The 72,089-nt window shown below is 44.7% G+C and overlaps 2 protein-coding genes across 2 annotated transcripts; both read left to right on the plus strand.

Annotated features, from left to right (window-relative positions):
* The first annotated feature begins 1,100 nt into the window (after window positions 1-1,100).
* LOC142563309 (sodium/iodide cotransporter-like) lies at window positions 1,101-19,399 on the plus strand. The gene is made up of 7 exons (XM_075673862.1): window positions 1,101-1,290; window positions 2,230-2,490; window positions 3,753-3,818; window positions 9,342-9,393; window positions 11,587-11,654; window positions 13,916-14,073; window positions 19,255-19,399. The coding sequence occupies exons 1-7, from the start codon at window positions 1,177-1,179 to the stop codon at window positions 19,397-19,399; spliced, it is 864 nt and encodes a 287-aa protein (XP_075529977.1). The 5' UTR covers window positions 1,101-1,176.
* Window positions 19,400-20,538: 1,139 nt separating this feature from the next.
* Window positions 20,539-47,680, plus strand: LOC142564293 (putative sodium-dependent multivitamin transporter). The gene is made up of 9 exons (XM_075675241.1): window positions 20,539-20,655; window positions 27,415-27,503; window positions 28,488-28,597; window positions 33,074-33,141; window positions 34,200-34,286; window positions 36,720-36,904; window positions 41,625-41,725; window positions 42,342-42,436; window positions 46,640-47,680. The coding sequence occupies exons 1-9, from the start codon at window positions 20,593-20,595 to the stop codon at window positions 46,820-46,822; spliced, it is 981 nt and encodes a 326-aa protein (XP_075531356.1). The 5' UTR covers window positions 20,539-20,592; the 3' UTR covers window positions 46,823-47,680.
* The last annotated feature ends 24,409 nt before the right edge of the window (window positions 47,681-72,089 follow it).

Genomic DNA, 72,089 nt, shown 5'->3' on the forward strand with positions numbered 1-72,089 from the left:
TTCAAAATTCAAGTAATTTTCTTAAAGTGGATAAAAGCTGCAGAAGAGGTGGCCAACCTGAATAAAAAACTGCCTTTTTCGCGGTTTGATTCCAGTCTGAATAAACTGGGACTTTTGATTCATTCTCGTGCAGTGCAGAAATGAACGTGATTTTTTCTTTTAGTTTCCGTACGATACCCATGTTGAAAACAAGATTATTGCATAGCTCTCCACAATGAGGGCCATGAAAACTTGTCATACAGTCAGAGAAATGACAGACGGGAAGATAGCCAGACAGAGATACAGACTCAATGTGCTTGAAGCAGGCAAAGAATGCGAATCGCAAACATTCTCCCTCGAAGCTCGTGCCCCATATTAACTTTGTCACTACAGCGTTGACATTACAGCTGCGCTCTATTCACTCATAGATTTTTTTGGCGGTTTTGTATATTGCTGTTTACGTTGGAAAATGGCGGTGGGCGTGCAGTCCAGCTGTGCATAAACATAGGGAGAAACAGTCTGAGTATGTTTCCTGTGGAAAGACCGACACTCGATGAAAAAACAGCTTAGCAACGGACGTCGTGAAAGCGTAGCCCCTCATTAGCTACACCTGCCACCTAATTTTTTGTCCTACAGATGAAACTACGAGCACAAAATGTCATACAGGGCGATGTATGAAGCAACGTCGGTGCACGCAGTGTTTTCCCGGCGCGTCAGTCCAAAGCACCATCGAATTGTAGCAGCTGCGATGTCGTTGTGTGGTAATTCATTGCAGTGAGATTCCTGGCAAGTTGCACTGTGGACGAAATCCTCTCCTTGCTTTGCCGGTGACCGAAATAGTCTTTACAAGTGGGATACTTCTCCAGGCATATTGTTTTGCACTTGTATGCGTCTAAATAGCGCGGAACTTTTGCACACGGACGCGGTAAAATATGCCACATGTTTAGAGAGGAGCAGACGATGATGGTTTGAAATGAACCCTGGTAATCTTTCTGGGTCTGATAAGTGAACTGGAAAACATACGAAGAGCGCCATTCCATCTAAGTTCACACATCCCTGAATGACTACTCTGCTCTAACTTCATTCCTATGGTCAGTTCGCACTAGAATAACGATCCACTTTGAGCTTTAGGAGGATTACGGCTGCTTTAAAAGCACAGACCATATAACTTAAATTGAACGACTGCCTCCTGTAGACATGACAGATTCAGCGGGGACCCTGGATGCTGTGGACATCGCGGTGTTCTGCATCCTCACAGCTGTCGGATACGTCGTCGGCCTCTACTTTTCCTTCAATGGTCGACGGAGTCAGGTATGTACAGTTCAGAGCAGTACATTAGCTATATGCTTGGTGGAAGCAGTTATAACCTAAAACACAAAGCTCAGGGCTAGTAAACAGGAGTAAAATTGTGTAAGTACAGTGGTTACATGAAGCGTCGTAATTATGTGTGGTATTTTCTCCACAAGAGCGTCAACTACTCACTGGTCACACCTCATGAAAACTGCATGGAACCCTAGGCAGGTATATCTTCGCTGTAAAAACGTCTTATCCTCGTCCGAGCGCACACACCAAGAACGGCTCCATGGGATGCACCATACTCACATAAAATCGTGTTCAAAATGCTTTAGCAACGGCTTCGAAGCTTTTACAACAATAAAGAACCAAATTAGTACAATGAAGTGGCATACTTCAATAAATATATTCTACGACTGTGTAGAGGCCGGTGTTGTTCGAAAAAGCCAGCAGAAGTGGTGCTATTTGCACTTTTGTTTATTCTATGGTTATAGCCACCGGCCTCTATCGATGGTACTCTGTTTTTAGAACAAACACAAAAGTATGTTGCTTACAGACTGATAAGCAGCTTGAGAAGGGTCGCCCAGAATAATCCTTAGTACTTCGTAATGAATGCGGCATAAGCGACCTTTGATTGAGCGCTCCGCCTCACGTGTATGTCCCCATTGCCAGCAGTCAAATTCGACGCCTCAACGAAATTTCATAACTGCCCTGGCTTGGACACATGCCTTTTTTTCTGCTGAGACTGTCGTTCTTCGCAAAGAGGGAGCACATACATTATGACACACTTTTGAATAAACAGAGCACCCAAGTATCGATCCCACATTGTTAACTCGAGCATGTCTTCGTGTGCGTCGGTAAATAGCAGCCTAACAAATAAGTGCCTGAACATTAGTTATATATTATGAACAGTAGTGAACTGCACTGTAAGTGAATCTTCATTCGTCTCGATCAAAGGTTGGAGCTGGCGACCGGAGCGGAACGTCGGCCGTTCTCGACGCATTTCTGGGTGGTCGCAGTTTGCCGGCTGCCGCACTAGCCGTGTCCGTGCTTGCATCAGTGGCCTCCTCGGCGAGCGTGGTGAGCTTCGTGGGCCACTACTACGCGTACGGATTCCACGTCGAGTGGGCGCTGACTGCGATTCCGCTTGCCGCAGCCACGTGCTCGTTCGTCCTCGTTCCCCTTCTCTACGATCTGCGAGTGGCGTCTGTTTTTCAGGTTAGTCCCAGCCAAGCAGTCTGTCTCCGGGTTTGTAAGTTCTGTGCGGATTTTTACGAGCACCATTCGCTGTATTTATCCCCGCTTGGTAATGCACAAATTTAAGTGCTATTGAGGGTTTCTGGTTTACAGAGCTAATTGATTAGTGTTATATAGATTATTGTCCCAAGTTCGTGAATGAGTTGCAAATGTGTGTCGTATAACCCAATATCTGTAGGGGAACGTGCGTAGTGCACTTGACACAAAATTATTCTTTCTTTTACAATTGAAAAACAGGTTTCAGCGAAGGAATTTCGAGGTTTCTGTACTTTCCAAAAACAAGCGCCTAATGCTTGTAAGCTGTCAAGTTATTTCAGCTGGTAACATATTCATCTGGCATAGACGGCGCCATTGGGCTTCGAAGAAAAAAATGTTCCTAACTAGTGAAACAATAATTTCATTTTTTCTTTGCTCTTATTCGTTTCATTATGTAACTGCAACTCGGTCTGAGCAATGTTAGACACCCTGCTGCCGCTTTATTACTCAATGGGTGCCGAGGGCTGGAGGGCTTTGAGTGCGCAGAAACTGATTTACGCCAACTAGTAATCTGGAATTAACACACAGTGAAAAAAAGGAATGTTAATCCTTCTCTTTAACATTGAATTTTTTGATCACGCGCAAGTGATACTAGTGGTCCCTCTTTGTCATTCTACTTAATATAATAAATTACTGCCTTACAGCAGAAACAACCAGCAAGTTCAGTTGCAGTAATGCATTTCTATAAGTACATCTGATGATGAGCCACTTTTATCACAGCAGGTCTACGCAACTGGGTTTGTGGATCCCTAAGGGTAGCTTCTTTTGGGTTCTTGGCAGGTCTTATGCTGGTGCCCTATTAGTACACCTAAATCAAAGAAGCATCCGGCGACATCGGAATGTATGACTTCTAAGTTCTCAGCATATCCCACGCATGCGTGCTGAAGGCAGAGAAAATTACTGTCGCACCACCGCCACATACGTATCTATAACGGGAACCAATAAAGCAATAAACTCCACCAGGCTTTGGATCGACGTAGCTTCTAGAAATCAAGCTTTGAATTTGTTGGCCTTCTCGCATGCTTGTCCCGCAGGTATACATTGGCTTGATGAGAGTATGTTACGCCAGGGCATGTGTCTGATACTTCTAATACGTGTGTCTCATATGTGTGTTTTACAGAGAGTAACGAAGTGGCGACATGCTGAGCTACAATTTCTGAATGGTCGATCGGGCTTTTTTTTTACAGTACTTTCGCATGCGCTTCGACAACAAGGTGGGTATCACGGCTTGCGTCGTCTACTTCGTCCTCAGTGTGAGTACAGAATTCCTGCTTTTCACGACGGCATTCTGCCTGTGCATCTGAACGAAATCGTGACTGAAGAGACCAGTATAATATCAATTTTGTCAAAAATACTCTGCCCTTTGTATGTAGCGTGCTGGTTTTCGTTTAGTCAATGCGTTTTAGACTAATCTGGCGCCTCAGAATCGCACGACATTGACGCTGCTCACGAAGGCAGGTTGAACCATTCTAAAATTGCGCTTGTATAACAAGCGCAACGCTTTCAGTGCTCTCAGTTAACGCTTTAGTGTCTGTCCGCTGTTTAAGTGTGATGTCGTGCAGCCTACTATACTTATTAAGGCGAGAAATGTGGTAGTTTCACCCCAAACTGAGACGCGTTGACGGCTATATTAAGGTGTTACAAAATTACACTATCCAAGACTCGTGTATTTGCGGGTGCATTTATTAAAGTGCAATAAACATTCGCTTACTAATGAAATACGCCCAAGGGGACATATAACCCGGGCCGGTATAACGTAAAACTATTTCCAGCAAAATCCCAATAAAGAAAGGCGTCAGGCAGGGAGATACGATATCTCCAATCCTATTCACAGCGTGTTTACAGGAGGTATTCAGAGACCTGGATTGGGAAGAATTGGGGATAAAAGTTAATGGAGAATACCTTGGTAACTTGCGATTCGCTGATGATATTGCCTTGCTTAGTAACTCAGGGGACCAATTGCAATGCATGCTCACTGAACTGGAGAGGCAAAGCAGAAGAGTGGGTCTAAAAATTAATCTGCAGAAAACTAAAGTAATGCTTAACAGTCTCGGAAGAGAACAGCAATTTACAATAGGCAGCGAGGCACTGCAAGTCGTAAGGGAATACATCTACTTAGGGCAGGTAGTGACGGCGGATCCGGATCATGAGACGGAAATAATCAGAAGAATAAGAATGGACTGGGGTGCGTTTGGCAGGCATTCTCAGATCATGAACAGCAGGTTGCCATTATCCCTCAAGAGAAAAGTATATAATAGCTGCGTCTTACCAGTACTCACCTAAGGGGCAGAAACCTGGAGGCTTACGAAAAGGTTCTACTCAAATTGAGGACGACGCAACGAGCTATGGAAAGAAGAATGATAGGTGTAACGTTAAGGGATAAGAAAAGAGCAGATTGGGTGAGGGAACAAACGCGAGTTAATGACATCTTAGTTGAAATCAAGAAAAAGAAATGGGCATGGGCAGGACATGTAATGAGGAGGGAAAGTAACCGATGGTCATTAAGGGTTACGGACTGGATCCCAAGGGAAGGGAAGCGTAGCAGGGGCGGCAGAAAGTTAGGTGGGCGGATGAGATTAAGAACTTTGCAGGCATGGCATGGCCACAATTAGTACATGACCGGGGTTGTTGGAGAAGTATGGGAGAGGCCTTTGCCCTGCAGTGGGCGTAACCAGGCTGATGATGATGATGATGATTTCCATGTGTTTTTGCGAATACGCCTTTAGCCCTCCATGGTACGTAAAAATAGCTTCGGCGCAGCCCATAAACACTGGTCTCGAGCCATTCTGACTTATCAGGGAGAGCTAATCGCGGATTTGGAATTAAAGTGGAATGAAACAGTTTTACCTTGTACCGGTACAAACCTCACATTATGACTGCGGGCGGTCGCGGTTACAACACTGGCAAGAGGAGCGCCGACACCAGCCAGAGTGTATCTCGACAAACTACCGTTGCCTCCTGCATCGCCCATGGCCATTTATTTTCCCGGCTCCTCCAAAACCCAGCATATTATGTGAGCTACACGAACCAGGACATCAGTACGTTGCTTGTGTTAAATTGTCGCTCTCGCTGGAGTGATGCAAAACTATCGCTTCTACAATCAATTACATGCATAGCTTATTCACTATGAAAATAGCGCTAGCACAAATACTGCTCATTTCAACGTTGATAGCGCACTATAAAGTATTATCAACAGCAAACAACTGACATCGATCATATTTTCATGTAGTAGTGACGGAGAATAAAACAGCAACAAAACTCTGTGTAACTTAACTTTAACTACCTTTTTAGGTAAATTCCAATTATGGAATACTTTGGAGCAATGGGAGGCAGAACTGGCCAGCTCTGACCCGGACGTGCAGCTCGCGCGTTTCGATCACGTCAGGCAGGCGGCAGCAGCCAGTGGAGCCCTGGACTTGGGGCCCCACCCATAGAGCTGATAACCTTTCATCCCAACCCCTTCCAATAAACTTATTCCGTCCTTCCTTTTTATTGGGCGAACTTGTGCCCACAAAAGCAAGTTACACTCAAGGTACAACAATACCGGCAAATACAGCCGGCGGTAGTCGAAAATCTGATACGTGGAGAAGCCCGTCGGCTTGGATACGCGAGTCACCGAAGGTTCCAGAAATATCGCTGGTGCCCGCGTGTCTTCCAGAAAGTACTACACATATGCGCATCGCGCATACGCTCAGATTATACAAGGTTCGGTGAAGCAGCCAAGGGATAGATCGATCGATAACATTCGAGAAACTTCCAATACATGCAGGTGCGCCCTGCGCTGAACGTTCACCCGAGAATGATAAACTAGTACACGTGTCAGTATTATCAAGTGCATTATACCGATAATAGTATAGATAGTGTTTGAAACCGCATAATGTACCGCACGTAAGCAATGCTACATGAATTTGGCGACATTTTGCTAGTTCTGAATTTGCTGAACTGAGTGTTACTGATGATGAGTTATCGAAAAAAAATAGTTGGTATTAAATGACAAGCCAGAATTGTGAAAAAAAAAACTGTCGGCCGCGCTATCAGTAGTGAACTATCCGAACATCGACGATAAGACTAGCGTATATTCTTTCGTTACATAAACTGATAGCTTTACAAAAATAGGTGAATTCTATCGATATTGGTATAGATAGCAATGCTACCAGTAGCTTTTTTTTACAGCATCAACAATTTCAGAAAACATTTGATAGAATTGATAGCCAATTTACCGATAAGTCTGCATTGCGTCGTTCTTTCACTCCATGCTCACCCTCGCAACCGCTGCCGATTACATGGTCTTCAGCGCTCGGCACGTCAACTGCACATGCGTCGACTCACCCACGACGGCACAACAGTAGGAACGCCGCGATCGTGCCTAGAGTACCCGTTGTCGCAATAAAACGCCCTAAGAAGTGATTGCGCGGCTTTTAGAAAATCTTAAGCTCGTAATGTTTGCGTTCATATGCCATTGAAAAGCGATATAAAGATTAACGTTCTGTAAGCTTTTCTCTCAAGTCTACCATCGTGACTGTGCTACCGCTTGACGGTTGTGCGTTCTGAATTAGTTTTTTTTTTAGTTTCGATAGTAATAAACGTCAAAATTGCAAGTCCTGATTTCCCTGGGTTTTCCAAGCTTTGGTAGTGAGCAACAAGCGTGACCTCAACTGAACTGTTTAGTGCCGCGTAAATTTCAATGCTTGAATGCCAGAATTCATTGTGAATGGCCCATTGCTATATTAAGTACCGTTCGTTTGATATTAATAAGGGCGGAAATTGTACATGGAAAAATACTACCGCAGTTAACCTTTCTAAAAAACAGTAATTTTGCGAACTTAGATCTCAACCTATCGAATTAGCTCTCGTAAATGACATCATCCTCACGACCGCCGAATGCGAAAACCACCCCGAGATGCGCGGGAAGAACATGCACAGAAAGACAAGACAGTTCCGACCGTGATTTCGACGGTAACATCTGTTGTTCAACCAACCATTCTCACATTGCGGTTGCTCAGAATATTATATGGCACTCAATGAACGGCAATCAAAGCACCAGCTTGTCTAACGGAAGCACTGTTGGATCGCATTGCTGATGGAACCAACACTGAAGCAAGGTGTGAGACCGGGCTAGTTGGTATTCCATGATGATGTAACCAGCGCAAGGGGAAACACAAAACACAAGAAAGGCTACAAGGACAAGCGCTAACTTCCAACTGGTGTTTATTGCAAAAGGGCACGAATATATAACTTCGCGTGGTGGATCACAAGATATAATTGTGTACGCGCACCACAAATCAACAAAAGCGCGCCAAGGCCTAAGGCGGGCCCCCGCGTACAGACCCCAAGTAAACATATTCTTTATCAGTTAACGCTATGAACAGTTTACTAACGCAATGGTCTGCTGCAATAGCCGCTGCCTCAATGATAAGTCTTGTGTTTTCATGCGCTTGCTAGTATTTCTGTTTCGTCAAAGAGTGGACGACACTTGCATTGAGAGCAATGTATTCCAAGAAAACCCTTTCTCTCTTTTTACACTTTCTTATTATACTCCTGCAGCGTCAGACTTAGTCACCTTCCCGTCTGTCCCCCGCAACGCTGCTGACCGGAAAGAGGTCGCGTAGGCAACGAAACCCTTTCTGTGCGTAATGTTACATGATTTTCATTGTCTGCTGAGAGGGCTGGTCCTAGCGCATAACAAACATAATTTCAATCTCTCGGATCTCTCGTATGAGTCGATTACGCAATCCTGCACCAATATGAATTATAGAGACCCTTCTGGATAACAGGAAACGAGGGCAGCACATAAGTAGCCGCACATTCTGCATTAATGTGTTTTCAATCAATCTTCAGCTTCGGAGAGCTTCAGCTTGCAGGTTGCTCAATTGAAGGGTACTGGCTATCCCCGCTGCTTTATTATGTCCGTTTCAGAGACGCTGCGTAAGAAGTCGCAATCTTGTGATACTTGCCCGATACACGAGCTACCGTTCGCAGAAATTTAGCTGTCATCCCGTACAAAGAAGACATCTCGCACAAACTCTAGAAGACGGGCAAGAGAGGGGGAGTTCCTGTCGTTTTTCCTGTGGCTCACAAATGATGTCAGTTATTCGCTAGAACCAGCCCTCTCAGCAGACAATCAAAATTATGTAACATTGCGCACCGAAAGGGTTTAGTTGACTGCGCAACCTCTTTCCGGCGGGCAGCCTTGTGTGGCACAGACGGGGAGGAGCCCAAGTGTGACGTTGCAGGAGCATAATGAGAAAGTGCAAAAAGGCAGAGAGGGTTTCCTCGGAATACATTGCCCTCAGTGCAAGTGTCGTCCACTCTTTGACGAAAGAGAAATGATAGCAAGAAAAGCGCATGAAAACGACGCAAGAGTTATCATTGAGGCTTACCGTCCATACCGTTTACTGGTGAAGAATTTGCGTACTTGGGTTCTGTACGCGGGGAGGGGGAGGGGGGTATGGCGCCTTAGGCCTTGGCACGCTCTTCTTGATTTGTGTTGCTCGTATTAACTTGCACTATTATATCTGGTTGTGATCAAGTGCGCCAGGTTGTATAGTCATAGCTTTTTGTAACAAAGGCCAGCTGGAAGTCAGCGCTTGTGCTTGTCGCCTTTCTTGTGTTGTGTGTCCGCCTTGCGCTGGTTACATCTTAATGAAGCCAATACCTCGGCCGACCATGTACAACATATTTTACCATTAAGGAATGAGAGCTTGCATATCATTTACTGCTTGCGAGTGCACGGTAAATATTTCATAATATATGGCCTGATATTTTGTTCATTACAGCAAAGCGTCGGTGCAATCGGAATGTTCAGCTCTGCCATTGCAGTGTCTACAAGTGCGTATATCTACTGACTACAAACTAGTGGCTAAGTACTCCATAAGCAATAGGCAGAAAGCTTGACTGATTCCTTTTGTTCGCTGAATGATATGGTACAGTGTTTTGTGTGTCCACTTAGCGACGCAACATAGTGTAGTTCTACATAAATGTAGCAGGAACGTCGTTGATAGCGTAGCCTGCTAAGCTTTACACATGAACTGTAATCTGTTTCGCTTTATCTCTGCACTATAAAAAATATTTGTGGTGCCGTAACGATGAATAACATGAAAAAAACATTCTGGCGTAAAAACGAGAAGAAAGGTAAAATGTGCTGAAGTTTGACCGTTGTTTTCAATACTTAAACAAGATTTGAGATACCTGCAGCAAGCCCCTCAGAAGACAGACTCTGACTTGGTGGCTGATATTTTAACAAGAAAGGCACTGGCAAATTTTATACATCCTTTCCTTCAAGCACCTTATGAAGGCACACGTTGTCGCCCAAGAAATATCGATGCAAATAAATGTCTTGCACGTCTCTAGTGGAGTAGTCTACTTAAAAAGACGTCGTGGTGCATGCACAGCGAATGAGAAACGATCGCGTTTTCATTTCCCCAGTTATTTCTGTGGGCTGTGGTAATAGATCTTATATTTCGTTTGTGAAAAGGCGGTATCGTAATTGGAAGGCCTCGTGTTATATTCAATGGCCTGCGACGAAAAATTTTGGGGATACGTCTTGGAGGTCGGAATGCGTGTTACGCGTATCTTAAGATTAGGTTGTCGTGTTTACGCCTAATGAGGTAACAACTTGAGATAAAGTGACCTCTTTAGAGGTGCATAAGTGCTTGATACCATGTGGAGTTGTCGGAAGAGATTATTACGTGGGTTATTGCCTTCCATGTTTTACAGTAGCACAGGCGAAAATTTGTGCTGACGTAAATTTTGTATTTTACGAGAAGAAGAAACTTCGTTACATTAAATTCGTCAGATAGATGTAGCACTGGCTTAATAATAATGGAAGCAATGCCGTTGTTGTACAGCACATTAATGCATAATGTGCGGCTACTTATGTGTTGTCCTCGCTTCCTGTTATTCAGAAGGGTCTGTATTATTTGTATTGGTGCAGCATTGTCTAGTCGACTCAATCAAACTATTCCCTACCTAGAAACAAATACACGGCTGTGAGTATCACGTGCCAAACTATGTAAGCATTGTTTCCACTTTCGAGCTCTACTCGCCAGTGAAATGTTTGAGTGAAACCTTAACATTCGCATTATATTCCAGACACTGCGCTGATTCGCGATTGTGCGCCACAGCTTTAATCAAGGAGAATAAAGTAAATGGCACTAGCAGGATCACTGGGAGGCTCCAATCAATTGTGAATAGTTTTCGAGTGACAAAGAAATGATAATTACTTCAATCAATCAATCAATCAATCAGTGAATCAAGTAATTAATCAATCAATCAAGTTTTCTTCCTTTGACTAGGGGCAACACCAGGACTAACAGCCGCAGTGGCTTGACAATAGGTCCCTAATTCCATAAGTTTCATTGCGCCTGGACGAAATTACTTCACTCGAAAATTCAATATCTTGAACGCTAGGAGTGATTTGTCATGTAACTTTTCTTGTTTGAAAGGCTTAGTGAAGAAATAAGATAACAGTCATAGATATAAAATTTAGATAGTTTTACATACGGTTTGTGAGCTGGTGAACTGCATTAGCATATTTTTTTAAGCTTAAAGAACAGCTCGCTTAGAGCACTGAGATACTCTTCTGTGATTGAACATAAAAAAGAACCTACGTTGGCTTCGAGAAACATGCATTATTTTTATAGTTTATGGTATTGCTAAAATACTAATTTGCAGTTGAATGCAAACAGTCCCACATAACGATGGAGAGGTAGTGGTAAACTATTGTTGAGTAAGAGCTTGGGCGGAGCCAATGTTTTGACAACACTTCGCATCATTGGGCCAGTGGGGCTTAAGCCTTTAGCTGGGAAATGCCTGTAGTGACTGCATCAAATGGCAAAAGTATTTGTGTTGTGAGCGCTGTACTTGTCACTCATTATTAATTTATAATTAGAGGATGATTACAACGTCCCAGATAAAAAATTTTGAAGGACTAAGTTTGAGATAGACCGTAATAAACTTTTTTTCAGAATTCAAGCACGATATTATTGGTTACGAATTATAAGTTCGTTCTGCACGTTTCAGTGTTTCCTGTGCCACTTATTTACTCGAACATGGCGATCGGTTTGGCAGGAACGATCTATACTGCTCTGGTAAGAACACAACTTATATAATACGCTGATGTATTCAAGTTACAAAAAAGGGTGGCCAGCTTTTTAGACATATAGAATACAAATTATCCATACAATTAAAAAATGCCATTTCGAAATTGCATTACAGTTTTTTAAAGCACTGCATAATATAGGAACTAACATAGATTGCAAATCTAAATACAATAAGAAAACGTACATGACAATGCTGTTTATGCACGTTAAACACTGAAATGCATACCTTCACAAGTGCCATTACTAGGCTCTCTCACCTCCAAACAATAAAAAATTGGAGCAACATGATAATACGACGCGCGGCACAATTCTGTTAGTGGGTCCTCTTTAAGCGTGCAATCAAGCTTCACCTTGCGCTTCATTATGATCACTAGTGAATAAGATATGTAAGAAACCTTCAATAAGTATGAAATATTTAGTAATGAATCAGTTAAATGAGAAATGTGTGGAGTACGATGAAGCGCTCGGCAGGGCCTCATATATTATCAAAATGTATTTGATTCAGTCGAGATACCAGTAGTCATGGAGCCACTGCGTAATCAAAGAACACAGGAAGCACACGTGTAGAGCTTAGCAGTTATTCACAGACTTCACTGGTATCTAAAGTGTACATAACTGGAACATTATTTACCAAGAAAGAATGACGGAACGAGGCACAATCTATATACTCCTTCACTGCACGCTTAGAAGTATTTAAGCTATCTGAAACTCACAAGTCTCAACAGCCTTCGCTTTGCAGATAGTGTGGTCCTGTTCAGAAATGATGGGGACAAATTGCAATAAAAGAATGGGGAGCCTAATCGTGAATGTGCAAAGTTAGAGTTGCAGCATGATATGTAGAATACTAAGGCAATGTTCTAAGCCTTCCAAAAGCACAAGAGTTCGTGATAGGCAGTCAGCCTCTAGAATTTATGCGCGGGTACATTTATTGAAGTCCTCAAGAGAGTCTCTCAAGGGAATCTGTATCACGGGAAAAACGTTTAGATCATGATAAAACTGTGTTGGAGCGCACACGGCAGCCATTGACGTATATTAACGCTAGAGCTTTAAGGGCCCGGTGTCGCAAAAAATCCGGCGTCGGTGTCCCGCTCCAGCGTCGGACGTCGTTCCAGTAAAAATAGTTTTGAACCACCGTTACTCAGGCACTCCATGTGGCGCAACCAAGTTACTGAACTAATGTATTTCTCAAGCTGAAATACGAACAAAAATCGTAAAGTACGACTTACACACAAGATAGCGTCGGAATGTAATTTGAGTATACGAGAAAACCTAATTCTGTTACGTGAATCTCAAACCTCTTTTCTGCATTTCTACCATTCATACATCAGCCATGGTGTTCGCGATTACCGCGTGCCGGCGTGTGACCATCTCGGAGTCCACGGAGTGGCGCGCCCGTTTCCTTGAAACACTTCCAGATGGCGCTCGCCTCTGCCGCATCGCGTCGCCTTCGTGCATAGCGTTCGCCGCGAGTGTACCCCGGTAAACATTACAGTTGGTTTTGGCACGTAAAACCCCATATATTATTATTATTATTAAACATTACACTTACATATGCTGCAGTTACCGGGAAGTGTGTGGAGTCACGGATCTTTGAGCGCTGTCGCGTTCCACTCTTAAAGGCGAAGCTGAAGCGTCCTCCAAATTTTTCGACCGGCAGCTTGCCGCTGTCGTGAAAGAGTCTACAATAATTGCATTCAACATACACTAACATATAGGGCGAAAATGTGGAGGTTGAAAAGTAAGCTTCAGATCAGCTTAAGCACCGCGCAAAGAGGAAAGGAAGGAAGAATTTCACGTGCAACATTAAGACAGGAAGAGATTGGTATAGATCAGAGAGCGATCGGGGGTACCCGATATTCTAGGTAATATTAGCAGAAAAAGTGGAACTGGGCTGAGCAGTCTATCGATAGCTTTTGGCAGATAACCAGTGGTCTACTAGAGTTGCATAATGGGTGCCAAGAGAAGGGCAATACACAGAATTAAGTGGCACAATGAAATCAGGAAATTTGCGGGCATAGTTTGGAATCATCGAGTGCAAGAGAGGAGTAATTGGAAATCGCTGGGAGAGGCGTTTCTCCTGAATAGACATAAACAAAAGCGCGATGATTATGAGTTATTATTTACTGTAAAGTTTGTTGAATCATGGTAGCTTTTGCTTAAACTAGGAATAAAAGAGCCGGAAAGGCCGGGCTTCCTTTTGATTTTGCAACAGCATTGTTGCCTTTTTGATTTTTTTTCTTTCGCACAAGGGAGGTCTTCGCGGAGTTGTTTGGGCTGATTGCGCCCAAGCTGTTGTCATGGTCATGTCGCCCATTGTCATCATTGGAAAAGTCCTCTACGATTCGACCAGTGCTACGCCACCACTGCGTCCCATCAGCGATATAAACATCACAGACTTAGCGTTCCGGTGAGTCTCAAGGGCATAATCAGCGTAATATGAAACAAATTATACCGTCTGGCTGTTCTTCTTAAACACGTATCAGTGCGAAATGCTGCCAATGCGTTTCTGAGGATGCACGCTGGTGAACCTAATCGCACTTCTCGTTGCAACGACAGGATTGATCACGTTACTTGCACCAGCTGCGACCTAAAGCCTCTTTCACTGATCGCTTGTTACAGCCATTTGTAAAAATAACGGGAGACAACCATCAATATAAATATATATCCGAAAGCTTCTGGAAAGGAATTTGGTTTATTAATAAATTACTCCGCTTGAAGGCATATAGTTTGTGCAGCGAAGATACGTACCTATCATTTCTTTTCGGCACATGGTGGCACATGTTGCACCAGGTGTGTCTGTAGCACAAGACATATGGTGCAACTGCGCTGGCGACTGTTCGCATGAACAGCCACGCCCGGCCGACGCCCAACGGGTTCAGACAGTGCACGTAGTTCGAACGGACGTCGCACATGTGGCGAATTTGATGAATGAGTTCGTGCGGCTGCCTGATCCCGTCGGTATCCCCAGCGCACGACAGCAACGTCAGTCCGTGCGTCGTGGCTAAGCGGTGCGTGAGCATGGATGTCCCGCATCCGGCGGGGCAGGGCCATTGGCTAGGGTGACTTAAGGTCGTCCTCGCCCACCGCGCGGTTTATGGCGGCGACTACTTGTGTCATCTGGTAGGGCGCGCGTCAAACTCAGTCCCACTGGACAGTTCCGTGAACATAGCGTGGGGGCGCGAGATGGTTTTTTTGTATATGTATATATATTGGTGCAAGGTATAACAGTGCTAGATAGTTCCAAAAAGTTGCATTGTGTGACGTATCTAAATTCAAAAAATTTGCCTATCACTTTCTTCCTTTCCTTCTTTCTTTCTTTCTTTTTTGAGTAGCTGGGAGGCAGCTCAAACAACTTTGGCTCCGGAGCCTTCGTTTGCACGCTGTAATAAAAATAGCCACTTCCCCGGAACTTTTCTACACGCAATCTACACAACACGCTTGCCTTTGATTTCTGCTGATACTGATGTTACTAGTATATGATATTCTGCATTTGGGTCCCGTGAGACAAACAGCTCAGTATGTTGGTTTTGCGCTATGCGAGAGTGCTATAGGCTAGGAAATAGCATCTTAAGAACCTGCTGAAATTGTGCTTTATTCAGCCCGCATAGCTCCCCCAGCATGTACATTATTGCGCATTGCGTTTCCAAGGCAAACCGTAATATAGAACAGCAGTGAAAATACGTACGCACTGGTGAGATAAATGTTATTGGTAGGTTTGCAGGTAGCCGACCAAAAGTTTATCCTTGCGAGTACAGGTTTATTATGTAACAAGAAATGAAAGGACGAGAGAACGCACGTACAAATGTACGGAGGATCTCAAGATAACAGTCGAGGGTAATGCGATACCAGTAACGACAGACCGTATTACTGAAGTCGCGTTGATTTAACAGAAGTGCGCTGGTAAATATCACCGGCATAATCACCGTTGGATAAGAACAGTAGGATTAGAATAGATTGACGAAGAAAGATTGACGTCGACGGAACTGTGGAGGCGCTATGACGACGACGGCTTGGCGACAAAGGGACGACGTTTCTCAAATGACAATTATAAAACGACAGCGTGATGACGACGGCACGGGGAGAGTCGGATAACGCAAAGCTGGTAACCGGCCACGATGACATAACGACTTCGAAGGCATTCCTAGTGGCCCAAGCTTTTAGAGAACTTTGACAACTTGGTGGGAGCAGTAAGGGTCACGACGTCGGCATGACGAGAGTAAGATTACGAGTCTGAAAAGATGAAGATTGTAGACCACGACGGCATCACGATGCTGGTGTGATAAGGACTACATGATAACTGCATGGCGACGAATTTGTGACGACGAAGGAATGGCGAGATTCGGGTGACAAAGCTGGAGTTAAGACGATGCATGACCACAGCGGCATGATGACCAGGAACCCACGCTTAGTGGCTCAAACTATTAGACAACTTGACCAATAGGTTAGGGGTAGACAGGTTGACGACGACGGCTTGACGAAAGTAAGATCGCAAAGCTGGAATGGCAACGATGAAACCACTATGGCGGTATGATGTCCAGGAGCATATATGTAGCAGCTTATTCAAGTATATGACTTGGGCCACTGTGTTAGAGCAAGAGGATAGATAGATAGACAGATAGATAGATAGATAGATAGATAGATAGATAGATAGATAGATAGATAGATAGATAGATAGATAGATAGATAGATAGATAGATAGATAGATAGATAGATAGATAGATAGCATAGCGAATAGATTCTAAAGCTTATTTTGTTACGCTTATGCCTCTTTGTTGGAATTTCTTGAACTTTCGGGTGAAGTAAGGTTCTCTGTATTTTATGTCTCGCGCAGAAGGCAAATTTCACTGTGGAGGTAGAGTGTAATTTCATTAGTTTTGATCTCGTTGGTTGAAATTCTCCCGGCGATTGTTTTGGGAAGCATTTTAGCTGTGTCCGCGCGATGTGCGCTTAAGCTGACGTTCATTGAGTATCCCGTTGCAGCCACATATTGCTTCTTACAGCAGAAAAATTCAAGCATATAAATTACGTCGGAACTAGTGTAAGCACAGCTAGTTTTCATTTCGTGTGTATAATTATTTGAGGTGCTTTTAATTTTAATTAAGGTTCCTTTGAATATCTTTGCAGGTATTTCACCTGGGGCGAGAACATGATTTTAATATGGCGGACTGACGTTGGCTGACTTTTTGATGTGCTAACATGTGTTTAAGGTTTCCGTTGCGGTGATACGCACCCTTGGCACCACCAGGAACGCTTTTCTGAGGCGCTCGTTGCTTGTTATTATTGGGTGGAATTTCCTTTGGACCTTTTTTATGTTTGAAAGGCCATAAGTTTATTGTTTTATAAAGGTTACTCCGACTGCTTCTACAATCTTGACGGGACATCAAAAGGCATTCCGCGAGGAATTTTTCGATAGTTTATTTCCGCTAGCGCTACTTTAAGGTTATTTAGCTGGCGGATATAGTCGTCGTCTTTGCAACAGAGTGTTCGTATTCGAATAGCTTGCTCGGCAAAATATTCCTCGCTGGCAGTGTCGCGGGCGATGGCTCGTGTAGTGTAAATACTGCTGAGAGAGACGATCATTCACTGACCTCCAGTGGAGCAGATAATCTCCCCCCTCCCCCCCCCCCCGCCCAGGCACATTCCACGAACAGAGGAACCTACAGTGACACGTCTACCGGCTGACATACGTGCTATACTTCATTCCTTCGCCTACGTGTGTCTTTTCAATTGTACATCGTCGCCATTAACACACCGTCGGTCGTTACCTCGCCCCCTCCTCCCCCATCTTAGCCTCTCTTTACTTTAGACGAACCGTACCATTGTATACTGTGCCGAGGGGAGCATATGTCGACTTGAAAAAGACAAGTCCGTTTGTCGAAACGTCGGCGCATGCTGTCATATTGTTGTCGTTTTGCTCATTGTATTGGTTGTGTATGTACTTCATTTCTCTGCGTTGGCTTGTCTTCTACTACATTTTTAATATTTGCTTAATACATTTCTTATATTTTCTGCTCTGTGTTCTGCTTTTATTATTGTAGCAATTGATCAATGGTCCCGTTGCAATCCCTGACTATGGGACCGTTGTCTGTATATTATTTATTGTAAAAAAGTCTATGAACGAATAATAAACTGAAGCTCACAGCTCCGCCTCGAAGACCCCCAAGGGCGTGCTGCCGAAAATACGGCCCTGCAGCTTCTTCGCGTACAACCTCATTCGTGCAGTCGAAAATCGCGCACGACAGCTTCGCCGCGAAGCACGCGCGTGACGCAGAAAGTGGGAACCGGGAGCTTCGCCGCTTCGGGAGCAGTTCACGACGGTCTCGTATGCAGCCGCTCCCCCTGCTTACGGTGTGACTGTGCCGCGTGTGCCGCGAAGGCCTGTGGCTTCTTTTATAGCTTAGCTGCTAAAGACTAGTTCCCCCAGGTTCGTGTTCGTGTTAACGCAAAACTATCATCCTCAGCATTGGCTCCAGCGTCGTCGCCTTCCACAGCTGGCTCGTTGGCGCGCCTCGGCACAATCTCGCGAACGCGCGCTTGCCACTGCTCCCGCGTTCATGTCATCATTAATTAATTAATGAAGAAACCCAATGAAGTAACCAATATTACAGTGAAGCTGTTACGGGCGTGTTCCTCCCGGATCGTGGGCGATCCCGAAGATAGTGCAATGCAGGGCCGACCGGCGATGGAGGTGAAGCAGGCGTTAAGCGCTCTCCATACGGGGGTCGATTCCGAAGATTCTGCAATACTGGGCCGACCCGCGGCGGAAGTACAGTTCGCCATTAAGGGGCCCGCATACACAGCTTGACTGGTCATCCTTCTTGACAGAATGGAAGGGCACTGAGATTTTTTTTACTCTAAACTCTATCTTTTCATCAGTGCGTACTTTTGTACCGTTTTATGATTACCTAACCTTATTTTGGTCCGACTACGGTGAAAACTATGGCTTTGTGTGTATTTTGTATCCGCGACTCTACAACTTGTTTGTGGGTAGAAATTTTTTGTTTTATTAATACAGCGCATGTGTTCTCTAAGCAATGGGAAGCATTTTAACTTGCCCGGGTGCCGTAACGGCTTTGGCGTCGCGCTGCTGAACACGACGGGGCGCTATCAAATCACGGCCAGAATGGCTGCATTTCGACAGGAGCAAAATGCAAAAAAAAAGCCCGTGTGCATAGCTCTGAGAGCACCTTAAAAAGTGAGATGAGCCCAAAATTATTCATAAGTTCCTCTGTACGGGGTGCGTCATATGAGATCGTGGTTTTGGCCCGTGAAACCCCAGAAGTAATTTCTAAGCATATATATTCATTAGATTTTCTTTTTTTTTTCTCGACCGTGCACACTTCGGCAGAACTCCTTTTAATAGCACGAACCCTACTTCAATATTAATGCTACTCATGGGTGCTTGTCACGTATCTTTGCATAGGCTTTCAAACATAGTAAACTTTGGAGCTCCTACATGTCCCTCGTATGGGTGTTACATCCATCTTTAAAGAAACCTCGTTTACTATTACTGAAATGAGCATTCAAGCATTATTTTGTTGAAACATCTATAATATTGTGCTTAAAAACTTGTGTCCCTCATGCAAAGGATGACCTTGGACCTAACAAATGAGGAAAACTTCTGGAGTGGGCTGGCGGGAGCAGTGCCGTTCAGCCTCGTCCGAACCGGCTTCGACCAGATGGCGGTGCAGAGGTTTATGGCTGCTCGGACACTGCGGGACGCAAAACGGTGACTAGGTCTTTTTCTTGGTTAAAAGAGCCTCTTGCTACGATGTGAACTGAGTATAAGACGAGAGGCGAAATGTCAACAGGGGTCTGTTTCTGCAAATTGTGTTTACAGCTGCGCTTAGGAAAACAAAGTTCAGTTTTTGGTTCGATCCCTGTGTCCATTTTGTCGTCCTTGTTTAATACACTATCGGATATGCAGCGCTAAACAACCAAACGCTCAACCTTGGTGAGCTTTTTCCATTATTTTGATGTACCACTTATTTCTGTCCATTGGAAAGTTCCATTCACTAGAGCTCCTGCATTTCCATTTGTGTAATAAATGATAGAGATAAAGAATACATTAGGAATTATCATTTCTTCGGTTACACTGGTCAAGTTTTCAGGACCGTAACTCACAGGAACGTTCATGGTAAACAAATCAGTCATTCTATGTCTAGCATACCTGGAAAGTCCCAATCTAGGAAAGTAAATAGGTACCACTCGTAACGTATTGCGAAAAACAGTGGAAGGCGTGAGTTGATTCATGAAGTTAGCAGTAACAAGCGCTCCGGTGTTTGTTATTTCCGCAAGCGCCACGTTTGTCTTACCGTATTTCAGTGCTTCGCGCTGCAATCGCGCTAGTACAACCTGTCATACGAGGCGCGCTATGAGATGACTCGTCTGTTTCAGTCTACACGTGCCGTTGCTTGCGCTGGTATTCGTTCGTTCTTTTCGGAGAGACGTCAGCCCACTGCACCACATAATTTGTCTGTTCGTTTTCTTAAAATGCTTCGCACGTATTGAAAGCCTACAGCACAGGTCCAATGCGAATTTTTTCAAGACATATGAGACCTGTTTTGTGTATCATAATTTTCGTAAGTGTCTTGTGTTTCACTTGTAACTTTGTTCAGCACTGCCTAAATATATTAAGTGGAATATGTTCAGAACATTTTCTACCTACTTAGGCAAACCTACGTGGAACTAAGGGATAAGTGTCAAGATTATCTACGTTAGCAAGCACAATTGTGCACAGAGCGTCTGCTGTGGTTAACTGAATATGTGAAACTAAATATGGGTGGATAATAAAGCTTAAGTATTCTTCGCCAGTTAATCCAAGACACAGCTTACGAATATATATATTTTCTTTTCCAGAATAGCACTTGCAGGACCTCTTTTTGTGCTGGTTTTCTTCTTCCTTGGAGATTGCACAGGCATAGCCATGATTTACTGGTTCCGAGACTGCGATCCACTTCTCCGTGGCGCCATCAAAAGTTACGATCAGGTGAAATTTGTAGATTAGTTACTATGTTAAAAGCACCAGCGTTATCTAAGACACCGTATCTGTCGATAATAAGCACAGAGAGGTGAATATGTAAACATTAGGCTTAGTTTTTTGTGCCATGTTGCAGCAAAATTTGGGCAGTGTTTAGAAATATGTCAAGTCGTTCTAAAAGGATGCGATTAAATGCGTGCTGTTTATTAAGTGGAGCAGGACACATTATTGATTTTTCCTCGCGGCCTCATCCTGTCAATATGCAATATTAATTTGTTATCCTCGCATGTATTGTCCTAAAGGTAAAGCATATGGTGACAATGTTGTGGAACGTTCCAGGAAACATGTAATGGAGGAGCATGCCATTTTTCCATGTCACGTAAATATATTTTGGGTGTTCTAGAAGAATCATATGAAATATTAAAAAAAAGACAAACGAAACGCCCGCTTGGGTGCACCGATTGCAGTGTCAGAAATCCTCCGCGTAGGAACGAACTCTGCCCTTAGGCAGCTGAGCAGTCGCTTAAAATAGGACATGGCAGAGACGCAGGCGTTGGCTGCGCAGCGTATGCAAGTGATCCTTACCGCTGATGCTGCGCACAGTTGCTGTAAGCCAGCTGCTGCAAAAGCGGCATTTATTAATTTAATTTTAGATTGAGAAGCTTGAGATCCCCGTTCCTTCCTTCTGGTCCTGCTGAACGGAACGGCTGCAAAGAAAAGCTAAAGGGACGGCTGGCCGTTCCTTTAGCTGGTCCTTGCTTGATGAGCGAAACACATTGCTATATTTTCTTGTCAGCGCAGGGTGCCATCATAGTGCACGGGTGTGTAGCGCTCTAGCCACGTGCGACAGTGAACAGACCAAAAGACGACGACGACATACCCAGCACGCTGACGGTGTGCGAGCAGTGGAGTCGGTGGTTGCAAGATCGAAGGACCAGCGGCGCTTGGTCCCGCTTCAGCCTGATTGAGCGGGCCCTGTTAACGTATGATTTGCGGACAGCAGGCACCAACATCTGTCTTGTTTTTCTTCGTCCACGAATTGGTGACTCCGGACTTCGCGTGATCGCTCTCAGTTGATGCCCTACACTCGTCTCAGCCACTTAGCTAGGCCTACCGCCGCCAGGCGCTCGAGCCCCGCTTTCTGCGCAGTCCGCCTTCTAGTCAGTAGGCCATGGCATCGGATTCCCCCGGAGACCACGGACACTACCCCACGACCCGAGGTATCCGCTCACAAGCTCCTCGAGTGCTGGTCATCGGACTCAGAACTACGGCTCATTTTCATCGAATCCTTGTGCCGTCGTCAGTGCCTCAGTTCGCAGCTGACCATGTTCGACCACCTCGTCAGAGTGCTTGCGCCTAATACCGATGCGGTTGTTCGTGATGTTCTACATTCACTGCCCCTCGTCCACCCCTATCACCACCTTAAGGCGACGTTCATCGAGCGCACTATTGAAATGGAGCAGCATCTTTCACAGCTACTTCTTACAATGGAGAAGCTAGGCGACGGCAAACCTATTGACTTATTGCGCGCATGCAAGCCTTTGCGGGAGACCTGGCTACTTTGGCCGAGAGCACACTCCTACGGGATGCTGCGCCTTCCACCTCAGGTGCGCACGACTCCGACGCTCCGGCCACTTCTGATGTCAAATTCCCTCCTGACCGGATCAGTCCTGCTAGCCGCGTGTCCTGCTAACCTACACCATCCGCTCTTCGCCATTCGTCCCGCTCTCACGGTTTCCTCGCTAGAAGTGTGTGTGTGTGTGGGGGGGGGGGGAGGAGCTGTAGCGTGCTACTATTTGCCATAGTGATCCGACCAAAAGACGTCGACGACCCACCCAGCACGCTGACGGTGCGCGAGCAGTTGAATCGACGGTTGGAAAATCGAAGGGCCAGCGCGCTTGGTCCCGCTCCTGCCTGATTGAGCGGGCTCTGTTAGAGTATAATTTGTGGACACTAGCTACCAACGGCTATTTGGTTTTTCCACGCCCACAGATGGAGGGATGAAAACTTTCATTGAGCGAGCATAAAATTCGCGGTGAGTTTTAGATATCGGAGGCTCCTGGTCTTGCGGTGGGAGGTGGGGGTACCCTTAGTCCAGGGCTCCACCGCCGTCGCCGCCCGGCCTGCCCTGTGAATCAGGCTAAGCTTATCTTCCAGGGCCTCTCTGGCCACCAGTGATTCTCACCATTCCGCGCTCGGCTGTTGGAAGGGGGGTACTGATTGCACGACACACTGATGTTATGTGGAATAGTGTGGCTTACCCGGAACACCAGAGGCAGCGTCGAGGGTATGCCGTGGGGTGGATTTTACTGAGGAGGCGGAAGTTCGGGTAGGTACCTGTCTGGATAAGCGAGTGAGTGATGGGGGGGGTTCTTCGGGTATCCTTATAATAATTTAGAATAGACAAATAGACGCCTAGTACTGGACAGGCTCAAGTCGCACGGCAAGGACTCGACCGGCGCGTTGCCGGCAGAGCTTGTCGAGGACTGAAATACGGCCGGCCCGGTAGCCTGGCCTTCAACTTCTTCTGCTCGGTTCTGGCGCTTTTCTTTTTGCCTCTGGCGCCTGGAGAGTGCCTGTTCTCAGTTTCTGCCGGAGTGTGTCCTATGTTGTTCGGCGCCCTGCGGGAGCAGCGGGGAGGAGGCTCGGTTGTAGTCATTGGTCGAAATGAGTTCCACTTGCTCCTGTAGGTCCGTGAGCTGGGGCGTCGGGAGCGGGCGGGGTGTCCAGGAGGGACTGCATCGCCGGATATTCTCCGGCTTAGAGACCCGATGTAGTAGGTGGTGCATCTATGGGGTTCAGGAGGCTACGTTACGAGGCCTACCAGGTCATCGCTCGCCGAGGGCAAGTTAGGCATACTTGCGAGGTTTATCGGGTCGGCGCCTGCTTTCTTCTCGAGCCAATAGGACGTTTAGTGGCCCTATTGGGTTGAGAGTGGTATTCTGGTATTCTCAGTGTCCCGCCGATCAGGGCTCGAATGTGCGGAATAGTGGTTGGGGCGATAGTGAGCTAGACCGGTTATAATGGGCGAAGGTGGTGGAGCCGAGGTGACGTGCGACCGCACAGCGCGGCGGCCATGTTGAATTTCGCAGTGTACGGCGCCGTGATCAGACATGCGCGCGGCTCATGACCCTCGCCGATTCTACCCGCAACGTGGAGTGCTGATCAGAGCCAGCAGTTCGTGACACGTTCATGACCCTCGTCGTCTGCGGCTCACGCTCCCAAACCTCTTTCGGCGGCGAGCTTTCAGGTGGTGTCGAGCGGGACGAACGCGATTGCTAGCAAGCAGGTGCATCTCTAAGCCGGCTGGCGCCGTCAAACGTGGTAGCCGCATGACGACTCGAACAGGCCCGGGACACGTGACTGTGCCCATTAGTGCGCAAAGCTCTCCTCAAGAAGGGTGACAGGCGGCGCTGCTCCGCTTTCATCATTCTTGCGGTCGTTTTGACGGCAGACGCTAAGAGGTTCGTGTCTGTCTCGGGCTCCAGACGCGCGCGGGCAGGAGTCTCATGGGCCAGAACGCGTGCACACCGGACCTATTAAGTACCAACTCCACGCAAGCGATCTTGCGCAGGACAGCGAGAAGGGATGCGATGGAGATGGCTATCAGGTTCACTCGTCGCCTACAAGTCGTACCCCACGCGAGCGACGACATTGAGAGACGTCTCCTTGGTGTTGCCGGTTTGAGCGCAGCATATACGCGCCTAAACTGGCATGACGCATGCTTTATTGTTTTAAGTTGATGTATTTACTGTAAAGAGCAGCATAAAATATTTCAGGAAGTGTCGCAGTAGGTTCTTATCCTTGCACGTATCAAAATTTAATCGTTCGCTCGTTGCATGAGGAAATCGGTAGTACTTGGCTGATGTACCAGTTCCGGCTGCGCGCTATTGGTTAGTCGCTTATAGAACTTCCCCGCGATGAGCCACTATTTCTAGATTTGCAGGAACGAGCGATCCAGCGACAATAGTGAGCAATCTGTTCGCGTTACGGCCTTTTTAGTCACTCGTCGCTGTAGCGCACAATGTTGCTGTTATGGAGTTTGGACTTTATTCACTGTGCGCTCCATCACCATTTTGACTGTCGCGAGAGCCTCTTGTAAGACTGAGGGGAACCGATTACTATGACGCCAAGCAGATGAGGACTTCCAGGGAGTGTTTACTCGCAAGGTGTACGCAAGCCTGAAGTGCCCCAGTGAAAGATTTTGTAGCGTTACTGCTCGCGATCACTACGTTATCGGCTGTTCCGAAGGTCGCACGCAGGTAGAAGCGTGAAATGTGGTGACACAGCATCTATCAATCACTCTGCCACCTTAGTTTGCCGGGGCTTCCTGCCATCTCGATATTCTATTGCTCTACTCTGTTGGGCTCTGTTGCTTAAACTGTCTACGCATTTGCTTTCGCGGTACGAACGATTGCTTTGCGTTGGTGGTACTATTCCATGTTGCATTTCGTACGTTGCTTTTAAGGAAAGAAGCAAATACATTGAATTGTGATAAAAGAAAGTGTGCGTAGGGGAGGCTAAAGGCTTGTTTGACCGAAGGACCACTCACACAATGTTCTTACAGATTTGGTGATTATTGTGCCGGCGGACATTCCTCAATACCACTCGGTGGCAATTGGACTGTAAATGTTTGTGGAGGGGCACGGAGGGATAGAAAAAGGGGCCCCGTTCCTCCGATCAAGTGTTCTGGAGTGATACTGACGTACTGTGCACCACCGCTCTGCCGATATGGGTTGTCAAATAGGTGTTCCTGTTCTATGTATGTAAATTCTTCTAAACCGTCCTTGCAAATACGAAGTGTCTTCAAGCATCGTCTGTACCTTCTATCCAGCCGAAGCGTCCAGCGAACATATGGCCGTATTCCTTAGCGGCCATAAGTTTCCTTCCTTCCGTCTACATCGTTTTCCCCCCTGTGCTCATTCTTTTACACGCACACCCCTTCCTAACACAGCCATGCATCAACTCGCCCAGCAAGAAGTTCTTATAAACCACCCTTGGGAACAAGGACTTATCAGCAAAAGTGTGTAGCTTCAGCCTCTGATGACAGCGTGTATCAGAACGTGACACTCACAGTGAGCCAGTATGGCTGCAGTGCTTCCTTCCACGCAACACGTACGCATAAAAACATATAATGAGAAATAAAAATCACTTCGTGAACAGAGAACAGCTTTAGCAAATAAAAACAGAAGCTTAATTGAAGTCTGATTACGCTTCCTGAACGAATAATATATTGTCGTCGAATTTCACTTGAATCAATCATTATACAACGAAACGATAACGGAAATTCAATTGCCATTTATGAAAGATATGTGACACTGATATTTTTTCAAAACGACACTGCGCCAAGAGCTACGCAGCGTATATAAAAGATTGGCGCGTAGTTCGTTGCGCATTGGCCTTTCTGCTTAAGATTTCACTGATGTCGGTATGATTTTCTAGTCAGTCAGTCCACAGAAGCGCTTCATTGCCAGTGCTCCTGTTCACGTTGTCTGTCTTTCTCAACGCAGCAGCACTCTATTTTAATTATGATGTTCGAACTACGCTCACGCAAGTCTTAATTAAAGGTGTCTTTAGTATTTTAAAGCTAAAGCATTCCTGAACAAAGACGCAAGCTCGGGTGCACGCTGGAACTTGGCTTAAATACGACGCCCTATACTTGCTCCTGTTGCCCAAACTAGTAGCTGTGCATGCTTTAGCGACGCTTACGGAATTTTCGCGTTGTTCTTTTTCATTTATAGGATATTCGGGTCGTAGCTCGAGGGCATTTCGGCCCTGCTAGAACGGTTGTGACAAATAGCTTCAAGGATGTTTTACGACAATACGCAGGTATACAAGTGATGACGCTAACTCCTTCTCCTCAGCGGAGGCCGCTTAATCTAGCGGTAATTAACCGTTAGTTGCTTTTTTGCATTATTGATGCAGGGCTGTCAGAGCACTGCGAAGCGACCACACAAATATGTTATTAGAAATGTTTTCTTTGAAAGTGCTCGTTGTGTAATAATGGAGAGTGTACCTTACACAAATGTTCCTTAAGCAAAACAAGAAGAAATATATTCAGGAACGTAAACTGTTTATATTATTTTATAATTTGCGTGTAATATTTTTTACGTAGAGTTTTATGTAGTAGAGGAAGCGAAAATAGCCGTAATATATGCGCGTGTTTGCACGAAATTCTGCGAAATTACAGCAAGCGTGGTTCAACAATATAATGGGCTGCTCAACCATCCCAAATGTATGCGTAAGCTGACAACTTTTGTAGGGCATTTGTGATCGAGAGAAAATTATATTAGTACTGATTTGGTTGACTGACATGACGCTAATGCGCACGCCTGCACACCGTAACTATCACTTTTGGCTTCGTTTACACTTAAGATGGCCTCGGATTTCACGCCTACTTCAAGATGCGTTCTCCAAAATGAAAAGTATGCGAAGTTTATGCGAAGTTCATCTAGTGCATGCTGCAACGTAATGGTGCCGTGCCTGTGTGTTGCGAGGATCACAGAATGACAATTTATAATTATTATTTTCATAACGTCACAAAGGCGTAAATTAGTACCTAAAAGGGGCATATTAAAGCAATAGGTAGCGCCATGAGCATGAATGAGTGGCGCATTGACGCTGTTAACGCTCTTTCTTCCCGAAAATTTAGTTGTATTAGTGCCTGATGTTGGCCAGGTGAAGTGCGTTATTCTCCATACACACGCACGTAGCCGAAGCTATGTTCAAGTATTTGATGCTTTGGTAAATGTACGTATATTCTATCAGATTATTCCTCATTATATGATGACAAACCTCGCCGACATGCCCATGCTCAGAGGTTTATTCTTGGCTGGACTCGTCGGAGCGTCAACAAGGTAAGAACTAGAAATGCTTTCGATGGCGCAGGCATAAATGAGGCTGTCACAGTGCTCTTGTTTGTAGATGACTGGGATGCATAAACATCTAAAATAAAACATCAAGCCTAATGCAAAAAATTATTCATGAGTGGTTACGAAAGAGGCCTGTCGCATGAACCACGCCGAATATATTGATTTGAAATTGGTCTGCAACGCTTTAAAAATGTCCAAACCACAGGTCTTTTGTCTTCCATGGCACTAATTTCATATAAGGTGAGAAAAGGCATCGGCGTACCTGAAAGAAAATTTCGAGGAGCTGCAATGATGCCATGCATAAAGAGAAATTTATCATATTGATTTATTGCAAATCTCATAACATTTGGACATAACGTTAGTAATAACGTTCGTGCTAAGCAGTAAAGGTTTGGAATAATATACTCGCATCGTGTTTTGTACCAAGAGCTTTCACGACAGCTGTCTCTGTGTAAAATATAAATTCTACCTATGTTTATTATGCTGCTATAAAGCCGTCAATGGTTCCTATGGAGCATTACTGAAAAATATTGCGTGTGTCCTCGGAGGAACTTTGTTATTCGCTTTGCGCTTGCGTAAAAGAAAAGTAAATCTTTGTGACAGTCTGAATTTTTCTAGAAGCATTGGGAATGCAAAAAATTATACATTTAGAAGTTATTCAGAAAATATTTGGCATTGTTTTAGTTAGGCATTTGGTTCCGTATTTTCTCATTGCACCTTTTATTTTAGAAAGTAAGCAAACATCTGGAAATTGGCAGCATGATACTTGAAGGCTCAGGATGTGATCTTTTCTATTCAGGAAAAGGAGAGCTTATGCACACGCTGAAACCATTAGAACTATTCTGGTCAAACTTAAAACATCACCCTTAGCCGGTTTACTTACTGGTCTCTGCACTTGAAAAGAACAAGGGCCCCAAATAAATTTGTGACCTTGTCGCCTCACCTGATATGCATCTTCATTTTTCGCAGCACCGTATCATCGATTGTGAACTCCCACGCAGCGATATTTTACATTGATGTGGTCACACCTTACGTCAAGATAAGCGAGCAGAAGACCATCATCGTGATGCGCCTACTAGGTATATGCACTGACTTTTGGATATAACATTCTCGCAGTGTGCTTTTGAAAGTACAGCCCGATTTTCATTCTTAAATAACTGAAGATTACATATACTGCTTTTCTTAGTAAGGCCATTTTGCTAAGAACGGTCTTTCCGAGAGCACCACGCTTTATTTCTTTTCTGAGATGCGCGATGTATTTTGATGTTTTCATCGCCAAAATTGGAGAACTGCGGAAAATAGCAGTACTCCTGTACTCTAGGCTTATTCATTTTTATAATGCCTATTATGTACATCATGAAGGTGAATTTTTCACTCGCGTAGTTGCTCAGTGGCTATGGTGTTGGGCTGATGAGCACGAGGTCGCAGGATCGAATCCCGGCCACCGCGGCCGCATTTCGATGGGGGCGAAATGCGAAAACACCCGTGTACTTAGATTTAGGTGCACGTTAAAGAACCCCAGGTGGTCGAAATTTCCGGAGTCCTCTACTAGGGCGTGCTTCATAATTAGAAAGTGGTTTTGGCACGTAAAACCCCCTAATTTAAGGTGAATTTTGTGTTTTAAGTTTTCCAAAGGAACGCCGTAATTGAGCAACACCATGACATAGCATATACACTGCATCTTTATGGCATCATATAAAAATGAATGCAGCTAAATTTCTTAATGTACGTACTGTGGGCCTATGTGCATGACAGAAGGATTTGCTTCTTCGCAAGACACATACGGCGTTTGTTTATCAATAGTTTGTCATGGTTTGCTGCCTAATCAAATTCAAGCAACTGGCAAGCTGCCAATAATACTTGCATAATTTTTTTTGTCTGGTTGGCGACAGAAATTACACTGGTATTGTCCTCACATTTAATAAATAGAGAGGAAGGTTTCAGTAAATTTAGATAATTACGAACAAATAGCACATTTTATAAATATGTTTTTGTCAACATAAGTTTTTATACAGAGTTTTATTACACATATAAATGTCGTAGAGATTAAGAAAAAAAATCAAGACTATGCAGATACTTACCACTGCTAGGCGATATGAGCTATAGAATGAAAATATGGCGACCCGAATTCGAAACCAGAGTTCTGCCCCATATCACATTCCAGGAATTTCGAAGAAAAATATCAGCAAGTAATCAACGCAATATGACTATAATGCAAAAACCCTTCTTTCAATGCAAAAGAGAGTCGGCTCTATGTTAAATGTTTCAAAAACTATTGAAGCAGGGGCTCAGTGCCCTACTCTGGTACGCCTGCATGCGTTTGTAAACTGTCACGTGTTGACTTATTATGACTTATTATTGACTTATTATGACTTATGTTGACTTATTATTATTATGAATTATTAGATTAGCACCCCGTGCATCTCATAAACCAAGAACAAAGCTCTTGCCGCTTAGCTGCGGAAATCAAATCTCACATAATTTAATAGTAAAAACCCCATCCAAAACAAAATTAACGCCCACGAAAATGTGACTTTTGCCATCTGAAGGCTAAGTGGCTCTTTGATCTGGCCATTAAAATTGGTAAAACAATAACAAAGCCCACTAAAATGTGACTTTTACCTTCGGAAGTTTAAGCGGCTCTGTTTAAAGTTTAATCTGACCATTCAAATTGAGCCTCCGTGGTTTAGGAAGTTGCAAAGTGTAACCTTCCTCTGAGAACCTTCTACATGTTTTGCTCAAATACCCAGTGAGTTTTTGAAACCACAGAATCCTGCTGTTTGAAATATGAAAGCGCAATTCACCAAACTTCCGCAGTGCTGTTAACGCTCGAAAGCACCACTGGCTACAAAAAATCAATGAAATCTTGTTGGTAGACAGCTTGTGCTTGAATAGGATTAAGGACTTAAGTAGAAGGAGGCTACCAATTCTTGGTTGAAGCGCCTACTGCTCACATGGCTTCCGTACAAACCTTTTATATATATGAAACCTTTTGGCACTGAATTTTACCGCTGCTGATGCTCAGGCCAGTTAGATTAGCCAACTTTTGTATACGTTGCCTCAGTGCGACGACTGTCGCTGATTACTAAGAATAGAAAATTTCAGGTGAGATAGAATTATGCCTTACCAACTGTCATGACAGCAGTGGACTTCGCATGATTTTCGCCAGAATGTTCATTAAAAACTCACTAATTACCTCTTTAATTAGCAAATTTGTGGCGCATTTTATTGGCACTACGAATGCCAACACGTTATCACGGCATAACGTCTCGTTAAATACTATTGCGTATCGCCATGTCCAGGAAAGATGGTATAGTTATGGGCCGTGGAATTGTGTTTCTACTATTCACCGTTATTAAAGCTAAAGCTTTAAGTTCCTCATACGCGCGATGGCCTGGAAGGCCCGCCATGCGGTACAGGAATTCGTGTGAGGACGACACGCGCAGACATGTGGTAGTGCCAGTGCTCGCGCCTTCGTCTTCTTCCACAGCTGGCTCCGATTCAGAATCAGAATCAAATTTTAATACTGCATACGAAGTTATTACAACATGTAATATACAGGATGAGGTCCCGGAGTCGGAGAGGGAAATGGGTTCTCTCTACACGATATATGGAGAAGGAAAAGTAAACTTATTTAACGCAGCGACAGTAATAAATGCAACTATAAAACCAAATTAGAAATAGAGCAATTATAGAAACAGTAGAACACGAATTAAATCATTTAAGCAACATATGGAAACATGAAGAAATTGAACAGTAAATCGGCGTTTTTATATAGTTTTATAGGGGATTAATAAGCATGATATAAACTTCAGTATTCATATAAACTTCAGTCGCCATCAAGCCAAAAAGAAAGCCAAAGCTAGTTAACATAGAGCTACTTTATGCACTTCAATTCATGACATTCGGTGGGAGTCGAACACTCGAGCTTATGTGGAAGTCGAACCCACGACGTTTGGCGTTAAGACAAAGTTCATTCAGGAGTAGTTAATTAATATAAAGTTATAAGGCACTCGAACCCACAACCTTCTGTGTTGATTAGGTGACAATTCATAGGGCGGCATCAATTAGCGCACTCGAACCCACGACCATTAGTGGGAGTAAGCAAGTAATAGTAACAATACATTCGAATGAGAATGTAAAGTGATTTAATTAAGGTCTCGTGAGGTCGCAGGGTGTCGTCTTCATCCTCTTTGGCGTATGCGAAAGCGACAGTCACTTTTTCTGCACGTCATTTGTTTCACATGGTGGGAAAGTGAAAAAGGAAACAGCGCTTCATATGCCTGCAGATTTTAGTACAAATTCCGGTCACGGTTATTGGAGCACAAGACATGAATTCGGACAGACACACATGTGCATTTATAATGTGCCACATTGATAATTTCCCGTCAAATCTTCATACAGTCGCAAAAATGGTTACACTGAATTCGATCTCTCCCCTTCCTACTAATCTTCCCGAGTTCTTAAGTCATTTCAGAAGTTCTTAAAACGTCCTAATAAGTCACTTGCGATGTGGTGCTTACATGTCTGAGTCGGTGTAGTTCTTTCGCATTGCTCGGCGGACGACTGGCATCTCTGCTTAGGGTTGTCTCCGTAGAATAGGCCTGGTTCGGCGAGCGTTGTCTTCGGTGAGGGCGAGGCTGTCCCCGTAGCATAGGGCGGGTCCGCTGTCCTCGGTCCAGTCCTTTACTGGCGACCACAATGCACAGCCGCGGCGCGTGGAGGATCAAGCCCGACTGGTGCAGAGCCACTGGTGTCCACCTCCTGCTCAACTCTACAATCTCGACGTCCTTTGTTCAGCACCTTCTTCACCCAATGTTCTAGCGGACTTCTTCCTTCTTAACCTCTAGCGCTGTTCTGCCATTTCCGAATTCGCTCCTTCCAAGCCACGTCACGCTTCTTCCTCTTCCTTCTTATCGCTCTTATTTTCTTCTTCTACTTCATCTCGTGACAATTCCTGTAACTGGCGAAAACAGAAACTTTATAGTTGGCGGGTATGTTTGCGTGAAAATGAATTTTTCGTAAAGTGTATTTCAGCTTTAGACTATTTGTCCTCCACGAAAAGAAGAGAGAGAAGAGAGAAAATGATAAATGAAAGTGAAAGGTCTCCACGAAAAAGATTGAGAAGGGGCATGCCGGGTAGGGAGCCTTGGTGGTATCAGGCTGATTGAGGGGTTTGGCTTCTCTACCGTTGCACTCGCTGTCTTACAGTTTGAATGTATACAATATGTTCCCAATAGTTGTTCATTGAAAAGGTAAGTAGAAAAACTTGGTGCCGCGTGTTGTGCAAATTGTGGCAATTTATTCACATTGGTTCTTGCCGGTTTTAAAAAGATAGCCGAGTATCGCGCAAATTGTGATACTCGTTCCTGCTCTGAAGCTTGGCTGTGGAAAATTTTAATGTCTCAAATGGCTCTTTTTTTTTGGAAATCTACACAGCATACGGTATAATGGAACGCACTTGTACCGTCAGTATTTTGACTATTGTAACAGTGTAATCGGAACGTGAAATCGTGCTCTGACATCTCAGTCACGCGTACAAACTCTCGTTACAGCTTTCACAAGCGGCACTATAATGACATTGTGCGCCATTGCTCTGCCTTATTTTGGCACCGCAGCACGGGTACGTACGACGGTTCACTACACTTGATTGTGCAGGTTCGGATCACAGTAGCCGGGTTTCTAAGTTTGAACATGCATATCAGCTGTTATTTTATTGACGTTTTAATAGAAGCTAGGCACACACGAGCGCTTTATGCATTAGAAGTCTGCGGGTATTATGAGGTGAAAGAACATTCCACTTTCCCTATCTTTTCCTTCATACTTGGCACCTTGAAGATCTAAAGGGACAAGGTAAAAAAAAAAACCTTCCCAGCGATGAAGAAAAACGTACTTAATAACGAATCGGCCCATATGTAGCCCTGTTGTACTACCACTCGAGATGTGCTATTTACCGGCTCAAATCTTTAGAAACTTCCGCATTGAATGAAAAAAAAAGAACAGTGCCTGGATATCCTTAATGCAACAAATCTACGTCTTCAAGGTAACTCCTTCAAGACGCAGCTTTTATGACTTCTCTATGACCCATTGTGGTAGCCCTTACGGGCCATGGTGTGGCGCTATTTAGCACGAGGCCGCAGCATCACATTCCCACGGCTGTGGCCGTATTTCAGTGGTGGCAATATGCAAGAATGGCCGTGTACAGTGTATTGGGGGCATGTTTTAAAACTCAAGGCGGCGAAAACAATCCCGAGTCTCCAAATACGGCGCTCCCCATAATGAAATTGGGGTTTTGACTTGCAAAGCCCCAGCAGTTAATTCATTTTCTTCTTTGCCGGGGACGTAATGTAGGGACGTAACGTAGGGAGCAGATTCCGGAGACACTGAAATTGTGAACTAGGCAAACGCCGGCTCTGGTGTAGTGAAATTTATTTTCACCCAGGAGAAAGTGTAATTCGTGGTGAGGCGCATCGCGTGGCAGGGGCCAGGAGGGGCGCTGCATGCCTTTTTCATTTTCCGGGTGTGATTATGAGTGGCCAACACGAACTGGTTGACGGCATTTATTTAACCGCTTCACTATGCGCAGATTCGCTAATGTGCGCTGAACGTGCTTAATTTTTGTTTGTGTGTTCTGCATTTTTTCTTGATGGTTTCTCTTCATTTTTGTGCCTTCATGGACAGCTGTTCTTGTCACTTTTTTGTTCCGTGGCGGGACCATTCACTGGGCTCTTCCTGCTGGCCCTTTCATCGCCTTGGGTCAACGCAAAGGTTTGTTTAAACGTCTGTTTAAAGTTTTCTAAACGTCCGTTGTATTTCTGTTTTGTAATAGTTTGCCCGAAAAGTGTGTCACCAACTAGAATTTTTTCCTGGTAGAAAAGGGACTCTCTTTGCTTGATTGAATGAGTTGATCCGGTATATGTAGAATGCTCGGATCATGGTGCAATTCAAAACAACAAAACTAAAGTACGACGCATTCAAAGCTTGAAATTAGGCGTCTGTTCACATAGTCACCGATACAGGCTGCAGAGTGATTGGTGCAGGACTGGTGGAACATGCTATGAAGAGAATAGGGCAAGCGTGGGCTCTTTTATACTCATACCTAGTTTCACGCTCTTTGTGCTACTTCTGTGACTCTCCATGCGTATGTTGCGAGGAAATCGTCCGAATTGATTTGAATACAAGCGTAGTTATATTAGAACGCGATTTCTTTTCCTACAGATTAATGGGCAATGCTCAATTAAATTGCGTGGTTCCACTGAAGCCTACTTGCGGTAAATGACACCAGTTTGAGAACTCTTCCTGCACATACCACGAATTCAGTTGTTATACCGTTTATAAAGTCTTTATCTGCCAACACTTTCCAAACGTGATATGAGTCTTTTAGGAGCGGGAACCACTCATTGTTTAGGCGGGTGTTCAGTTATACCTCACTTACCCAGCTTTTGAATCCTACTCGTAGTTATTCCGCATGATGTCAATGTTTAGTCCTTCTAACAATTACATATTATTTCGTTCATGTTGCGGAGTTTACGTTTTTTTGCCGCTTTACTAAACTCAGAAATGTAGACGGTGCCATTGAAAAAAAAAACACTAGAAATGATTTAACATAGTGTGAAGCATTTTTGTCTGCACTGTTACTTATGTTAACCTTAAGATGACGACTGTAAAAATATTGCATGGTGCTCAGCCTAACCTGTCATGCTGTGCTTTTGTAGTGCTAGGGGTCGCGTTTTCGACGTGGGAATACATCTTTCAAGGAGATGTGCTTTCTGTAGTCATACGTCATTGATTAGAAGACTTCTTAAAGAATACCCCTTGTAAAAGTGCTTAGAGGGCGAATAAAAAAGTAATGAGAATTTTCCCTTAGAAATTTCATTCCCGCGCGGGACGAAGTTCTACACATATCCTCTTCCCACATGTGCCTATCCGTGTCACTGCAATTTTCGCATGGTTTGGTGAGCTTCTCTATCGCATCCGCGAAGAACATGCTTGGAGGATCACAAAAGTGCGTGCTCACCACTTGCTGTATCTCGCCATATGATATGAGCCGAAAACTACGTAGGGCCTGCTTCAAGGACCACAGGCGCGTTTATTCAATGGTACCATATTAGGAATGTACGTACATTCCCATACATGGAGCATTTGTGAATAAGTGACGTGTATAAATCTTCTTCCTTCGATGAAATTGCCTTTACATTTTTATTTACCTATATGCCGAAAATTTCACCAAAGTAGATTTTGGTGCAACGAGCTTGCGACCTGTGTTATCAAATCAATCTTATTGCTTGGTGCTTGCTGCTCGATATTGAGAGTCTTAAGAGAAATGCAAAATATAAGTAGACAGCAAGGAGTGTTCAAATAGAAAATGAGAGAGAGACAGTGAATTAGATGCAAAGAATGGAAAGAGAAAAACAAGGCCACGAACATTTACAAGAATGTGAAGAAAAAAATTAGAAGGGAAAACCTGTAGAATTACACAAAAGGCCGTGCCTTAATAGTTGAGGCTCTCGTTTGTGCCTTAGGACAAAAATTATACCCGAGCAAATATTCGCAATTAACTGATAACTAAGCACATCGTAATGAAATGCAAAGGTATTAATCCAGTGGGACCCGTAGTTACGTGCATCTTCCAGCAGTGCTTTCACCTGAAGTAGACGGAAGCATCCACTGGTCAGCAGTCGAGATAAGCAAGAGTCGTTTAGATTATTGGCAAAAAATACAAGCAAAAAATTAAAACGACTGGGTTTTTTATAGGCGTATGTAGCTGTTCAATGAAGATAGCTGAAGGTAGCGAAGTTTTGAGGGATATAAAAGGAATAACGAGGTGTATAAAGAAATCTAGAGTAAAAATCATGTACAGCATACGTGATTACCTCAAGCAGGTGAGGTGAGGAATAGCCGCTGCTCCATTTCAAAGGGGATGCCAATGAATCGTCATCAACGAAACCCGCGAGAGGAGTCTCGATTCATGCACGCCTTATACATGACGCTTCTAAGCTGCGGCAATCGGGTGCGTCGCTTCGCTGTTTCGATGGTTATCTTATAAATACGGGCAATAACCGTGAGACTGGTCCTGCGGGAATTTTGCTTCGGTCAGGAGATTTAAACGGAACATTCGATTGATTTATGTCACCCGTACCTCTTCTATGATGCTTTGTTGGAAGGATGTACGTTGAGCTCACCAATAATGCATTTTTTCAGGGCGCGGGCTGGGCGACACTGCTGGTCTGCATATTCATCCTCTGGCACGCCATAGGAAGGAGCCTATCGGAAATCGCGCAACCTCCGTACCTTCCTAAAACACTCGACCGTTGCCCGCTACCTACAAACACGAGTGGCTGGACTGAGCAGCCTCTAGCTGGAGCACACCAAGAAGAGGACACGGGGTTGGTTATTTCACGCGTTAGGTACACGTGGCTGATGTCGCCCCACTAGATGTACCAGCGCATACAATGAAATTGGAGTGCTCTGGGTCAGCCCAGCCCAACAAATAGATACTATGGAGAAAACATCCATGCAGAGATAATGCTACTGTAAGGCAACTCGTAATAGGATTTTTTAATGTAGGCATATTGACTTTCGCATAAGTGTAATAATTCCAGACTGAAGCATGCGTATTCATTTTCCGATATAAAAAGGCGCAGCTTTGTATGAAGCGAGAGGTATTGATATTGATGGCGAAGTATTACACAACCACAGATAGTAAAGTTCGTAGTTTTTCGGCAGTATAAATTGGAGTAAACATTCCATTACCGATTTTAAATCAAATTAACAAGCATGGTGCCATGTGTGCACAGGCAAAAAAGAACAGATCTCATTCGATGACCATGATTACTCGCTGTCGCAACGCTGGTGTGATGCAGGGCGCCGGCAGCAAGCAGTGAATGCTTCTTGCTGCCTCTCGCTTCAACGCGTCTCCTAAACATCTAACTTCGCAATCTGTAGTGCAAAGGACGTCAGAAGACAGCACGCATTAGGCAACCAGCCATCTTGGCTACGCTGCAGCTTAGCTCCAAGATAGAGTGCGTGGGCCGCGCATGCGCTCAGGAGCGCCTTGCACACTGGAATGTCTCGACCTTCTCAGGTGTGCATACACAGCAGCAGTAGCCTCCGCTGTGGTCACTGTGGTTCTGAGGAGTGGACGCCTGCTCATCTGCCTCCACTACCGCGGGCATGAGTCCGTTAACGCGCAATCATACCCCCCCCCCCCCTCCGTCCTTAGCATATGCATGGTGGCGTAAGCTTCAACTGTGGGTTCGCGAAACGACGGCGAGCATCGAACCATCGGCCCCGCCATGGTTGCTCAGTGGCTATGGTGTTGGGCTGCAGAGCGCGTGGTCGCGGGATCGAATCCCGGCCACCAGAGGCCGCATCTCGATGGGGGCAAAATGTGAAAACACCCGTGTGCTTAGATTTAGGTGCACGTTAAAGAACCCCAGGTGGTCGAAATTTCCGTAGTCCTCCACTACGGCGTGCCTCATAATCTGAACGTGGTTTTGGCACGTAAAACCTCACAATTTAATTTAATTAATCGAACCATCAATGTTCTCTACTCATTCTCGCAAGCTTTCCCGCGCACCCACAGCATATTGCTCCAGGACTAGGATATGATCGCATGTGATCTGATATGTAACATCACGACGACTGCAGAAATTTATCTAGATGGTCCGTGTAATTGCTATCACAATATAAAAGAGCCTCTTTTATAAATCAGAGGTGCGTGTCTAAAGCAACAATCACAAATCGTGCTGGATAATGAAGCGACGAAGCGCTGTCAGAGGGAGAGAGAGAGAAAGGCAAAGGCAAGACAGGGAGATTAACCAGAGATTATATCCGGTTTGCTACCTTGTACTGGGGGAGGGGCAAGGGGATGCGATAGGTGAGAGAGAGAAGGATAAAAAAATAAAGAGTACAGAAAAATACAAAAAAAAGCCTCCAGAGAGACGGAAATCGCTTGTCTATTAAAGGGAAGCTGAAACACTTTTCGAAAAAAATGAGTTCTCTGCGGCATTCTACAGTTTTGAGTCCCCTGAACACGAATATCTCGTTTAAAAAGGGCGGAAACAAACGCAAGCGGCTGTTTTTTCAAGAAAACGCGCACCAGCGCCTCAGGGCATCGCGCGAACGCCGCTGTTGCCCGTGATTGGTCGGGGCCGCTGTGACGTCGTTGGCGGTAGTCGCCGGTCGGCGCCGCCGCCGCATGTCTCCGTTTCACAGCGTAGCACCATTCCTTTCTCTCTGGTAGCACGCGGTTCTGCTGTTCTGGCTTCATAGCTGCGTTGTAAGATGGAACGTTCTCGCTGTCGCCGACAGCTTGTATTTTGCCCGTACATGTTTCAACCCACAGCCGATACGGTAAACGACGGCGGCAACGACGATGTTGAGTGTGCCAACAGCGAGAGCGATGTGTGCACCTTCTCGCGCGCTGGAAATCTTAGCTAGTACGTATGTTTTTTTTTTCATGTAGCTGCACGTTGCAATGACGGGAGAAAAAATGCGCTAAAGTGTCACTGGGAACATGCTGCTGGAAGAATGCCGAAGCACTAACTTCTCATTAGATTCTAAACACGGGTGCAATTCCGCGATGTCAAGCACCTTGCCGCTGCTTGTCTAAAGTCCCGTGGTTTTTTCAGCGTTGATACACGATCGCGAACATAAGTGCCGCGTTTCAAAGCGCGCACATGCAGTGCTGTGAGGTACAGTCATGGAAGTTGCTTATCATATACATCCAGAGATGACCAGAGGTATTATATGTGCAATATTCATACAATGGTTCGACGACTTTGCGAGTGTGGCTCGATCAAGAATCGGTATGCGTGCTCCATGCTAGTGTTGACATAAAGATATTAGGCAGTTTTAGCACCGCCGTGTGTTAAACACGATAACTGAACCGTACGTCGAATGTCACTAGGCAAGCCTACACTCCATTTGATACCTCAGGTGCAACGCTGTGGAAGCTACGCTCGAAGTCTGGTCACCAAAATTTATTACTGCGCGCGTTTCCGTCTATGCTTCGCAGCGTGCCAGCGGCGTTTGCTCGCGCGAGCATGCACGTGAAGCTGCCGCGGCGGGCTGCAATTAAAAAATACCGAAAAGAAATTTTTTTTAAAAGAACGTGTTAGCAGCCGTATAAGTATAAATCTACGGAACGAAGTTTTTACACGCCGAGTTCAACTACTCTAACGCGAGCATGAAAATATTACCGTAACGCCTCATGTCGTGCGATTTGAACACGAATGCTGAACAGCTAAATCTGCGGGCACCGCGAGGTAGGACGAATAACAAATAGCACTGAATGCGCAAGCGTACTCCCGGCCAGTTATTTCACCGTACCAGAACAGCACCGAACAAACAGCTGTAGTACAGTGTTCCGTGACAAAGCGGAGAGGCAAAACAGGATGAAAACGGCAAGCACTTTGCACGTAGGTGCATATTCCCGGCTGTGCCTCCAGCTCGCTTCGTCGTAGACCGTTTGTTCGACACTAAGGTGATCATCTGGTAAAAAATTGACCGTGTGCTCATTAAAACCCTTACTGCACGCTTTCTCCTCTTGGCGAAGGCAGCTTTTGGAGGTGGCGAGGTGTTTCTCTTGTAGGAGAATATAGACGGAACAACGCCGGGCTTCAGTCGCGCCGATTTAACTGGAATACCGATTGCCCGCATCGTTGTCAAGCTCCGATGATAGTCACTGTCGCAGAAATGGTCCGAGCACAGCACAGTTGATTTCGTCGGCACGAACTTATCTCTCCTCACCGCACGTACCCACTGCGCTGCAAGCTTCTTGTCCTTCGGGAACCTGTGAACCACATCGTCTCGCCCGCCTGTGTTCGCGCAGCCGAATGCTGCACAGAACGAGGGCATGTTGGGCGCCCTTGGCTGTAGGCACTCACGCAGCACAGAAGGAAAGAACAGTTTACGAAAATCGGAAAACAAACGTGAGCGGCAGCGGCGGCGGTAGATCTCTCGTAGCGTCGTTCAGTAAAGCGCAGGACGGAAAGAGGCATGCCAGCACATGTCAGCACGCCGGTCCGCAGCTCGGTTGGCTCGGTCTCCGCCCATGACGTCGCTCTCGCCGGTTCTCTCCTCTGGCAACAACCTCACCCGGCGCTCCGGGAAGCGATGGGGGCGTGTCCGCGCGGGTGGTTTAGAAAGCGATTTCCGCCCCTTATATTAACAAAACGAAAAAAAAATTTCGGAATCGTAAATTATTAAGTCTGTTCTTCCCAATCCCAGCAATTCATGGAAATTGAAAACCGTTTCAGCTTCCCTTTAAGGCGGTTGAGGTTGTCGGCAGGTGTGTCCGGCATAAAAAGAATTGTGTGCGCCGATGGCCTTCGCCGTGGCATGACGGTAGACTTACTTGAAGAAGATCATCCGCTGATGTTTCTTCTCTTGGCTTTGCTGTGTACCACTCTTTCGAAGCTTTCGTCATCTGAGGCGTCATCGCTTGAGCAGGAGTACAACACAGTGTCCTCGCTGTCAGCTTGACTCGGTGGGCAATTTCTCTTCCTCGGGCCGGTACCTGCCGAAGCAGTCACGTCGCGTCGGCATTCTGCCGACTCCACTTCCATTGCTGTGGCAATGAGAGCGGCGTCTCCCTGTAAAACACGGGAAAAACCCGAAAATACTGCAGCGCGAAGAAACAGTGGTCTCTAGGAGAATCACTTCGTCTTCCTTCCTCCAAGCGCTGTCAGCATGCGGAATGTGCGTGTGTGTCATGTATGATTGGATTGCCTTTACCCTACGTGTTGGTCTGTCTTGTTCAGTTGTAATTTTCAAATTTCAATTTTTTGCATTTGCATTTGAGCGTTTCCTGCGCGGCCTTGAAAGACAAGTTTGTTTAGTCGCGGTCTGCGTTTCATGCACTCATTTCGTTGTTCTTACTCTTTCTGCAAAGATTTGCTTGTTGCCATCACACAATTCAGCTCCCCTGCTGTGTGGTGCTAAAATACTGCTCTATTGCCTGAAACCGACAATTATGGAACGTTCAGCGCAGAACTAGGCTCCTCTTCTTTTATCTATTCTCTTGCAGTTTTCACTGACAAATTTGTGCCACCTAGCGCTCTTTCTTGCTTAATTTGTACATCATATTTATGCGAATTGCAGTTCGAGCGTGTTCGGGCTGTACCTGGTGTCTTTTTACTGGATATCTTTCTTCGGGGCCCTTATGACCATTTTCCTGGGTACTGCTCTCAGTCTTGTGACTGGTGAGTTCTTAATACGTAATAACTTTCTTCACTCAAATGCAGCGAACGTTTCGGCATATAAGCCACAGATTTGAAATTCGCAAGCGTTTGTTCGTGGGAAGGAAATATATTTCATTATTTTTTGAAAGGCAACCCAGCTTCATGTTCAGCAATTCTCTGGTAAATAGCATGACTCTGAACTGAAAGAAATGATATTAATATAGACTTTTCAGCAGTAACTATCTCAATAATGGGCGCTAATTAGGCTAGTTGGAATGCTGGGTTTATGGTTATGAAAATTCAGTGCGAGCCCATGCTGCGCTAAGACATGTTTGCGCTGAATTTTCGTAATAATGAAGGCCAAGGTAAACAGGTTCAACTAATGAAGTGCTGGAATATGAGAAAACTTTTATCACTGCTTTTTGTTTTCGGCATCATCGTGTTGTTCAATAAACCTCGAACAGAGATTACAACTTACTTCGTACTTACCAATGCCGTAAATACTTTAATGACGATGCTCATCCTTTGTGTAAAGTGAAAGTGAAGAGTTTATGTCGTTTGCACTATTTACACATTACTGAGAAGCTGCAACATTTTCTAATGCAAGGAATAATCACCGAGGTCGGCTACATTTCAGGTGGTCGCCGAAAGACAAGAGCAAATCTACAGTACACTAGCCCAGTATTTCTGAACTTCTGGAAGCGGTTCAGATTTATGCGTCGAACATTTCAGGTAAGCGAAATCCGAAATCAGCATCTGGACTTTTTAGCGACTGAGAATATTGGAGAAGACACACAGAAGAACATTCCGCCCGACAATTTCGTTTAAGTTTGCATTTGACTCCCCGGGCTCGCTTCTCCGGATCGTCGTGTCAGTGCTGTCGCCTAACTTCGGTTTCAAGGGCACGCAGTCCAGCGTTCTCACTCAGCAGCTCACGCTCCGCTTAGATGCCCGGACACGATACTCGGAACGTTCGGTCCACTGGTGGCACTTGGCATCTGCTTTCCACTCAAGATACCCCGCATCCTAGGCCCGCTTCTCCTGCATTGCCTCCGCCTCTCTCGCACGATAACCCGCCGTGGTCGCTCAGTGGCTATGGTGTTGGGCTGCTGAGCACGAGGTCGCGGGATCGAATCCCGGCCACGGCGGCCGCATTTCGATGGGGGCGAAATGCGAAAACACCCGTGTGCTTAGATTTAGGTGCACGTTAAAGAACCCCAGGTGGTCAAAATTTCCGGAGTCCTCCACTACGGCGTGCCTCATAATCAGAAAGTGGTTTTGGCACGTAAAACCCCAAATATTATTATTATCTCTCGCACAATATTCCGAATCATCGCCCGCTTCTGGCAGTTCGGATCTCCACGCCTAGCCTTCATCTCTGCCTTCTTGGCATTAGTCTTACGTGGCCGACCCCGTCGCCGAGCAGAATACCTACATGCGCCATCGGCAGTCGTAGTAGGCTGGCTGGATGGATGGATGTTATGAGCCACCGCCCCTTTGGAATGGGGTGGTGGGTCGCCCCATCAAGCTCTTGCTATTATACTGCCTAATGTTCTACCTTGGTTGAAAAAGAAAAAAAAATACACGATTAACTTGCACAACCAATTTTTCTGATTCCCTATTGCTTTTGTACGTCTTCGTATTTTGTCGTTTCCCTACTTTTCTTCAACCAATCTTCCAATCGCCTCCTACTAATCTCTATTACGGACACGTTTACTTTTCCACTGCTATCGCTGAACCCAAGGGCTTCAAGGAGCCCAGTGGTGGCTAAATCGACCGCTGGGCCGACGTCTTCACATTCTAATTAAACATGCTCCATCGTTTCCCTAGCTTTACCGCCGGAAGCACATGCTCCTTCATCCTTCTTACATCTTGCTTTGTAGGTGCGTTTTCTAAGGCATCCCAATGGCGCTAAGAAAAGTAATGAGCTTCCCTTTGAGTCATCATAAATGGTTTCTTTCCTGATTTCGTTTTTTCCTCTTAAGTAGTTACTCATGGCAGGTTTATTTCCCATCGCCGCCACCCATGAGATTACTTCGGCCTCTCTGACTTTCCGCTTGACGTTCTTTGTTGCTGTGTTGCCCACCCTACAGGCCGCATACTTGCCGGTAAGCTTCCTAGTTCTCTTCCTCCACTGTGGATCAGTGTTTTTCCTGTACAGATACCTCAACACTCTCCCAGCCCATTTACTCAGAACCCCATCCATCGAACACATGTTCTCTTCCGGCGACCTAGCAGCAGCCCCGCGGCAGCGTATGCTCTCTCCACTGACGAACGATGGCGTCAGGTCCACAGCGCCACTCGGCGGATTCTGCGACGGATGGAAACATTCCATTCCGCTCTTCCAAACAGGCCTTGACTTCAAAGTATCGCGTCACCACGTGGGCGGCATACGCTCCCGCCATGGGTTTATACTCCTGCCTCTCCCTCTCCGACACAGGTGGTCATGCATTCGCGTAAAAAGCACCTTTGGCGTACATAGAATGACAAGACGTCATCATCATCATCATCAGCCTGGTTGCGCCCACTGCAGGGCAAAGGCCTCTCCCATTCTTCTCCAACAACCCCGGTCATGTACTAATTGTGGCCATACCGTCCCTGTAAACTTCTTAATCTCATCCGCCCACCTAACTTTCTGCCGCCCCCTGCTACGCTTCCCTTCCCTTGGGATCCAGTCCGTAACCCTTCGTGACCATCGGTTATCTTCCCTCCTCATTACATGTCCTGCCCATGCCCATTTCTTTTTCTTGATTTCAACTAAGATGTCATTAACTCGCGTTTGTTCCCTCACCCAATCTGCTCTTTTCTTATCCCTTAACGTCACACCTATCATTCTTCTTTCCATAGCTCGTTGTGTCGTCCTCAATTTGAGTAGAACCCTTTTCGTAAGCCTCCAGGTTTCTGCCCCGTAGGTGAGTACTGGTAAGACACAGCTATTATATACTTTTCTCTTGAGGGATAATGGCAACCTGCTGTTCATGATTTGGGAATGCCTGCCAAACGCACCCCAGCCCATTCTTATTCTTCTGATTATTTCCGTCTCATGATCCGGATCCGCCGTGACTACCTGCCCTAAGTAGATGTATTCCCTTACGACTTCCAGTGCCTCGCTGCCTATTGTAAATTTCTGTTCTCTCCCGAGACTGTTAAGCATTACTTTAGTTTTCTGCAGATTAATTTTTAGACCCACTCTTCTGCTTTGCCTCTCCAGGTCAGTGAGCATGCATTGCAATTGGTCCCCTGAGTTACTAAGCAAGGCAATATCATCAGCGAATCGCAAGTTACTAAGGTATTCTCCATTAACTTTTATCCCCAATTCTTCCCAATCCAGGTCTCTGAATACCTCCTGTAAACACGCTGTGAATAGCATTGGAGATATCGTATCTCCCTGCCTGACGCCTTTCTTTATTGGGATTTTGTTGTTTGCTTTATGGAGGACTACGGTGGCTGTGGAGCCGCTATAGATATCTTCCAGTATTTTTACATATGGCTCATCTACACCCTGATCCCGTAATGCCTCCATGACTGCTGAGGTTTCGACTGAATCAAACGCTTTCTCGTAATCAATGAAAGCTATATATAAGGGTTGGTTATATTCTGCGCATTTCTCTATCACTTGATTGATAGTGGGAATATGGTCTATTGTTGAGTAGCCTTTACGGAATCCTGCCTGGTCCTTTGGTTGACAGAAGTCTAAAGTGTTCCTGATTCTATTTGCAATTACCTTAGTAAATACTTTGTAGGCAACGGACAGTAAGCTGATCGGTCTATAATTTTTCAAGTCTTTGGCGTCCCCTTTCTTATGGATTAGGATTATGTTAGCGTTCTTCCAAGATTCCGGTACGCTCGTGGTCATGAGGCATTGCGTATACAGGGTGGCCAGTTTCTCTAGAACAATCTGTCCACCATCCTTCAACAAATCTGCTGTTACCTGATCCTCCCCAGCTGCCTTCCCCCTTTGCATATCTCCTAAGGCTTTCTTTACTTCTTCCGGCGTTACCTTCGGGATTTCGAATTCCTCTAGACTACTTTCTCTTCCATTATCGCCGTGGGTGCCACTGCTACTGTATAAATCTCTATAGAACTCCTCAGCCACTTGAGCTATCTCATCCATATTAGTAATGATATTGCCGGCTTTGTCTCTTAACGCATACATCTGATTCTTGCCAATTCCTAGTTTCTTCATCACTGTTTTAGGCTTACTCCGTTCCTGAGAGCATGTTCAATTCTATCCATATTATACTTCCTTATGTCAGCTGTCTTACGCTTGTTGATTAACTTCGAAAGTTCTGCCAGTTCTATTTTAGCTGTAGGGACAAGACGTAACTCGCATCCATTATCACCTTATCGACCAATCAGTGTTTTCGCGTCACAACGCCATCGACGCCGACTTTCCTGCGACGCGGTCTCCTTAAGGCGATCGCATTACAAATGCTTCATTAGCAGGTCTTTGTGAAGCGACCACTGACTGTTCCCACAATATATATAAGCTTAAATTGTCGCGTTTAAGGGGCCGAAACCGCGCAGAGGATTTGAGTGCTTTGTTTTCTTTGTCACGCTTCGAAATCACGGTACGCGATTGTTCTTACATTCCTCATCTACCAAATTGCGGTCTCCATGACCGGGGTTGAACCCGCAACCTCGTGGTCAATAGAGAAACGTCACAGAAACTTCGCAGGGGATAGGACATTACGTCATGCGTCTGGAAAGGTTGCACACAACTACAAAATTTTTTACTTTCTTAGCTCTGAAATGCATGTCTGGAGGGATTACATTTCACATATTTCGTTTTCGCTTTTCTCTTCGCAAAAACATTGATTGAATGACGTGTGACCACTTTTGTAACCATGAGTAAGGCTGCTTAAGAATAATAACAAATGCTGTGAAAAGTTGGCAAAAATCTTGAATAACCCTTGGTCTTTTTCTTCCGCACAGCTCCAAGGAGACGAGAGGAAAAATGGCGTTGCAGTATTGCAACCGAAAAAGCGAGATGTCGAAGACGAAGAACTCGTACGCCTCGACACAGAGCTGGCTCCTATGAACAAAGAAAGTGATTGTTTTGGAGCCTGTCCTAATGATTCGAAACCTGCTAAAGTTAATATTGATGAATCAACGTAGAAAATGTGCATATTTATTATTTTAATTTAGCCTACACTGATGCCGCACACCTTTTCGCACGGCGTTGCCAAAACACCAGTGGGTTATGTTTACAAATCACCTTTTGTTGCGGTCTTTGTGCTTCCGGTAACGCGTTCCAAAACATGGGATGTATGGCGATCGTGTTTGTCGCTTGCGAAATTTGCAGACATTAAGATAGGCGCTTACTTCGTCCCGATTGTAGTCGGCTGCAGTATCGCTGCTTTCGTTGACGGCTTTCGCCCGGCAGTTTTTCCACAATAGCGCCCAACACTTTAAGTGAACCACACAAAGGTGTGGATATTGTGCGCTGTTCCCGGCGTGCCAGCTGGGGGCCGGAGAAGTTCGATATGTCACGATAGCGAGGCCAGGTACGCCGAGTACTTGCCGCTCGTATCGCAACGCGTGGAGAGCATGACCCTCATCAACGCGGTAATCTAGCACAAGAGGGCGTTGGATTCACTGGAGTCTAACATGTTACCTGTTTTAAACTTTTTCGTAGATGTGCACTCAGAGGACACAGCAATTCGATTTGCTCATCTCGCATCAGTGGCCCCATTTCTTTCTTTTTATAGGTAATAAAGAGTAAAAAAAAACACGCAACCTCATTGTGGATATTGTAGGGCATGAGGGTAAACTGACGTACGTGCTGTCATTTTTTGTGTCTTCTATTGAACGCCCAAGAGCTATGCTTGACACCGCAGTAGAGTGGCAATTTTGTTCGCCTGGGATTCTTTGAGATACGTGAAGATTTAAATATGCAAGCGCTTTCGCATGTAGTCGAACATCATCTGCATTTATTTTAGGCAAATAAGAGAAGTAAAAACGTCAGTTAGAGCCCGTTAGACTATTGAAGTATTGCACTATTTTGTTTCATTGGGCGCTGCGATTTTAATAGGACGTTCTAAGCAAAGCTGAGAGCAAGATTTCTTGGAAAGAAAGGTGCGAAAGCGCTGCCGGAAGCGGCGTATTATCGCCAAAAGCGTGGGTAGGAAAGAGCAAGTGAACGGAAAGCAAGGGAAGGCTGATGATGATATTTATGGTACTGAAACCTACGGAACCAGAAAATTAGAGCAAGATTGAAGGCGTCTGCCGTCAAATGCCCACTTTTTTTCGTTTTATTACCTGCCACAACACTGTACACAGGGTATAGAGAGGGGTGAATTTGAAATAAATTTACTCCTCTTAACAGATCTTTATTTAAAGATATAAACAGTTACAAAAGTCGAAGATGATGGCCGTACTGTGATGGGAAGGCGTTGCCATCCCTGGTGGTGAAGTAAGAGAATGAAGCTGAAAAAGTTGACGTTGAATCTCGTTGGCGGGCCATTTGGCGGGAATGACCAGTGCTTCGCGATATGCACGTAGGGGCTCTGTAATTATATTTGAGAATAAGTGAAGAATAAACCTCTACACCACTGCCTTGCATCCGCCTCGCATGTAAGGGGGCCGTGGTTCGAATTCCGGTGTCGTGCAATTTCCCGCCGGATTAAAAAAAAATCCGCGTGTTGATAAAATTGCATAAACAGGCCTGGAGTGCGGCCTGATCCCGGTGACCAGAACCGGTAATGCACTCCCTCACCAGAGCAGGATGGGCCACCCTGGTGCAGTATTTGGCGACAACCTCCTATATGAATACGACAATCAAACCCCAGCCCTCAGTCCCCAGCAGCTGCGAAGCAAATGACCACGGCGGCGGCCAGACATGTGACGCAGAAGAGGGTGCTGACAATCTCTGAGTCCGGACAGGCTGCTATTGGAATCTGAACCTGGCAACGTTTAACGCTAGAACTTTATCTAGTCAGGCGAGCCTAGCAGTGCTATTGGAGGAACTGGCGGGCAGTAAATGGGATATAATAGGGCTCAGTGAAGTTAGGGGGACAAAAGAAGCATATACAGTGCTAAAAAGCGGACACGCCCTGTGCTACCGGGGCTTAGCAGAGACACGAGAACTAGGAGTAGGATTCCTGATTAATAAGCATATAAGTGGCAACATACAGGAATTCTATAGCATTAACGAGAGGGTGGCAGGTCTTGTTGGGAACCTAATAAGAGGTAAAAATTCTATGTCGTACAGGTCTACGGCCCTCCATCCAGTGATGATGACCAGGAAGTCGAAAGCTTCTATGAAGACGTGTAATCGGCGATGGGTAAAGTCAAAACAAACTACACTATACTGATGGACGAGTTCAATGCCAGAGTAGGCAAGAAGCAGGCTGGAGGCAAGTCAGTGGGGGAATACGGCATAGGTTCTAGAAATAGCAGGGGAGAGCTATTAGTAGAGTTTGCAGAACGGAATAATATACGGGTAATGAATACCTTCTTCCGCAAGCGGGATAGCCGAAAGTGGACGTGGAGGAGCCCGAATGGGAAGACTAGAAATGAAATAGACCTTATACTCTGCGCTAACCCTGGCATCATACAATATGTGGTCGTGCTCGGCAGGGTGCGCTACAGTGACCATAGGTTAGTAAGAACTCGAATTAGCCTAGACGTGAGTAGCTAACGGAAGAAACTGGTACATAAGAAGCCAATAAATGAGTTCGCGGTAAGAGGAAAAATAGAGTAATTCCGGATGAAGCTACAGAACCGATCTTTGGCTTTAACTCAGGAAGAGGGCCTTAGTGTTGAAGCAATGAAGGACAATCTAATGGGCATCATTAAGGAGTGTGCCATAGAAGTCGTAGTAACTTCGTTAGACGGTATACCAGTAAGCTATGGCAGGAGACGAAAGACCTGATTAATAAACACAAATGCATGAAAGCCAGTAACCTTACAGCTTGAATAGAACTAGCACAACTTTCCAAGTTAATCAACAAGCGTAAGACAGCTGACAAGGAAATATAATATACATATAATTGAACATGATCTCAAGAACGGAGGATGCCTAGAAGAAACTAGGAATAGGCAAGACTCAGATTTATGCGTTAAGGGACAAAGCCGGCTATATTATTACTAATATGAATGAGATAGTTAAAGTGGCTGAAGAGTTCTATAGAGATTTATACAGTACCAGTGGCACCCACGACGATAATGGAAGAGAGGATAGTCTACAGAAATTTGGCATCCCACATGTAGCGCAGGAAGAAGTAAAGAAAACCTTGGGAGCTATGCAAAGGGGGGAGGCAGGTGGAGAGTATCAGGTAACAGCAGATTTGTAGAACGATGGTGGATAGATTGTTCCAGAAAAACTAGCCACCCTGTATACGCCATGTCTCATGACCTCGAGCGTACCGGAATCTTGGAAGAACGCCAACATAATCCTAATCCATAAGAAAGCGGACGCCAAAGACTTGAAAAATTATAGACCGATCAGCTTACTATCCGTTGCCTACAAAGTACGTACTAAGGTAATCGAAAATAGAATCAAGAACACCTTAGACATCGGTCAACCAAAGGACCAGGCAGGAATTCGTAAAGGCTACTCAACAATAGACCCCATTCAAACTGTCAATCAGGTGATAGAGAAATGGGAGGAATATAACAACCCGTTATATATATATATATATATATATATATATATATATATATATATATATATATATATATATATATATATATATATATATATATATATATATATATATATATATATATATATATATATAGCTTTCATTGATTACGAGAAAGCGTTTGATTCAGTCGAAACCTCAGCACTCATGGAGGCATTACGGAATGGGGGTGTAGACGAGCCGTATGTAAAAATACTGAAAGATATCTATAGCGGCTCCACAGTCACCATAGTCCTCCATAAAGAAAGCAACAAAATCACCCAGTAATGAAAGGCGCTAGGCAGGGAGATACGTTCTCTCCAATGCTATTCACAGCGTGTTTACAGAAGGTATTTAGATACCTAGATTGGGAAGAATTGGGGATAAGAGTTAATGGAGAATATCTTAGTAACTTGCGATTCGCTGATTATATGGTCTTGCTTAGTAACTCAGGGGACCAATTACAATGCATGCTCACTGACCTGGAGAGGCAAAGCAGTACGGTGGGTCTAAAAATTAATCTGCTGAAAACTAAAGTAATCTTCAACAGTGTCGGAAGAGAACAGCAGTTTACGATAGGTAGCGAGGCACTGGAAGTGGTAAGGGAATGCATCTACTTAGGACAGGTAGTGACCGCGGATTTGGATCGTGAGACTGAAATAATCAGAAGAATAAGAATGGGCTGGGGTGCGTTTGGCAGGCATTCTCAGATCATGAACAGCAGGTTGCCATTATCCCTCAAGAGAAAAGTGTATAACAGCTGTGTCTTACCAGTACTCACGTACGGGGCAGCAACCTGGAGGCTTAGGAAAATGGTTCTACTTAAATTGAGGACGACGCAACGAGCTATGCACAGAATGATGGGTGTAACGTTATGGGATAAGAAAAGAACAGATGGGTGAGGGAACAAACGCGAGTTAATGATATCTTAGTTCAAATCAAGAAAAATAAATAGGCTTGGGCACGACATGTAATGAGGAGGGAAGATAACCGATGGTCATTAAGGGTTACGGACTGGATTACAAGGGACGGGAAGCGTAGCAGCGGTCGCAGAAATTTAGGTGGGCGGATGAGTTTGCAGGGACAACATGGCCACAATTAGCACAGGACCGGGGTAGTTGGAGAAGTATGGGAGAGGCCTTTGCCCTGCAGTGGGCGTTACTAGGCTGATGATGATGATGAGGAGGAGGAAGAAGAAGAATAAATACGAACAATGTATGAATGTAGGAGCACAATTTTGGGCGAATTCAAGACGATTGACAAGGTCAGATTGGTGATGTGCGTATAGATGCATCTTTAAATTCAGTTTTGATATCATTGATTCTTTTGAAGGATGATTTTGCGTGGGGAAAATGAGGATTTGATAGTCGAACTATATGGTTTCTTTACGAGATGACGTTAGAAACATGTGCTCATCTAGATGAGTCTTTCGAAATGATGTCGCCAAGTTTCTTAAAAGATTACGCTAACTGACAAACTGTAAAATGATGTTATTGACAATCTGAAAAGATGAATGGGTTGTGAGAAAATGAAACAGTGGCCTTCGTCGCCTGCTATGCAGAGGCATTTAGCCATGGCCCTTCCGGAAATCTTTCTGGGAAGTAACGTCTTAGAAACCTCCAAACAATAGGGACTCACTATCTCTCTCGCTACTACAATCGACAAACATATTTCAAGTGGTCATTCGTCTCTTACACCGCACAGTGCTCATAAGCGCGGCTATACCATATATTACGGCTAACGTCTTGATGGCATTGCCTTTAAAAGAGCGCTCCAAGTCTCACTTGTTCATACGTTACGTTACATCTCCGAATGTGAATGGCACTCGTAACGTAGCTATGCAGGTGGTCTGTGATGACGGCGATTGAGCACCGTCTAATAACTTTGTTGTGACGTGCCTGGCCGGGAATACCTTAATTTAACAGCTGCTCTACAGGACAAAATGACGTTGGAAGTAGAATTACAAAAGTGCATGTCTCTAATAACGTCCGCGAAGTCAATAGGTCCAAAATGTCGCCATGCCCCGGAACCGGTGGTTCGTTTTTCAGAAGGCGGACACGTGACGTTCATCGACGTCCTGGGCGAGGAGGCGATGCGGAAGTCGTCGACGTAGGGAACTGCTAATCTACAGTTCTGGTTCAGTATCACCAAAGACAGTCTGAGCTTCAGGTGATAATTTGGAATTAAGAGAAAGAACCGTGCTTTTGCGTGCAACAATTTCAGACGTCAGCCTTGTCTTGACCATAAAAGAATGAAAGAGAGGCATACCAGTCTTGCTGGTGTTATTAGCGTGTATATTGTGTATGAGTAACGCTCTTAAAAAAAACATGATTGTGTAACATTGTAAAGACAACACTGACTTTCTAGTTTATATCTATTTATGCGGTAATATCTGGTTTTGCTTTGAAACCTTAAGTTTTCATATAACTAATCCATCACTTAGAAACTTTCTTTTCCGAGCTGGAAGCTTAGAAATAATGTAAACTCCTGGAGCATGGGTAGCAAATTGGAAAACATTCACTAAGCATTTCAACCAGCCAGGTCATAATTCCGCTGAACTTACCCTTTATTCCACAGTCACGCTTTGGTTCACCCAAATACAGAAAATGTTGAAAATCATATATAGTTTACAAGCTCAATACAGTTCAACCAGAGGGCATACATGTTTGCAGGGGAACTCGAATTTTTTGGTCGAATCTATTCGTTCTTGTGCACAAATGTAATCTCGGAAACCACCAGGCCCACGATGCAAGCGGCCACTATACTTGATACATGTATAACCAATATGCAGCTAACTCACTGCGCTGCGAGACCTTTATCCGTTGAGATAAGTGATCATCTGCCTGTATTGTGCTTCATTCGTTACGTGCCCAAAGGAGGAGCGGGGAGGACAAATAGACTGACTCATAATTTGCCCGCAAGTGCAATAGAAAATTTTTGTTTCCTGGTCGTATCAACAGACTGGTCATGCGTATTTGGAAAACAAGATCCAAATGCGGCAAACGAGTTGCCTTTTGGTAAAATGATTATGTGCTATGACCAAGCGTTTCCGTTGAAACTGTGCAATCAGAGGAGCATGTAAATAAGAAAACATTGGATAAATGGTGCTTTGTCAAAACTGATAAAAATTTAAAAATATTTTGTAACTTGTTTCTAAAATGCAGGAGGGCTGAAGTGTTTACTGATTTTAAAAAATGCACAAAAAGTCACAGCTGATTTAAAGCAAGCAAGAGTTACGTACTATGAACGTGCGCTTGCTAACATAAGAAAAATGACCCTAGGAAAGTTTGGAATGAAGTTATAGATCTAACTTGTAAGAAAAAAAAACTACAGCCCACAGAGACAGCCATCGACATGTTGACTGGCAGAGAAGCAGCAGCTGCTTTGAATGAATATGTCATTTCCAGTATCCAGAATCCCGACAGAGAGAGACCCATGGTGACCAATAGTGAGAAAATTCAGTCTTACTAACTCAGCGATGCTTACATCTGTTATACCGGCTGAAGTTTTGCAACCACAGCTTAATCTAAAGAAATGTTTCTGCAAGGTATGATGCCGTTAAACATGTACCAATAAAATATATCGCTGATATGATTGCCCCTGTCATAGTTCACATCATAAACAGATTGATTGTAAGCGGTATCTTTCCAGATATTCTAAAATAGTACGAGTATTCCCTACTCGACTAGGTATACTAGGTTTACTCGACTTGTCGAGCATACTTCGGCAAGTCGCTTGACCCAACTTGTGGAACTTGCTAGAGGGGTGAGCAAGCCACAGCACACCATTTGCTATGCAGATGTACTGGCCCATCCTCACTACGAATAATCCTCCTTGCTGGGCTATATAGAGCTCAGTGAACACGCTAAATCAGTGGATGCTTCCAAGAGGAACCCCTGAACATCGCAAATGTACATACGATAGCTTGCTGCTGTATCTGTTAACGAGCGAAGCAATACACCTAACTTAGGGACCTCGCCAGAAAAACTAGAGGAGTTTTCTTTTAATATTTGTTTATATATATATTCTTTGTCAAATATTAAGCGTTTCTCTCTCTCTCCGGGACTTACATTTGGAAACGCGGTTCTTTGCATGAACTTATGCGTCAAATGGGGAAACTATCACAACCAAAAGTCACTGGGGCGCTTCGCCTTTGGCCCTTACATGAAGACCAGGAATGAAGACGTACAGGGTGATATGGGAGGGACAAATATTGAAGAGAGGGAAGCACACAGTTAAACGCATTTCAAAGAACGACTGAGGAATTGAGCTGTGCTCAATTCGCTGGCACTTTTTTGGCAGTTTTGCTTACTGCAGTTTACTTTGGAAAGTGGCGGTGCGGGTTGTTAAGATCGGCCTGCAAGGGCTGGGGATCTTCGGAGAAGCGACCTCCAAACCCTTCTCAGCCCGCTGCGACTACTCGCCTTGTAAAGACAGCAGTGCGCCTCGTCGACAGCCCAACGGCGCCGGCATGTCTAGCCACGTTCGGCGGACCGAGTATTGTTAGTAGATTCGCTGTTGCCTACACGGTTTGCTTGGAGTAAAATCACTCCTGGAAAAAAATGTATTGTGGTGCTTTCCCACGGGCCCCAGAAGTCGTCACGGTCAATTGCACAGACGCGGCGGCTACTGACTCCTCGGTGAGCTCTGGGGTCAAGAGGTGCCTGCTTGGGTCAAGACCCCTGTCTACGAGAACGCTCTCACATCGGTGTGTTGAGTGAAACCAAAGTGCCGAAGTGAGTGTGTGAACCCTCCCCCTCAAAGGCGGGTCGACTACAATGACTTTGGATGCTCCCATTGATCGAAGGCTGAACGGCAGTTTTCCCTCACCTAGGAAGCTAGGGAAGACAAGAGTGTTTTTAAGCAGCCGTTGTCGGCTGTTCGGTGTGCATTTTCTTTCAGTCATGCTGGACTGATGAAATGTAACGTTCTCCACCCTTCATGAAGATATTGTAAATAAATCCCATATTCTTCGTCCTCGATGAGAACAAGTCCCTCCCTTCAACAACATCCTTAGCGTGGATGAGTCGGACGACGGCATGGGCCAGCTACCATCTATTTCATGCCCGACACCAACTCTTACAGCGGGCAGTACAGCTGTGCAAGAACATTGGGACAGACAGTCCAAGTACGTTCTTAATGGAAACACCAACGCTCGACGAAAAAAGAGCCAAGCAACTGATGCCATGAAAGCGTAGCCCGTCGTCAGCTGCATGCGGCACCTAAATATTTTTGTCGTACACGTGAAGCTATAAAAACAAAACTGCAAACATAGCAATGTGTGAAGCTGAGTTGGTACACCCAGTGTACTTCAGGCGCATCATTCCAATGCACCATCTAATTGTAGCTGCTGCCGTGTCCTTTTGTGGTAATTTAATGAAGTGAAAGATTCCTGGCAAGTTCCACAGTGGATGTAGTTCTCTCCTTGCTCTTGCGGTGACTGAACACAGCCATCACAGGTGGGATACTTTTCCAGGCATATTGATTTACAGTTTTAAAAGTCTAAGTAGCGCGCAAACCTTTTACATAAGGACTCGGTGAAATATTGCATATCTTAAAGAGGAGCAGATGTTCACGGTTTAAAATGAAACCTAGCAATGTTTCTACGTTTGATAAATGAACTAGAAAACATGCGAAGAGCGCCGTTCCATCGAAGAAGTTCACGTATCCCTGAATGTCTACGCTGTTTTAATTTGATTGCTATGGTAGTCGTCGAATTTCTTGCTTAGGCTTCGTTCCCATAGGCACTTCATATGTATGTTCATAGCTTCTTGAGGGACATCCGGGGAACGGTGCTACATTGAGTTTAGCTTCCACGCTGTCTGATCAGTTTGCTCATCTTCTCACCACTTTCGAACTACAGCGCACAATTTAATACACCAATTCGCACTATAATTACAATCCCATTGCAGCTAGAGGAGTAGTACGATAGTTTTAAAAGCACAGGCCGCAAAACCTAAATTGAACGACGTGCACTGATAGAGATAACAGATCCAGCGCGAGGAAACGCGTCGGCTGCGGGGAGCTTGGATGCTCTACACATCGCGGTGTTCTGCAAACTAACAGCTTCCGGATACATCCTCGGCCTGTACTTTTTCTCAAATGGCAGACGGAGTCAGGTATGCAAAGTTCATTGCAGTACAGTGCTGTATGCTTATTGGCACTGGAAGCAGTTAGAACCTAAAACACAAATAGTAGGCCTTGTAAACGGGAGTAGAATTGTGTAACTACAGCGATTGTTTTAAGCGTAGTGTTTATGTATGGTACTTACTCCTACAGAGTGCCAACTACTCACTGACCACACCTCATGAAAACAAACTTATTTACGTCTTTTGCAGGGGACAAGGCTACTTCACTTGGCTCGAAAATATAAATATAGTACGTCGAAAAAATGTTCGATAATAATAGGAAACTTTAATAAAGAATAGTCGAGCAGTTTTTGTTGTGGTGGCCTCAGGTGATAAATGGACAATAAGAAATATATATTTAGAATATTACCCACATTTAGCAAAATTTCACGTAACATTGATTATGAACACTACACGCTATTAAGTAGGAGTATTTGGGGTATTAAGTTGGCATTTTCCTTTTGCATGTGAGAATGGACAAGCTTGCTACAAACATTAATAACTAAATGCTACCAAGCGCTTATTACCAGCGGCCACACACAAACGCTCTCAGTAACTATGATGCCATTTTCTCGCCCTAATACTAGTTAATTGTCGGTGTACTCAAATATTCAGCTAAGCTACCTGTGATTACACATTTACCGTATATAGGTCTAGACACTAGACATGGTAATTGATCGTTCCCGTAATTTCTGCCGGTATTTTTTCAATGGTCTAATAGTATTCATTGGTTATTCACTCAGTCATGCTTCCAAAGAACAAAAAAGTAATGTAGTGTACCTATAGCGTAGAATTATTTTAATCTGTTTTTGTGCCAATCTCCTGACGTCAAATTTACGTAACCACCTAAGCCAGCATCTGGTGGTAACCGCTGCGTTTCAGAAGCCCAATCAACCATGCTTCTCGTTTATAGGATGTCACTTTCTTTTCCTTTCAAAGCGAATAGCATTGCCTTCATTAAGCAGTTTTTCTTTTCTAATTGAATGAGAAGAGGCGAGGAAAAAGCTCAAATGGAGAGAGTTTCGATAGGGCCAAGCCAGCACAGTGAAAGTAGATCACCAGATGAACAGGGTGGTGCCGGCGCCTGTTACGTGATGTCCCAAAACCGCGAAAACTCACCTCGTTAAAGTTAGTGGTACGCGTTAAAGTCGTATTAACATGGTGAAGAAAGCAGAATTTTTTTCTGGATAGCCAGAGACTGCCTTGTTCCTAAACGAATAGTAAGTGGCTGCTATCCGATCGCTCTGAGACTGGCTACTCAGAGGTGCGGAGGATCAGGGATTTATTTACATATAATAGAAATTTTTCGGCGGCACTATAATGCTATCGAGCTCTTTCGGCCCGTATATACGACATCGCTCTGCCGACTATTCTTTGGTGAGGATCCGTATGGCGGCATTTTTAACCTTCCGTTACGCGCCACGCAATTTTTGACCAGCCATCGAAAGCTCAATAAGTGGAAGCGGCCCAATCGCAGACGCCGGCAGCACCCTCTTCATCCAGTTATCTACCTCCAATGGACTGGCTCCGCCCCATGGAAACCGTCTCCACTTCAGCGTGCTCCTCGCCTACTGCCAGCCAATTCAATAAAAAAAAATCTGCTGAATGTAGGCAATGCTATCGCTTTGAAAGTAAAAGAATATGACCTGGTGTATATGAGAACGTTTGATTTGGCTTCTAAAGCAACGCTGCCGATTACCGCCCAGTGCTTGTGTCAGTCGTTACGTTAATTTGATGTCAGGGGATTGGAATAAAAATAGATTGGAATAGTTTTACGCTAAAAACCTCAGGTTTTCGACGATCAGCAATCAGGCAATTATGTACCACCTGCCTCAACAAAAATATCGCATATAGGAACAGTTCTTGACCATTATAATATCGCAGCTTGAATAGTTAGCAAAATGTACCGTAGCTAGATTAAAACAAATAAATTGAGCAGCCATTCTACTGCAGGAAGATGGAGGACCAGCAAAGCTGTTAACACATCACACAGGGTTAGACAAGGGTTCACGAATTTATTGTCATCATTCGGTAATGGTTGTGATGGTTGCTTTGCGCGTACGGTGATATACACTGATTGGTTCGGCTACAACCGTACACGAAATTTTGTCCGAAGCTAAATGTACAGGTTGTCCCACATAATTTGAGCCACAGTTTTAAAAAACGGAAGGCACTGAGTACGCGAGTTGAAGCGAATGCATAATGTTGCACTGGCCTAGAGTTACCCAGGCTATTCTTTATTTTCCCCTTAACTAACGGATTGGTTATGTTTTATTATTCAACTTCTTCAACTCCGGGATCGGACCCCGCTCAGCTTTTTTTTTGTTGACCTATAAACCACCCAAATAGAGGACCATCTTTATTGATTTACTTCATTTAACAAAATTAGAGGTGGAGTGCTTGAAGCGTGCTTCACTTCCGCCGCTGGTTGCCACGGTCCTGTACAATATCCGGGATCAGCACGCACTCCGCTGCTTTATTGTTGACGCACGGGCACGAAAAACTCGTGGCTCAGTGGTAACGTCTCCGTCTCACACTCCGGAGACCCTGGTTCGATTCCCACCCAGCCCATCTTGGAAGTTGCTTTTTATTTATGAAGTGCCTGCCGTGATTTATCGCTCACGGCCAACGCGGCGGACGCCGCTGCCGACGACACCGGCTTTTCTGCGACACGAGCTCCATAACGCTATCGCGTTAAAATGCATGGAACCCTAGCTTTACATATGTTTGTTGTAAAAACATTCTATTCTCATCCGAGCACACACACCAAGAACGGCTCCATGGGCTGGACCATTCTCACATAAAATTGGGCTCAAGATTCTTTGTTCATTCAGAGTAATAAAGAGGCAAATTGGTACAATAGGGCGGCACACATCAATTAGTATATTCTACAACTGTGTAGCACAGCGGAAGCAACGCTGCGATGGTGCCTGGAGTACCCGTTGTCGCAATAAAACGCTGTAAGATGTGATCGCATGGGTTTTCAAAAATGATAACCTCATAATGATAGCTTCGTGTCATTAATAAGTAATATAAATATGAGCGTTCTCAAAGCTATTATCTGGGCTTTTCTCTGAAAGCCGCCATTGCGACTAGCCTGCCGCTGGGGGATTGTGCGTTCTGGATTTTTGCTTTTTTCAATTGAGGAAGGAACAGACTTCGAAAATGCAAGCCCTGATTTCGCTGCGTTTTCCAAATGCAACGAAGCTTTGGCAGTGAACAACAACACGAAATGAACTGTTTAGCTCCGCCAAATTTGAATGGTTGAGGGGCCTGATTTGTTGTGAACAGCCCATTGCAGTATTTAGGCCGTTCTTTTTCATATTATTAGGGGCGAAAATTTTACATGGGAAAGTACTGCCGCAGTTAACCTTTCTAAGCGACACTGGCAGTTCATATAGTTACCTTCGTTTATTAAAGTGTTGCATTACTAAAACATAATTCAGTTCAGTGAACCTGCGTCTTTGTAATAATGGTCTTCACAGACTTGCCACGACCATTTTAACAAGCCTTTAAACATGCAGAATCAGTGGCGATGTCTAGGCAACCGTAAAGAGAACAAGTAGAGTGAAAACAACTAATAATAAGAAGCAACAACGCACTCGAATAGGAAAGAATTGAATGATTCTCTCGTGAGAGGGCATGCTTTCGCGGTTATCTATCCTCCTTTAGCCTATGCTAAGTGACTGTCCTTTTTGTTTTAAATTCACGCAGAAATAAGCTTTTTTGCGCTTTTATATGCAGTTGAAATTTCAGTCCAGTGCCTGTGTATGTTCTCATAATCTTTTGTTTGTCAGTGCTTTTTAAAGTGTGTTATGTAACCGGGCCCTTGCGCTGGCTACAAGACAGGGTTTATGTGGTACCCCACATACAGATAGCCCTGAAAACCCACTATGTGTCATGCAAGATTTTCCCTGAAAACCTGTGCATTCTGGCTTTGTAATAAGAACAGCCACCAAGCAACTCCGCTCAGATAAACTCGTATCTTTCAGACGGCATCTTGCGGGAGATGTGTATGGCAAAACCGAAGGTGAAAGCACGGCAGCTATAAAGAAACACTGGGCCACACATTCCGCGTTCATTTCCGATGGGAGCGCAATCATTTGATAAAAAAAATACACAACTATAATGCAATCGTAATAGCGTCGCGCCTCAATACCCACATTGGGCACTTGATTTCTCTCTTTCTTTTTGTCCTAGATACGAAGTGACAAAGACGAAATTGCGAACATCGTGAAATATGTAGCTCCGTTAGCGTAGGGACTGTATTTCAGGGCCCTTGATGCAAGCCTCTATGAACTGCAAATGCTGCGGTATTCTTTTTTTTTTTTGGTATACTTCAGTAACAGATGCCTCGCGTGCTGCACTATGGATCAAATTATCGCGCCACTTTGGCTGTGACAGAAAGCCGCTGTAGCAAGGGAAGTAATTCTGCAATCATTTCATTTCTTCCGGCGAATTTTTGTTGTTTTGCTCAAAGCAACTCCCACGTGCGCTCTGCAACCGGTATAGCAACATATGGTACATATCGGCACAGGTGCGGTGCGATTACAGTGGGAAATGAGTCCTCGCTAACGTTTGCACGTCGGATTAGTGAAGTTGCTGTATTCGAAGCGCGCCGTTCTGCCCACGAAGTTATTTGCCGTAGTTTGACTCCTATGCTAGGATTTTAATTTCTTGGTTATTGTCGGTTACCTCATTCGTAGGCGATTCCTCATAGATCTTTAAGGCACAGGGCTACGGGCTGAATACACTAAGTTTTATGTCCGCGCTACCTGCTCCATTGGCGCATCATCTTACTCACTATCGAGAAGATGCCACCGGCTTAACGTCTTTCAGCATTGTAGTGATAGTAGCGACCCACTTTTAACTACAACACAGTTAGGATGGCTTTATAAAGACAAACAGGAAGAGCCACAATTAAACGGCGTGGCCATGAATAGATGTGTCTGAGGCGGGGAACCTCAGAAGCGGGGACATCACAGTGTTCTGCGTCTTCACCGCTATCAGGTACGCGATCAACCTCTGCTTCTCCTTCAGTCGCATGCATATGGCGGCAGGTATGAACGCTTTTGAGCAGTAGACTAGCTTTATGCTTATTGACATTGGCAGCGGCTACACATGTAACGCATGAATGAGAGAGCTTAAAAACGTAAACTAATTTGGTTGCTTTCAGCGTTATTGTTCTATATGTTAAAAATGCCTTCTTCGGAGACTTCAAATTGCTTAGGGATCGTGGCATCTGAGTGCCTGACCACTTTCATCGTGCTGAAGTAGGCAATCTGAGGTCTCGTAGTCCACGTAGAAAATTTATAAAAGCGTTAGGCTGAAGCTTAAAAAAACTCGCCGTAAGCTAGCCTAAAGCTACGTATAAAGAGTGACGTACGCAACCAACTGAGCGCTGTAGCGAAGAAATAAAGCGTATGTATTGATGGAAAAGAAAGCGAACTCGGGGGTCAGTCCTTTTTGGAACTAAATCTGGATGCCTGACAGTGAATGCGGCTTGGCTATGACTTTCCCGATAAACTGGGTACTTTTTCGAAAATGTTACCAGCCTTTAGTAACGTGCAGTTCTAAAACTGTAATGATCCCAATTGAACACTTCCAGCTTCAAAAGAAGAAATAGTTGAATTGTCATGTATAGCTAATTTCAAGTTGAATTGTTTCTTTTGGTGCATCTTTTGTGTGTTTAAAATGGGTACTTTCACTTTAAGCAATAGTAATTAAATGTGATGCGAGCGATCCCAATCAGCTTCGACACACAAGTGATCTGAGAAAGTGTGATTCATTTCCCCGGCTATGCTTGCTTCATCACCGTGTGTGACGACGACATTTGAGCACCGGTATCCACCGAGACGCTGCAAGACATCGTGGTTGATCATGGCGAAGGTTTCTTTCGCTACTTGTCCTGTATGGCAATAATTTCAATTGGATATAAATGACACCGCACCTCCAAAGAAGCAAACACAAATTAGGCGACTTACCCACTGCTTTCTTGTGTATAAATTTGACACCGTGAGACAGTTTGTCCATCATAATGCACGTTCTTTTCGATCGATTATAGGAAATAGACGCTCAAGTTATTACGTAATGCATCAATTCCGGATATATGGTCAAATGCGTGTAATACACTGCGTGAGGGGTTTGATAGCATCTTTGCTGTAAGCCTCCGGGAAAAGTAAAGCCAATTTAATCTAGGTGTTGTGTCGTTACAGTCGGCGAAAAACACCGCGAACTGCACTTCGAATGCCGCTAGTTACCGTGAACGTCCCGAATTAGCATTAGCATTGCCAACCTACCACACAATGTGGAACCTTTATCTCTGTGTGTTGGCAAACAAAACCTTATTTTACGCCAACGAGCATGAGGAGACTGTTATTTCTTCCACATAAAGATATATACTATGCTCATTGTCTGGCTTTAGTATTATGTAAATACGTTTTTTTTGTTTGTAATGTGTCAGTGGTAAACAGAGCAACTTGAAAAGCTTTAACGTTCCTGAACTATTTTTGGTTCTAAAGAAGAGGAGAGCACGCCTTAGAGAATTTTTTTTAGACTAACTTATGAGGACACCGGCCGATATGTTAACAGTCATATACCTTTTCTTGGCTCAAGTCCCACGTGACTTGAGTCAAACATTAAAAATATGCAAATGCCACGTAGCTGGACAGAATCAAAGTAATGTTGTTTGGCGTCGATTGTACGTACTCAGATTATTTTTTATTCCGCCTAATTATATAATTAGTTGTTACTGTACTTCTCAGATGTAGTAATTGGACAAAAGTATCAATGAGAAACTTGTAGAACAACATGAAAAATACCCGATACAGCTTTCTACTGCTGAATACGTGCTACATAATAGTGTTTTTCCGAGTGTGAAAGAAGCCCGCAAATACACGCAAAATTGCTGCGCAACTGGCCGCTAGAGGCACTTTGCGTGCATTCGGGGGCCTGTGTCACGCTCGGAAGAACACTTTTATGTAGCACGTATTGAGCAACAGAAAGCTGTATCGGGAGTTTTTCATGTTGCTCTACAATTTTATAATTGAAACTGTTCATCTGATTGTAATATTTGAGAAATTTTTTTATTATTGCTAACTCTCTAATTACGCCGAATGAAACAAATAACCTGAATGCCTCCAAGCGACAGAAAACAACATTATCTTGGTTCTGTGTGGCTACATTTCATTTGCATATTTTTATGTTTGACTTAAGTTACTTGGGACACCCTGTAACAACTACGCACAGGATCGAGCATTCGTTGCTTATTTTTATTCGTGTTCTATGGGAACTTCACACAGTTTGCAGTATGTCTACATGTATCTATCCATACACGTGCCTAACCTCTTTTGCGCCAACTTGAGCCGTTAGGTGGCTTATAGTGAAATGGATGAAGGATTGGGTTGCGGTGCTTAGCGAACCGGGTTAAAACGCAATCGCTGGACAAACTTGGGTCACTATGTGCCTAACACTGGGTATGTGCTGCATCTTAATGAACTTATCTGAAGAAATCTTTGCTCAGAGGTTATATACCTTTTACCTATAGGCATTATATAAGCATACTATCTGCAACTGCCGACTAAACGTAAGATGGTCTGCTAATAGTGACAAAGTCGCCAATAATCTCAGAAGGAGGGATGTACTGCTAATTTTTATTTTGACATTAGATGGATTAGCAGGCGTTGTTCACCCACTTAGAGCATGTAACTCAGAATATTGATATTCAACTGGAGTAAAAGCTAAAGATGCTGAACCTAGGTAAACGATATCACCTCTAGGAATGGTTCTTCAATATAACAATCCTGCAGCGAGAATTATTAGTAAACTATGCAGCAGCTGCGTTGAAAAACGAAAGTCGGAAGGCGATACAACCTCCTGTCAAATTCTAAGAAAGACACAGTCTTCGTCGGCTAGTTGGGGTTGTGATGGGGTTGGAGTCAGTCGCTGCGCATGGCACTTTCCCGCCTCACTCTTGGCACGACGGATGTAGTAGCAGCGTCGTTCACCAATTTTTTGACTGCGCTATCATTGGCATCAGCAGAAATTTTTAGATTGCACCCTATGTTCGAGATTGGCATATGTTTTTACACTGCGCTGTTTTCCACATGGGCACACATTTGGAGGTATGACGACGTGTTAACTATTTTAATAAAATTTATGCGGCTTTACGTGCCAAAACTGTGATCTCATTATGGGGCACGCCGTTTCTGTGCGAGAGGTATTCTGTTCGAATCGGACCGTCAGATAATTTTATTGATTTGCTGCAATCATCATCATCATCATCATCATCATCATCAAAATCATCATCCTATTTTATGTACACTACAAGACGAATGCCTCTCCTTGCGACCTCCAATTACCCCTGTCCTGCGGCAACCGATTCTATTTTGCGCCCTCGAATTTCCTAATTTCATCGCTACACCTAGTCTTCTGCCATCCTCTACAGTGCTTTCCTTGTCTTGGTACCCATTCTGTCCCCCTAGTGGTCCAACGGTTATCTAATATGCGTATTACATGACCTGCCCCGCGCCATTTTTTCTCTTAATGTCTATTAGAATATCGTCTATACCCGTTTGCTCTCTGATACAAACCGCTCTCTTTCTGTTTCTTAAAGTTATGGCTAAAATTCTTCGTTCCATCGCTCTGTGCGCGGTCTTTAACTTGTTCTCAAGCTTTGTCAGTCTCCAAGTCTCTGCGCCACATGTCAGCACCGGTAAAATGCACTGATTGTATACCCGTGTATATTTATAACATGAGAAGCCAACAAACAAAGACAGCAAGGGCAGCACAGGGAAAATTACTTGTACTTAGTAATCGAAATTAAGAAATGCTAAATTATTCGAATTGAAAGTGGATGAAAAATAACTTGCCGCAGGTGAGGAACGATCTCACGTCTTGCCATTACGCGTGCTTTGCTCTACCAATTGAGCTACCGCAGCGCCGTTTCCCCATCCACTTTCTGGAGTATTTATGTGTTACTTCTAAACCTAACCCTGGGAGTGTTAGCCAGTGCCACAACTCACAATACTTGGCAGCGGATGTGGAACATTCTTTCTGCAGCAGGCGTAACGAGTACGTGATCTTCTTGAGTGAAGGCAGCTGGTCTATAAACTCCCAGGGTTAGTTCCCGTAGTAACACATAAGTATCCCAGCAAGTAGATGGGGAAACCGCGCTGCGGTAGCTCAACAAGTAGAGCATCGCACGCGCTGAAGACGAGGGATCGCTCCCCACCGGCAGTAAGTTCTTTCTTCAGCCACTTTCAATTCCATTACTTTATCATATCATTAATTTGATTACTAAGTACAAGCCATTTCCCCTGTGTTGTCCTTGGTGTCTTTGTTGGCTTCTCATGACATGATTAATAACAATCGGGCCACCCGGTTAACGCCTTTGCTTCTCGTTCATATATATATATATATATATATATATATATATGCACACACACACGAACACATATTTATTCGGCTCATTGTGGTCACAAGTGGTTCAAGGGGGACATACTGGCGGTCACCGCGATGAATGTGGTGTTCGGCTGTTGACATAGCGCATCGCACAAGTGAGTGGCACTTGTAACACGCACATGTGTGTAATAATTAGTGTGCAATAATTCATCTCTTTCCAGCTTTTCGGTAGCTCCGTGCTCAGCTGATACATCTATGATGTGCCCTCTTCAATGCCAGCAGTCGTCCTCTGTGCACATAAGGAATAAAATGAAACAATATTCTGCCGGTTAAATTTTGATGTCGCGATACAGGAGATGCAGCTTGAGTTAAATGGTTGAATCGATGCCGTAAGCTAGTGTAGTGTGCCGAGCAAATGCATACTTTGAATACATGCGTCACCTACGTTATTGGCAGACGTTCTTGCGGGCACATGCATATTGCCTGCCTCAACAATTTTTACGCGCCACTATTATACTAAATCAAAGTTTTGTAAGCGAAATAGAATGGTTTTGGATATTGGGGTGCTAGCACTCGAATACACGCGTGGAGGTTACGTTTGTGAGTTGCTGCCGTTACTGCAGAAGTTACCTAAACCTTCTTTGTAGCCTCTAACCAGTTTAGGTACCGTTAGGCATGTGATGATCGTAAGTGGTGGTCTGAGACAGCGCCCCTCGATGGCTCAATGGCAGCGCGAACGAAGCACCATCGTCCGGTGGAGGATGTAGCTGGATTCCGCATCAAAGAGTCTGCACGGGACTGCGCTAGCACACCTGCGCCTGAGTGTGCCGGAGAGCCCGTTTTTCAAGCCTCGCTCGAATTCTCCTGAGTCAATCTCGAGACACTGCGGAGCGGTCACAAAAACCACAATAACAAAACAAAGAAGCGTGCAATCTTTGACCATGCTTGCTTTCTTCCGTGTCAACTGGAGCGTCGCCGCCCGACAAGCAATAATCGATTCGTCGATTCCCTGCAGCATGCATGAAAAGATGGAAGCTACGAGCGATTCCATTGAAACTTAGCGGCGGGTTGCACCGCCGATCTCACTTTCTGATTTTGCCGAATGGTTTACCTTTCCTTTTATACACTGCAGGTGCATTTCTGCCATCACCGTCACCGTCGCCGTGATGTTCCGCATAAAGTGCAAGCACGATAACACCGCAGCCGCGCGTCGTATGCTGTATGTGAGAGTGAAAGAACGCCAGGGAAGCCGATGATCGCGATTCAATCTGGCGTGCGCGAGGGAGGAAAGCGGAGAGCAAACTCACCGTCTTCTGTCTCGCGAAAGGCCTTTGGTGGATGGGAGGTATGGAGGGAGGGGTGGGAGCATTGTGCTCCGGCAGTAACTGCGCATTTCGCGACCGAGCGCAAGGGGAACCGACGATCGCGGCTCAATCTCGCGCACCTTATGTGGACGCAAGCGCATAGGCAACGATGGAGCGAGAAGGCGTGGCTTCGACTCCGCCAACAAGGGCTTACTTTGCATGGCTGCGCGCGGTCGCGTGCCACGTTCCTTAAACGGCATCTGCACACGGCTCGTACCTTTGCGCGCGCTGTGTTCTAGCCGCTATTGTGCTGAAGCAATAGGCGGTAGGAAGGTCACTTCACTGGCTGCTTCGGCCGCCCTTGCTCGCACGGGCGCTTTGACAGCGAGTGCCCGCGCTCGTTGAGTGTGACGTGTTCATCTTTTATTGACCTGTTCAGTTTATACGGCTGATGAAGCTTCTATTCTTACTTGCTATAGCTGTTAAATAATTAGCTATCTCAATCGATACTTCGCCGTTCGGGCGAAAGTGCGACTTCTTCAAAAGACAAATATTTCCGGTATCAAACTTTCTGAGCCATTGTTGGAAACTTGATTTTTGTGCGCGTCCGTTGTTGCCCCAAACCTCAAATGTCATTTTACTAATGTATATTGCGGACGTGTTTACTTTTCCCCTGCTGTTTCTGAACTCAAGCCCTTCAAGGGGGCCAGCGAAGCCTAAACCGACGGCCGAGTAGATATCTTTGCGTTCTAATAAAACATGTTCCATCGTTTCCCTAGCTTAACCACAGAAAACACATACTTGTTCTTCTTCAGTATTCCTCGCTTTATAGCTGCCCTTTCTGAAACAGCCTGATCTCCCTGCGGAAGGTAAGGAGCCTTGCCTTGTGTTATGATCAATCATTTCTCTCTAGATTTCCTTGTCAATTCCTTTAGGTTTTTCTCCTGAATGGTTTCCTTTCCATTCCCACCTCCCAGGATATTGTCGCAGCCATTACGACTTTGCGCTGGCCGCTTTTCGTTGCCTTGTTACTTAACATTCCGGCCGCATATTTTCTGTAAGCTTCACAGTTCTTTTCCTGCGCTATGAGGGAATATTGTTCCTGTACAATTACTTAAACACTCCCACAACCAATTTACTTTCTTTCGTATTCCTCGGACGTTCTCTGAAACCTGTTTAACTCTGAGCTTCCCTCACTTCAATATTTGGTCCTCCCATATCACCCTGTACCACTTCATTTGTAGTCTTCATGTAAGGGCCAAAGGCGAAGCGCCCCAGTGACTTTTGTTTCCTACAGATTCCCCATTTGACGCCTAAGTTCATGCAAACCACTGCGTTTCCAAATGAAGGTGCCGGAGAGAGAGAGAAAAAAAGAAGTTTAATATATATATATATATATATATATATATATATATATATATATATATATATATATGTGTGTGTGTGTGTGTGTGTGTGTCAGTGCTTTTTTCCGGCGAGGAGCCTAAATTAGGTAAATTGCTTCACTCCTTAACAGATAGTGCAGCAAGCTATCGTATATACATTTGCGGTGTTATGGGGTCCCTCTTGGAAGCAACCACTCATTAAGTGTGCTGGCAGAGCTCTGTATACCCCAGCAAGGACGATTATTCGTAGTGAGGCTGGGCCAGGACATGTCCACAGCAGATGGTGTGCTGTAGCTTGCTCACCCGTGTCGCAAGTTGCACAGGTTGGGTCAAGCCACTTGTCGAGGTATTGGGCTCTGAACGCAGGCGTGACTGCCGCGCCGGTGGGCAGACGGCGGGTCGGAATTGCAAGTCCCCGAACCTTTACACTTTATCACATATACTGGTTGAGCTCGTACCTATTATATCCCCATAGCGCTTTGTATTTTAATATGGGCGTATTTCTCTTCCCCTTTGCGGTTATTGTTTTTATCTGTGTGTCTATATGTCTATTGCCGTGTCTATCCTAACACCGAAAGCACTTGAAATATTTTACCCGTAGTATTTTTTGGCTTGTATTGACACTATCACTTCGTCTGTTTTCATTGAATAGCATTAGACTTTGAAATTGACTTTAGACATTAGACTTTGGATTGAAATTTTGCATTTAATGCAAAATTTCAATCCTAAAATATTGCCTTCCTGTCCACAAATATTAGCAATACGCTGCATATCACTTTGCCTATCAGCAAGAAACGCATTCGCGTCTGCAGAAAACAAACCTGGGGGCAGCTGGTCTATTATTGTGCTCGCCTGTTTGTTTGCGAGGTCAAACCTCTTGGCAATTCCTTCTAGCGCCCTTTCCATCATTACTATGTGCGTCATAAACAACCGCGGGGATAAATAACACCCTTGTTTTAGTCGCTTGGCGATCTCGACTTTCCCTTCACTTATCAGGCTTTTCCATTCAACACAAACAAAGTTTTCTAGGTAAATATTCCTTAAACGTTGTACAGAGTCGTTATCTAAGCTTTCACACAGTGTGGCGGTTGACATTGTCACACGTTCTGCCAGGGTCCGAAAAAACCAAATAGCTTGGTCTCATGTGTTTTCTGGGCATTTCAATGAATTGATTTAGAACATAAGATCACAGAGACGCCTGCCGATTCAGAAGCCATTTTGGAGTTCTTCGAATGTGTGATTATGTTCGGGCCATATTTGCAGTTTGATTTAATTGCTTTCATTACTGACCTGTATATAACCGACGTAATGGTCAACGGTCTATATAAGTGAAATGTTTCCCGCCATACCATCATAAATAAATTAATTAATCTTTCTCGCCCACTGACGTATTTGCCTAACTTGTAAGGTTCTTTCGGCGGCTTTCAACCGAGCTTCTTAACTTTTCGCTCTCACTTCATATATTAGCCTAAAGCGAACCTATTGTAACCTGTGGCTATGCTGTTAGGAATTTTTATTCAGCTTTTTTCAAGCTGGAAATTTCGTGCGCTAACCCTATTTCAGTTTTGTTGTGCTCTTTTCTGTCTCAGAATTCACCTCGTCATTGCCTTTAAATAGTTCACCCGTTATATTTCGGTTGCAATGCTGTGGCACCTCCCAATTTGTCTCCATCTTCGTCTAGGATAAGTTATGTTGTCCTAGACTTCCTGCTTAATATGGTAAAGTGGTTCTAAAGTATTCTAGGTGCGACTTTTTTTTTCTCACGTATTTCTGACAACCAACCGTCACCTTCACCTCTAATCTTTGCTTGAAGCAGTGTTTTAACCAAGCATTTTTTTTTCGCCCGGTGTATTTTCGAGTTTCTGTCTAGTTCAACCTGCGGCACCTGTGCTTTTTTGTCTGCCTGTGATATCCTGATTCATTCTGTCGTCTATCGGTCGCTTCCTTTGTCACCTTGTTCCACCAGCTCTCGTCTTTTTCCATTTCCAACAGACGCAGTGCTTCACTTTCCTTATTTCTGTCGTTATTACGCTTGATGGCCAGTATAATTCCACTCATTGCTTGGCATTTTGCCAAGTTCTTTTTAGACTTTTGTGCCTGTATTCTTTATTCTTTAGCGGTCAAAGCTAGAGATGACTTATTCACTCCTTGCTCACTTTTGCAACAACATATACTAGTTTCAAAATAATCCGTTTAGGTACCTCCCTATGCTGCAATAGCCTTTCTCGTCAATGACCATTTCTGTCAACATAAATTTCTTTTCAACAGGCAACAATAAATCGTAGAATACATATTTCAGGCTTCCCATGGGGTCTGGCAATCACGCTTAGGCCCCTAATTTACTATAACGCGAGTTCTCAACTCGCTGCGATCTAGCATTACCTAGCCGCTGTTGTCTTTATAACCATCTGGATCCTGTATGTGATTATTGATGTCACCCAGCAGGAAAATTTCGGCATCATTACCGAAACCGGTAATGGTCAGCACTTATGCATTCCACTAACTCTTGATTGTTATACTTGCATACTTTTTCCCGTCGCCAAATACGTTGCGCCCAGACAATTCTTCTTGGCTCATCTCACCTCTTATTATGCAGGAGAACTATATATGCTCTTCACACTTTGAATTTAGCGTTTGTCATTTGGCTCTCTGATGTATGATCATTCCGACTCCTAATTCTAATTCTTTTTCACCGTTTCTAAACATAATTCTAAATCATTGGTCGCTCTTCTAAGTCTCAGAGGTCTGTTTAGGTAACCGCGTTCAAGCCTATTATATCTTCTCCTGAAGGCTTTGTTATGTTTCTGCAGCCTTGCGTGTTATATAGTGTACCGGAAAGCGAGCAGCACAGGTTGAAAGCGACCATCAGCGGGAATTCCTAGTCTTCGTAGCAAATATCGCGGCCACGGCTCGCCTCTAACAAGCACGCTCCCCTTGCCTGCTTTGTAATCTATCGGCACATTGGTTAGGTAACGGCGTCGATGTTTGCAACATGACTTCTTTGGCAGCACTCACGCGCACCACTGAATGGCCTTAGAACTTCTGCAGGCGCCACCGGGACGTTGAACCTACGTCTACGTCTACGCTGAAATTGACTGGTGCAGTGGGGGGTGTTGCGGTTTGACGTAACGAAGGACGGCAGTCCCGAGAAAACACGTACGCCAAAGGCAGCTTCTAGTGCTGGTGCCAGTCGGCCGCTGTGACGTAGCGGCCGCTTCCACGATGCCTCCGTTGGCATGCTTGCCTGCTGACCACATTTAGCAATGCAATTAAAGCTCGATCTAACGAAACGCGATATTATGAAGTTTCCGATCAGGCGAAAAAATTCCATTCCCAGGCAAGTGGCTATGAGGCTCAAGGTTGTCATCAACCCAAAATAACGAAACTAGCTTGCATTAAACCCGCTTTAACGAAGCTTTTCTAGAAATAAATGAGTAAAAGAAAAGCTGTGATTTCCTTCTAATTTTGACGCAGACGGGTTTTTCTTCGAACGTGCGCTCCAACGCTGTCGCGTTAACACATCTACGCACCCTAGTCAT

This window comes from Dermacentor variabilis, chromosome 11 (assembly GCF_050947875.1).
Source record: "Dermacentor variabilis isolate Ectoservices chromosome 11, ASM5094787v1, whole genome shotgun sequence".
Classification (NCBI taxonomy): domain Eukaryota; kingdom Metazoa; phylum Arthropoda; class Arachnida; order Ixodida; family Ixodidae; genus Dermacentor; species Dermacentor variabilis.

Bases quoted from the DNA above. Each gene is read 5' to 3' on its own strand.
- LOC142563309 (XM_075673862.1), top strand. From the start codon at position 1,177: ATGACAGATTCAGCGGGGACCCTGGATGCTGTGGACATCGCGGTGTTC. The intron at 2,491-3,752 runs GTTAGTCCCAGC...TTTTTTTTACAG, and splicing joins GAGTGGCGTCTGTTTTTCAG to TACTTTCGCATGCGCTTCGA. The intron at 14,074-19,254 runs GTGAGTCTCAAG...CCTCATGCAAAG, and splicing joins ATCACAGACTTAGCGTTCCG to GATGACCTTGGACCTAACAA.
- LOC142564293 (XM_075675241.1), top strand. From the start codon at position 20,593: ATGATTTACTGGTTCCGAGACTGCGATCCACTTCTCCGTGGCGCCATC. The intron at 27,504-28,487 runs GTAAGAACTAGA...CATTTTTCGCAG, and splicing joins CTCGTCGGAGCGTCAACAAG to CACCGTATCATCGATTGTGA. The intron at 36,905-41,624 runs GTTGGTTATTTC...TGCGAATTGCAG, and splicing joins CACCAAGAAGAGGACACGGG to TTCGAGCGTGTTCGGGCTGT.